This window comes from Panicum hallii, chromosome 9 (genome assembly GCF_002211085.1).
Source record: "Panicum hallii strain FIL2 chromosome 9, PHallii_v3.1, whole genome shotgun sequence".
Classification (NCBI taxonomy): domain Eukaryota; kingdom Viridiplantae; phylum Streptophyta; class Magnoliopsida; order Poales; family Poaceae; genus Panicum; species Panicum hallii.
Window position 1 is genome coordinate 30,888,120 of NC_038050.1, and position 69,546 is coordinate 30,957,665.

The 69,546-nt window shown below is 45.9% G+C and overlaps 5 protein-coding genes, 1 long non-coding RNA gene and 1 pseudogene across 11 annotated transcripts in view; 6 read left to right on the top strand and 1 right to left on the bottom strand.

Moving 5' to 3' along the window:
* Positions 1-7,068: 7,068 nt before the first annotated feature.
* Positions 7,069-10,894, top strand: LOC112878126 (organic cation/carnitine transporter 7-like). 5 transcript variants are annotated; one of them, XM_025942535.1, is made up of 6 exons: positions 7,069-7,265; positions 7,375-7,653; positions 7,825-8,062; positions 8,348-8,879; positions 8,987-9,189; positions 10,412-10,894. In XM_025942535.1, the coding sequence occupies exons 2-6, from the start codon at positions 7,397-7,399 to the stop codon at positions 10,619-10,621; spliced, it is 1,440 nt and encodes a 479-aa protein (XP_025798320.1). In that variant the 5' UTR covers positions 7,069-7,265; positions 7,375-7,396; the 3' UTR covers positions 10,622-10,894. The 5 variants fall into 5 exon arrangements, with proteins under 5 accessions (XP_025798320.1, XP_025798323.1, XP_025798322.1 ...); XM_025942538.1 differs by having other exon boundaries at positions 7,069-7,246; positions 7,379-7,653; XM_025942537.1 differs by having other exon boundaries at positions 7,069-7,242.
* A 4,403-nt stretch (positions 10,895-15,297) lies between these two features.
* LOC112877251 lies at positions 15,298-16,873 on the bottom strand. Its single transcript, XR_003225458.1, has 2 exons — positions 16,298-16,873; positions 15,298-15,600 (listed from the first exon to the last, which is right to left on the bottom strand). It is a non-coding gene; the product is annotated as an uncharacterized LOC112877251 (long non-coding RNA).
* An 884-nt stretch (positions 16,874-17,757) lies between these two features.
* Positions 17,758-23,076, top strand: LOC112877053 (alanine aminotransferase 2). Its single transcript, XM_025941258.1, has 15 exons — positions 17,758-17,914; positions 18,864-18,914; positions 19,468-19,518; positions 19,616-19,681; positions 19,746-19,807; positions 20,407-20,485; positions 20,567-20,671; positions 20,767-20,877; positions 20,968-21,105; positions 21,359-21,433; positions 21,533-21,653; positions 21,733-21,887; positions 21,971-22,045; positions 22,131-22,334; positions 22,787-23,076. Exons 1-15 carry the CDS (start codon positions 17,876-17,878, stop codon positions 22,901-22,903), a joined length of 1,449 nt encoding a protein of 482 aa, XP_025797043.1. The 5' UTR covers positions 17,758-17,875; the 3' UTR covers positions 22,904-23,076.
* A 271-nt stretch (positions 23,077-23,347) lies between these two features.
* Positions 23,348-28,062, top strand: LOC112877052 (alanine aminotransferase 2-like). Of its 2 annotated transcripts, XM_025941255.1 has the most exons (15): positions 23,348-23,866; positions 23,985-24,035; positions 24,538-24,588; positions 24,713-24,778; positions 24,855-24,916; positions 25,023-25,101; positions 25,214-25,318; positions 25,991-26,101; positions 26,203-26,340; positions 26,443-26,517; positions 26,616-26,736; positions 27,026-27,180; positions 27,281-27,355; positions 27,462-27,665; positions 27,836-28,062. In XM_025941255.1, exons 1-15 carry the CDS (start codon positions 23,825-23,827, stop codon positions 27,950-27,952), a joined length of 1,452 nt encoding a protein of 483 aa, XP_025797040.1. In that variant the 5' UTR covers positions 23,348-23,824; the 3' UTR covers positions 27,953-28,062. The 2 variants fall into 2 exon arrangements, with proteins under 2 accessions (XP_025797040.1, XP_025797041.1); XM_025941256.1 differs by lacking the exons at positions 23,348-23,866; positions 23,985-24,035 and having other exon boundaries at positions 24,552-24,588; positions 24,733-24,778.
* A 2,898-nt stretch (positions 28,063-30,960) lies between these two features.
* LOC112877054 lies at positions 30,961-32,908 on the top strand (annotated as a pseudogene).
* Positions 32,909-56,734: 23,826 nt separating this feature from the next.
* LOC112872978 (ethylene-responsive transcription factor 1-like) lies at positions 56,735-57,765 on the top strand. The gene is made up of 2 exons (XM_025936010.1): positions 56,735-57,034; positions 57,146-57,765. The coding sequence occupies exons 1-2, from the start codon at positions 56,773-56,775 to the stop codon at positions 57,763-57,765; spliced, it is 882 nt and encodes a 293-aa protein (XP_025791795.1). The 5' UTR covers positions 56,735-56,772.
* An 11,258-nt stretch (positions 57,766-69,023) lies between these two features.
* Positions 69,024-69,546, top strand: part of LOC112872990 — a 1,983-nt gene continuing 1,460 nt past the window's right edge. Inside the window, exon 1 of the mRNA XM_025936024.1 lies at positions 69,024-69,083. The gene's annotated coding sequence lies outside the window, so the exon portion shown is untranslated. The remainder of the gene's footprint in view (positions 69,084-69,546) is intronic.

Below are 69,546 nucleotides of genomic sequence, written 5' to 3' on the forward strand. Positions count from 1 at the left end.
GCAATTTCCCTGAAGGTACTCGAAAAACGCACTTGGTAGGATTGAGTTTCCACCGAAATCTGCGCAGACTGCTAAATGTTTCCTCCAAATCTGCAATCAAGTCGTCGGAATTCCTAGTCTTGATGACCACGTCATCCACGTAGGCCTCGACATTCCGGTGCAGCTGATCCACGAAGCACATCTGGATCGCACGCTGATATGTTGCTCCTGCATTCTTCAACCCGAAGGACATGATTTTGTAGGCATATGTCCGTACGGGGTGATGAATGCAGTCTTGATTTGGTCCTCCTCCTAGAGCGCTATCTGATGATACCCTGAATAACAATCAAGAAAATAAAGAAGGACACAACCAGCCGTCGAATCGACAACTTGGTCAATGCGCGGCAGCCCAAAGTGGTCCTTTGGGCAGTGCTTGTTGAGATCCGTGTAGTCGACGCACATTCTCCATTCATTGTTCTTTTTCTTTAGAAGAACGGGATTAGCTACCCACTCTGGATGGATTACTTCTTTAATGAATCCAGCCGCGAGAAGTTTAGCTATCTCCCGTTTGATGGCCTCACGCTTATCGTGAGCAAACCGTCGTATGCGTTGCTTCTTAGGCACAGCCTTTGGGTGTACATTCAAAGCATGCTCGATCAACTCCCTGGGCACCCCTGGCATATCCGCTGGTTTCCACGCGAATATGTCTCGGTTGGCCCGAAGGAAGCTGACGAGCGCGAGTTCCTATTTGTCACCTAATCCCGCGCCGATGACAGCGGTTTTAGATGAATCTCCCTCCTGGAGCTGGATCGTCTCGAGGGCCACGTCGTCAGTCGACTGGATGCTCGACTTGCTGGCCTTCTTGGAGGGAATCTCCAGCTCGGACTGGGATAGCTGCTGCGCGGCCGCGAGTACTTCTTCGGAAGCATCTGGCACACGAATAGTCGAGGCGTACTGAATTGACTCCTGATTGCAGCCATACGACTTCTTCAAGTCACCTCGGAGAGTAAGAACTCCACTTAATCCTGGCATCTTGAGAAGTAGATAAATGTAATGCGGCACTGCCATAAACTTGGCAAGTGCCGGACGGCCCAAAATTGCATGGTAAGAAGATTCAAAGTTAGCTACTTTGAACTTGATAAACTCAGTGCGGTAGTTCTCCCTCATGCCGAAGGTGACTGGGAGGATGACCGTACCAAGTGGGTGTGCCGTGTTACCTGGGACGATGCCGTAAAAAGGGGACTTGCTGGGAACCAACATGTCCTTGAAATCCAGGCCCATCTTCCTCAATGTGCTGACGAAGATAAGGTTGAGCCCGCTTCCACCATCGATGAGGACCTTGGTGAGCTTGACCTCCGCTACCACATGATCGAGGACCAAGGGAACTTTTCGGGTTCCGAAAAGCTCGTCCATTGGTCGTCGCGGGAGAACGAGATGGGGACCTCCGACCAACGGAGTGGTCGTGGTACTGCTGGCTCGACGGACATGATCTCCCGGAGAAGCAGCTTCTGGTCCCGCCTGGAACTAAAATCCTCATCTCCCCCGAAGATGACGTTGACAACCTTCGAAGCATCCTGAAACTTCGGGTTGCGCCCTTGATCATTGTGGTCGTCATCCTCAGGTTCTTTGTCTGCAGGCTTCTTGTTCTTCTTACCACCACCGGAGTGGCTGAACATCCTCCGAAGGTGGTAGCAGTCAATGGCAGCATGGTTGGCACCTGGGTGCCATGGGCACTTTTTCTGCAGGAGCTTCTCGAACTCCTCCTGCGTTGTCGACTTCTTGCCCCGCGAAGGACGATCCATAGCCGCGATGATATCATCTGGCTTTCGTTTCCAGGGTGGACCCGAAAAGTCCCGCTGGCCTTTGTCGTTGCGGTTGTCGCTTGGGCGCCTCAGGTTGCTATCTTGACGCCGCGGGAACCGCTCCCGCATCTTCTTCTCCTGTTCGGACTAATCGTGCATCATATCACGAAGGCCCGCAACGGTCTTCGGCCTGTTCCGCCCAAAATCTCTGTAGATGCCTGGGTCGGTGATGCCGTTGTAGAAGCAGTCGATGATGTCGTCCTCCAAAATGTTCACGATGGTGGCGCGGACGTCGAAGAAGCGACGTGTGTAGGACCGCAGGAGCTCATTACGTTCCTGCTTACACTGGGCAAGATCGTGATGGGTACCTGCACGAGCGATCGCTCCCTGGAAGTTGTCGATGAAGACCTTCTTGAGGTGCTCCCAGGAGTCGATGGAGTTGCTGCTGAGGCTCTCTAGCCAGGTGAGCAGCGCAGGGTCCAAAGCCATCGGAAAGTAGTTGACTTTGTTGATGTTCGAGCCTCCTACGACCTCAATGGCCGTGGAATAACAATGGAGCCACTGCTGAGGGGCCTGCTTGCCGTCATACTTGGTGATGCCGATCGGCTTGAAGCCCTCAGGATACTTATAGCTGCTGAATCACGCAGAGAAAGCTGGAAAACGATCACTGCAATCAGTCCCTTCAGTCTCGACTTCTTCACGTACCATACGCCTGGAGGAGATCACAGTCCGCGCATCGCGGCCTTCATTAATGTAATGGCGCAAGTCTTCTGTAGGAGGCCGATGATTGGCCTGTCGCGGGTTACCCCCTGAAGGTGGCTGCTGCCTCCCGCCAGGGGCCTGGCTCCCGCGAGCGTTGTTGTTGTTGTGGCTGGGCTAGAGTCGAGGGCGACCACCGGCCGTTCGGCTGTGAGCCTGGCTCCGACTTTCACCCACGCGCTCCTCAGTGATGGTGGAAGCTGGGTTTTGTTGATCCAACTGGATCCAGGCCCTTTGCGCGTAAAGGAGTGCTTGGCGCACGTCCGGATCATGGCTGCGCTCAAGGATGGCCGTAACCCTGGCAATGTTAGCCACCGGGGTCCTGAAACCTCGTTCGCTTACGGCGACAAACTTAGGGTCAAGCTCGCGATACATGGATCGCCTACGCTCGTTGGCCCTCCTTCGCCGGATTGCGCGGGCTCTGTTCCTGGCCCTCCGCACCTCACGATCGGCGTCGGTTTCTTCGCCACCGTTGGTAGTAGCCTCATCTTCAGAGACCGCGTCAAAGTCGACGATGGGAAAACCACCATCATCCTCGCCTTCTTCCGCCATTAGCACCTAGCGGGAGGTAAGCTCATGAGAGCTTACGTCGACTAGTTCAGTCGACCCCTCCGCCGCGGTAGCCAATGGCCTGCCCTCTTGAAAGGGCAGGGGCTCGAGCTGAGCCACAAGTCGACCCTCTGCCTCGAGTAGATCGGAGAGCGCCATGCCCCTCCAATGCATAATGCGCCCCTCCGGCATGGAGGTGATCACTAGATCACCGGCATCAAAACAACCTGAGGCCCCCCGACACGCGCTGGCTTCAGGCCTTCCGTCCTGGAGCAGAAAGTCCAGGCCCTTCTCTAGCATGGAGAGAGACCCAGAGACGTTGGCTTCCTGGAGATCAGTGGTCAGTTTGCATGAACCGAGTTGGGATCGGTTACGCGGATCCCTAGATTAGAACGAGTCCAACCCAGGGGAAGTTGCTGCAATGCTGGAAGAAGTCGAGCCTGGAGCGGACTCCATCTCGATCTTTGATGTAGAAGCACAGGTTGACAAGTTGTCGAGATCATCGACGAACTTGTCAAGGTCGCTGCGGAGATCCGCAGTGGAAGTCTTTGGCTTCATGTCAACGAGGAATCGCCGAAAATCACCCACACCATCTGCGATGCAAACCCACGAGCCAAAAATGAAGGTCGTGCCCTGAGAGGGAACTGACCTGGAGAATTTGAAAATCGCCATCGAGCTCGCTGATGGATCTTCGACGCGTCCCCCTACCTGGAGCGCCAGCTGTCAGTGTTTAACCAGCTGCCCACCGAGGGATATGCCCAAGGTGGTAAGTTTTGGGTGAGGGGACGCCGAGATCAGGAACTCGAAGGTGCAACAAACACAAAGCTTAGACAGGTTCGGGCTGCAAAGCGCGTAATACCCTACGGCCTGTATGGTGGTTTGTATTGCCTTAAGTGTAGAATGACCTAGAGATCATGTTTTGAGAGGGGTCCCTGTCCTTCCTTATATATCCGAGAGGCCAGGGTTACAAATATACTAACCAACACCAGCTAAGGAATCGTACAAGAACATATCTCGAGTAGATTCCTCCTATATCGGTTAGCTCTATCTCCTATTTAAATGGGATAAATAAGAGATAAACAAGATGAATAAGAGATAAGACGGACTTAATCTCTTAAACCTCTTTAAACTATGTTAAGTACACAATCTCGTTGCCCCGAGTCTGACAGTTCGGGCCGCCGGAGCGTAATACCCTACGTCCACTTCTATGTTGTATTGCTTGAGAAAGCTTGAGGAATTATTGGGCCTTGTGAACCTTATGGACCTGTCAACTTCCACCCCTTCTAACGAGTGCACTCTCCCTTTTATAGACTCAAGGGGAGTGCGTACACTATGCAGGGCCCCGACAGATGGGCCCGGCGACTGGAGCCTATAATACGAGAGATATGGAGATCTTCCTCTCCAGCTCTTCCCTGTAGTCCTCTCGATTGAGAAGTTGATGTGCGTATTCACAGCCAGGATGTGGTCATGTGCCGCCTTACTGGCACAGTACCTGCTGTCAGTGCTATGCACAGTGGAAGACGTGCTGTCACTGTTGGACTAGTACCCTCTGACAGGTGAAGGGCCTGCGCTGACCCGCCGCTCCGTCGCCTCCGCGCACACTGTGGCTGCGCACGCCTCAGCTCTCCTGCAGCAGACCATCATCACCCCTTGCTCACGCGCGTGGCGCTGTGAGTTGACTGCACGCCTCCTGCCCGTGCATAGTGCACAATGATGCGACGCGCCGCCTTGGAAACAGGCGGGCTTACCATGGTGTCAGCATACCTGCCCGGTGTGTCAGTGGGCAGGCCATGCCCTGTCTTGGGCGCGCGCAGCCCACCTACCCGTATTTAATGCGGTAGTTGGGCTGGCGTCCCGCGGAGGGCCTTTTGCCATGGGCACGTGGCAGGGCCGGCCCTGCAGTCACCTCCTTGACGGCACGCGGCGGTACCGGACCCCCGTGGCCAGTCCGGATGGACAGGCCCAGAGGGGTCTGGCTCCCACATGTGGCGGCACCGGACCCCCTGGGGGGTCCGGGCCTGTGGAGGCCATTCCCGAGCATCCTATCCTTGTGGGCACGTGGAGGCGCCGGACCTATATGAGCATGGGGGGAGGTCCGGAGACCATGATCCCAGCTGTCAGGCCCTGGCCGTACGCCCCGTCACCCATAGGACAAGGGCGAGGTCACGGATAACCTTGCGCCCATCTGGTTGGACACCATGTCGGATGACTTACTGACGGACGAGGCCGCCGAAAACGCAGATCTGCTCGGAGCGGACCACTACAACCTTTTGGTCGTTGAACAGCTCCTTGACGATGATCGAGGAAAGGCGGCCGAGCATGTGGTGGCGCGTGTCCACCACTATGCGCTTGGTGCACACGCCGGAGCCGGACACCATCGCAGGAGGTACCCCTATCCGTATGTACCGACAGTTGGTTTCGTTACGAATAAACTAATATTATTTTTCATGTTATCAATATTTATGATTCTTTTATCATCTATAGTCAAAATTTAAAAGATTTGATTTATAAAAAAAATCTGAAAATAACTACATTCTGGGATAGAGGAAGTATGTAATTTGGCTTTATTTTCTCATAGTGTCATTTATGAGTATTGATATATTGATCTGTCACCATGTTATTTGTATGTATCTTGAGTAATTGCAGTCATATTGGGCTTGTAATTGCTAAAGCATCACATGTAACTTGCTTGAATTTATAAGAAGGCTGCAAAGTAATGCTAGACATAGGTGGATCCGAACCTTTGGTGGGAGAGAGAGAATGTATTACCGGAGAGGCTAAGATCCCGTTTGGTTTTGGAGGGCTAAATTTTAGCCCTGTAAAATGAGAATCTTACCATTTAGAAGTATTAAATAAAATAGGTATACAAAATTGTTTGCACATATAGGTGCTAATTCGCGAGATGAATTTAATAAGTCTAATTAATTAATAATTTGCAACAGTGATGCTACATTAATCATCCGCTAATCATGGATTAATATACCGCATTAGATTCGTATCGCGAATTAGTCCAGAGATTCTACAATTATTTTTGTAATTAGACTTTCTTTAATATTCTTAAATGATAAGATTCTTTTTGATGTGATAAGGTTAAAGTTTAGCCTTCCATGATCAAATACCCAAAAAACGTAAAAAAAAAATCTACTTGAGGTTGGACCTCCAACTAGGACCTTTTCTTAATAATGGAGGAATCTAACCAGAAATGAAATTAGAATCCTACAAGTGCCCTTTTGACTGCAGGATTGATGCAAAGGAGTTTCGCACGGTCGGTAGTTTTCCTCCATAATTTAGAGCAACTTTAATATGAGGCCTAATGTGATGTTTACGCGTGTTTAGTGTTTCAACGCATCTTCACTCTTTCCCTCCCCTTTTTCTCTCTTGCTGGAAAATATCTACATGAAAATATTTTTTCCTACGAAGTGCTCAAACACCTCCTACGAGCAATCGACATGTTGAATTATTTCCCTTTGAAAAGCTTTCAATATATTCTAAAAAGGCAGGGCTCTCTAATCGATCCTACGGCTATTCTATTTCTACATTTTGATATGTTCCACCCTAAAAAAAAGTATTCTCTCCTAAACTTCTACTCCATCAGTCCTAAAAAGAATATCATTCTAGTTTACAAACCATTTAAGTTTGATCAAACTTATAAAAATACTAATATTTATGATACCAAAAATACTTTATCGTTACATTTATTGTAAATAAAATATGTTTATCTATTTGGTGTCCTAAATGTTGATAGTTTGACAAAGACAAAACAGATTGCCATTCTTTTTTTTTTTGGAACTTACACAGGCATATAGTAGGAATCCCATAGGATTTAATAGCGATCATTAACTAGCATTGATCGCAAGGAAATGGAGACCGGGACCAGGTCACCGGGATCAGCCCGAGATCACTGCTCACGTCACTCTTTCTCCTGGTCCATCCATCGAAATTCCATCCAGTCCACCTACTTTTCTTGGTTTAGTCCACCTCGTCGCCATCCATCCATCCCCACACAAGAGCAGCAGAATACAACTGCAGTCGCACACTCTACTCCCCCACCGCGCCGTTCTGTGTACTCCTGTACCCTGCAGTACTCGATCGGCGGCGGTTCTCCACTGGGTGCGCGGGCGGCTCGGTTGGCTTCCGCCCTCTCTTACTCTCAGTCCGTCAGTTCCTCCTGCTCTGGTTCTGCTCTTCATGATTATTATCTGTTCATCTGTTCGTAAGTTTTGGAGCCAGCAAGTGATCTGATGGCGTATGCATGCCTTGTTCCATCACTTTGCTGAATCGGCAGGTAGTGCTGCTAGCTAATTGCCATGGAAACGTACACCACGGATGACGCGCTTACAGCCATGGGGTTTGGGAAGTTCCAGGCGCTTGTTCTTGTATACGCTGGCACGGGCTGGCTCGCGGACTCCATGGAGCTCATGTTGCTGTCCTTCGTTGGACCACTGGTTCGGCAGCAGTGGAATGTCTCGGCCCAGCACGAGAGCCTGCTCTCCAGTGCTGTCTTCACTGGCATGTTGATAGGAGCCTGTTCTTGGGGCTATATTTCCGACAAGTATGGAAGAAGGTAAGAATGATCCTGAAAGTGTAATAAATATTAGACTATTCACATATTCAATTTCGTTATCTCCTATTTTTCACTTTCTGCATGTCAAGCATAAGTCAGTTAAATCTTGTATTCTCTTATTATTGCAGTCCTTTATTGTTCTCAATTATTCTTTGTATTTTCTTATTGCAGGACAGCTTTATTGTTCTCAATTATTCTCACTACTGGGGCAGGGTTTCTAAGTGCTTTATCTCCTAACTATATATCCTTGATAGTTTTTCGGTTTCTGGTCGGTATAGGGGTTGGTGGCACGCATGTATTTTCATCTTGGTTTCTGGAATTTGTTCCTGCAAAAAACCGCGGCACCTGGATGATTGTTTTTTCTGTTTTCTGGACTATTGGAACAATCCTGGAAGCTTCACTTGCATGGGTATGGTAACAGGTCTTCCTTTACTGCAACTCATATTTTTCAAGAAAAAAAAATCTATAAAACCATTAAATGGCCCCGATTGTAAGGCTTTCAGCAGCCACGGAATTTTCAACTAAATAGTGCCTACAAAGCAACCATAACATCTGCATGTTTGAACTCTGAATTTCTACATAAACTCAATATAACCAAAAAAGTTAGTATGTATGTCATTTACATTTGTAATGCAAAATTAGTTTGTACGCCCAATTTCTGTTAAGCATTTGTTCATTTACATTTGTAATGCAGGTCGTCTTGTCAAGATTGAGTTGGCGGTGGTTGCTGGCCTTCACTGCTCTTCCATGCTTCCTGCTGCTTCTCCTTTTTGTCATTGCACCCGAGTCACCACGCTATCTTTGCGTACAAAACAGAATATCTGATGCAACGCTTGTTCTAGAGAGAATGGCCAAGACAAACAAAGTAGCTCTTCCTCCTGGAGTTCTCACATACCATAAAGAGACACAATTAGTTGACCACAATCCTCTTACCTCTCAGAATGGGCATCTTCCAGTCAGAGATAATGACTGTGCACCTGACAATGCTATGAGCTCCAAATCTGGTGGTATTGCTGCATTGCGCAAACTATTTTCACGTAAATTGCTCAGATCAACTCTTCTTATCTGGTTTGTATGGTTCGCAAATTCCTTCGCGTATTATGGCCTAGTATTGCTGTCATCGCAGCTGAGTGATGCTAACAGAAGATGCACATCTGGCCAGAAATCTGAAGGGCAACAAAAAAATGCCAACCTTTACAAAGATGTCTTTATAACTAGTTTAGCAGGTATATATCATATGTACAGTAGACCCCATTTGCTTTTATTTTGTCCCATTTGGGCTGGCTACGTGATGTTCCGATTAATAACTCATGGTGCACTCTCTTTTTACCAGAGTTTCCAGGCTTAGTGATTTCTGCCATTATTGTTGATTGGTTTGGCCGGAAAGCTACAATGTGGATCCTGTTGTTTGGATGCTGTGCTTTCCTTGGACCGCTCGCTGTTCATCAGAAAGAGTCATTGACAACCGCCCTTCTATTCGGTGCTCGCGCATGTGGCATGGGTAGCTCTACAGTTTTATGTTTATACGCACCAGAGGTTCGTACGATTTCTTATGGCATAGAGGCTTTGCTACCATGGTGATTAAGTTTTTGTAGTATGCTTAATTAATCTGACAGAAGTACCACCTATTAAGTATTTTACTTGTAAATTTGAGCATTATATATACGTCCACGAAACCAAATAGCCAACACGCTTAACTTGTAGTTTACTTAAACGTCCATATGTCGAAGTTTTCTACAACAAATTTGTAAGGTTTAAAATGAACATGGTTCTAGATAGGAGGAGTAAGTGAGTAACCAAATATTAGTTGTGATAAAAGAAAAAGGAAGAAACAACTAATCATAAAACATATGCTATATTGTACATGTTGGGTTTGTTTTCTGATGTTGATGGCGTTTTAGTTTCTTGCGTTGCACGCACTATCAGCATATACATCTATGCACAACTACACTTCTCTTTTATTATGCATGCTAAAGATAATGGTTTGGATTGTCGCACAAATACCAGAAAGGCTTGCATATATACCAGCATAAGCAGAAAGAACATTCTCGTGCATAGCTGGAGCACCCACTCTTCAAAATTGTTTAACCATATGTTGTTTCAACTTTATCATATCTAATTCAAGCTTAGCACAGAGTTAAGTATGAGCTTGCGAATTTCCTCAGAGAACAAGCTTAGGCCAAAGATATAGATCTTGGTGTATTAGCATGGTTCAGTATCCTTTCTCTAATTACTATAACAATATAATCCAAATCTAAGAATAAAGTATTCCAAGTGCATTCCCATCTCCTAGTATATAAGGTCCTCATCATCATCAACAACATAGGTTGTCGCGTACGCCCAAAAATCACCTAGCTGGAAAATGTTACTAACCTTGGGGATTTTGGAATAATAATGATGTCCATTAGGGACAGGTCATATATAGAGTCCTCATGGGCCATATGGGCCTACAATATAGATGGGCCTTGATATTGATGTATTTAACAGAAAATAGATCAAATGTGCAACTGATATGTGATATGAGACCACAACCCCACATGTCATGCTCACATCAGATGGTATTCTCGAAAATATAAATAAATGTTTGCAGTGGTGCTGAGATAATTTTCTTTTGACATAACCGGTTTGCATTAACCTCTTCATCAGAAATATTGCCTAACCGTTTCGGTGATCTTTGCCTATTAAAGTATTAAGGTCTTTCGATGCTGAGCACTCTGAGCTAAGAGTCCTATAAAATTTCCTCTCCTTTTTTTTTCAGGTGTACCCAACATCAGCACGCTCAACGGGTGTTGGAATTGCCACCGCCATCGGTAAAATTGGTGGCATTGTGTGCCCCATCATCGCTGTCGGCCTGCTGCGGAGTTGCCACCAAATGGAAGCCGTTGTGGTCTTTGAGCTGGTGCTAGGTCTCGCTGGAGTTGCCTGCATCCTCTTCCCTGTGGAGACCAAGGGCCGTGAGATGAAATGACGGTGTCAAATCAAAGCATGTCGAGGCCCAAATGCACCCAAAGCGACCAGCGTGCATCACTTCCATTATGATTCTGTTCCTATATAGAGAAACGTAATATGATTAGTATATAGGTGGACATATGGGTCAAATCCAGGCCGTTTGTGTATTCTGCGTGGTGATGTTTGTTTTCGTGTGGGCATTGTGATGCTTATTATCAATACTTGTGTGCACGTGTAACACAAGTCTAGCAGTGTTACATTCTTAAGAAATAAAACCGTGACATTTTCTTCAGTCGCGAATCATTTATAGCACCAGCATTTTGTAATTAAGATCAACAATACAGATGCTTTCAGATAACCAAAAAAAGAAAAAGGAAAGAAAAAACCAGTTCAAGACTTTGAAAAGAACTCAAAATCCTAATTAGTGATAGGGGCGAAGCTGGAAACTTTCGGCACTGGGGTTGACGTGTAGTAATCTTGATTTTCTATGGGGTTATTTGGTATAAACAACAGTGATTTAAAGAGATTTGCCGGTGGTCGTCGGGGTCGACGGACCTCGATGGCTGGCTGCAGCTCCGCCCCTGATTAGTGATTACACATCAAACAAAAAAGAAGAGGAGGAGGAGGAGGAGGAGGGAGATGAACCATCAATGCCCAGTATTTTTATGACCACAAGACAACAAAAGAAGCTGATGAATAGAAGCTAGGCACTACGGAAAAAAAGAACAGCAGAGATGATTTGATAACAAACTCACCCTTATCAACTAGAAGAACACCCAAGAACACTTCAACGCACGAGCTTGATGCACGCAAAATCAGAAGACACAATCACAAGGATTCAGTTTCTGACCGAAGAATGGTAATTTTTTATATCAATAATTAAAGAATAAACAAACCCAGATTAGCTAGGTACATGCAAGGTTTTAAACAAAAGGTGGGTTTAAGTTTGATAGGAACAAAGATGATAGTATACTCGGTCTAGAAGTCATAATTGAGCAGGATTTTCCATAAGGATCCTAACAAACTATGTTATGCTCAATTCTTAATCTCACATAGTATTTGCTCAATGTTTAAGGTGGCACCCAAGGATCAGTTGCTACTGTGTTTAGTCCTTGCTCATGTTCATCATGGCTGGGTGGAATATCCTGTTGCCTAAGTAGAAACGAAAAAGCTCGTGCCTAGAATTTGCATGCATTAGACAAACTTTGTCCAAGAATGTGAGTTACGTTTGCGTTAAGTTATCTTGATTCGTTAAGTGGACATAGAAATTTTCGATTGAATGAGAAAGAGACTTTGTTGGCTCAGTTACTACCATTCTAGAATCTAGATTGAGTGGTGATAGTTGCATTTTAGTAAAGGTATGGATCCATCTTCGCAGTTCATCATTACTTAAGTTGATGTATTGTATCAAACAATTTCCCTATAATACCCCATGCCCAACCACCATTAACAAGGTAAGGGACAGGGCCAAAAGATCAAACAGCAATGTTAATTTCCCCATAAACTCAAACCTCTGCTGTAAATCTTCTACTGCTTCCATTATCGAGTATAGAATTTTGCGTAACTTATTAAAAGTATTCGACACAAGATTTTTCATCTCACAAAACATTAGAACGTAGTCTTGAGGGATTTACAGGTAACAAGGCTGAAGGAGCAATGTACCGTTTCTCTCAGATTCATTTGCCGCAGAAGGCAACTGTGCTGCTAAAGCTGCTAAGAAAGCACTGAATGCATTCTGATCTGGATTTGGCCAAGTGAGTCAACTTAATTTAGATATATTATAATTGTAATATACTTGTGCCTGTAGCTGCTGATATTATTGGTTTAAACATATGGAGATTAGCTATAGTCATTTTTCTATCCTTTTTTTAACTCGAGCAATAATGTTTTTTCCTGTCATAGTAATCATAGCCTTCTAGTAATCTGAAACATACTTTTCATTTTAACATTGTGCAACTGCAACAAATATTAGAAAGTAAGCATGTAAGCACTAACAGCTTTGATGCCCATTTATGTACTATTGATTTCGTTGCAATCAATATAGATTTTTTTTATGTAATTTTGAATTTCGGGGTGTGGTAAACTTTATGAACAATGCACACACACTAACAGCTTATATTAATATGTTACAACATTTATTTTTTACCATCCAAAAAGAACTGACCTTTCTTCTTTTTATTGTAAGGAAAAAGTGTATTTTTCATCCTTCAAGTATTACAAGAGTGTGATATTCATTCCTCATATTTTATTGGTGCAAATTAACCCCTTAATTAACTAAATCGGTGCACCTATCATCCCACCTTAGTTTAGTAATGGTTTAGTGCTATCTAATGGTGATTTATGCCATGCAGATCACCTGACTAAACCCTGCTTGACAATGTAATGTGCTAAGTTGAAGATGTAAAGCCCATAAAAAGTTCAGTAAATCCTCTAAATTAGGTACCCATAAAAATTTATCCAGAAAAATTAACAGATCCCATTCATATTGAACGATTGACTTAACATTAGATGTGGCTAAGCAATGATTAGTTAGATAAGTATATAATCCAAACCAATATTATATGACACCAAACTATTGTTAAGCTAAGGTTGGATGATAAATGTACCGATTTAGTTAGTTAAAGAGTTGATTTGCATCAAATGAAATATGAGGATGAGTGTCACACTTTTGCAATATTTGAGAGATGAAAAAAATATTTTTCCTTATTGTAATGGGCTTATTCTTTTACTAAAGGTTCCTGGAACATGTCACATCAGATGCTCAATCCTGCCACATGAGGCCAAGATCCCTGCTTTAATATGCCACCTCAAGGTATTTCTTGAGGCATTCGTGCTAGAGTACCATGACCAAATTGTTGATACGGCGTGAAGGTGGGGGCACCCATCCAAAAGTTATGCATCTCAAGTGAGAATCGGCTATAAGCGTTGGAAATTTGAATTTTAAGTCCCGTTTGGCATAGCTTCAGCTTCTCCTAAAGCAGCTACTGAAGCAACTTTTCTGGTGAAGATGAAGCTATTTTTAAAATCGTTTAGCGAAACTTGCAAGTTTCTCCTCCCCAGTGTAAGCTGGAAACAATTTCAACAGGTGCTTCATGGATAAAGCTGCTGGGAAAATATCCCTTCGGCACAGCTTCACGTGAATCTCAGCTCTGTTTGAAGCTCTTCAAGAAGCTGTGCCAAAAGGACTCTTAACATTATTTCTATTATTCTATATACATGTTTTTTATTATTATTTTAAAATGTTGTGAAGTCTACTGCAATATTTGGATGAATGCGCACGTACATCGAGAGTTGCACCATTCTGCAACACTCAGGTTTCACAACATTTTGAAACATATATATTGCAACCTTTTTTTCGAAAGGATTACAACCAAATTTTCAACACCTGGTTTTGCACCTGAAAAGCGTACATGTAGAAGCGCCGCCCGATACCCCCCAACAGCATGAAGCTCCATCTATACAACCTTTCCGTGAGCTAACTTCTGAATAGAGGGACAGGTATTATTCCGATACCTTTAATGCATGTTTTCTGAATATTCAGAGGACACAATGCATTAGATCTCTTTTTCAAGCCTGAAACGATTGTAGCACAAATTTAAGTTCGGAATATTGGCATCTCCAGCTCGGATCGAGGATAACACACATATCCTGACGATGGTGACATTTGTGATTGGAGCTAACTGGCTGCGGTAATCCACAGCTTGAGGATTGGCTGGGGTTTCGCCATTCAACTTGTTTCCGAAGAATGCATGCATGACAAAGATGACTGTCGTTTTCAAGCATCGGAAGAATTGGCCAAGCGTGTGACGTGTAGCGCTCTTGGTTTTCTTTTTCTAGTCGCACAGGCGTACAGCAATGCTAAAGTCACAAGGTAGCAGACTGGAAAATGCTAGCCTCACATGTTGAGTGTCCAACTTGACGCTCCAAGCCATGAAAAAGGCCAGCAGCAAAGGGAGAGGAGTCGGGTCACACTTGACCCCGTTTGGATTTGATTTCGTCCCACACCATGTCATGTGACCAAAGCAATTTATATTACAACCTTTTCCAACCTCACTAAAAGCAAACGGAGAAGAATAAATGAAAGAAAACAAAACTCCTCTTCTCTATGAAAATGTCCAAGATCTCAAAGTCACGCGCTTTCACGTCACACACCAAGAGATAGACTTGAATACAATTCGTCGCGTCTAGTGAATAATATTGTTGGCTGCACCGCAGATCTCGATCGTATAGCTCGTCTGATCAGCGCCGTTCAAACATTGAGTGACAGACAATAGAAAAGAAAAATTAAACCGCCGAGCGTCAGCTTGAGGAGTTGAATCTATCGGTAATAAAAAGAGGACACGCACATAAAGTGCCAAAATGGAAATCCTCCTCCTCCATGTAACAGCTAGCTAGCAGTCAATTTTTCTCACACACGGTTTTAAGAAGGCTAACCTTTTGTTTTTGTACATACGAACGAGAGGGGCACCCGTGCTTCGGATTAAGAGAAGCTCCACCACTAATTAAGGTGGTTTGGATCCAAATGCTAATGTACAAAGTGCTAAACTTTAGTTAGCGCACTAGCTTATCCACACAAGAGTTCTATGGGATGGGCTTCAAAAAATTAGCATTGGGTATAAGTAGTGCTAATATATATAGGTGCTAAAGTTTAGCACTTAATTTTAGCCCATCCAAACAGATCCTGATATAATGACATGTTCGCAACAATCACATGTGTGGTAATATAAAGTGCCAAACAACAATAATATTGGTTTCTTGTATCAAGTGGCTAAATAAAAGTTTTCATATGAAGATAAAAAGGGGGCAAAAACTTTCATCGGAAAAGGAATTGAAGTACAGAATTCTATCCTCTTCTTTATTGGCTGATGAACTGCTTGGACCAAATTTGGTTCCCGTTCCTGGCATATATATCCTAACGACGTTGACCTTCGCGGTGCCCATGGCCCCTTGGTCCATCTTGAGCAATCTACATCTTGAGGCTTGGATTTGCCCTTCAACCTGTTTCGCAAGAATCTTATCAAAAAGACTTGTTTCGCAAGAATGCATGCATCGTCGAATAGAAATTAAATGATATCGTTAGTTGTCCTTTTCAGCATCTATCTATGTGGCCAAAGCCATGCGTGTGTGCACAGTCACATGATGACATGATATAGCTAGCAGACTAGAAAAATGCTACCTTCACAAGTCGAGCGTCCATGACGCTGTGCGACATAGTAGACAAAAAAGAAAAAGCTAATGCAAGCAACATTAGAAGGTCTGTCCTTGACCAGCAAAACAACCATGACCGATCGATATATATGAAAATGGAGCTTGTCAACCTGCCAAACAACATTAATTAGAAGGTCTCCCACCCTGTGCACGCCGTACCAAGAGTTTATTAATTAGGCAAGCTAGGGTTGGGTGAAGAGGAATCGTGACATACATATGGTGCCACAACCATGATGTGGTAGTAGCTGTTGGGAGAGCGTGGCCTGAACGAACGATGGCCTGTAACAAGAGGGAAGCTTGGTAGCGCTAGAGGATGTTTGTATGTGCAGTGCTAATATCTCAAAGTGCTAAACTTTAGCACTAGTATATACAAACAGGAGTGCCAATGCGGTGGACTAGCTAAATTAATTTTAGCCAAGATTTAAAAACTCCAGTAAAAATATGAGTGCTAAAGTTTAGCGCTCAACTTTATCCCATCCAAACATACCCTTACTTTTGTAGTGGGCAGCTGCCCACTATACACCATCCTCTTTCCATCGTTGCCATGACCGCCCGCAGAAGAGGTATCTTGTCCTTCAAATCCGATGATGTGCAGGTAGATCGAGGAGACCATCCAATGAAGATAGGATGACATGAAGAAGCTCCAACAAATTGATCTTGGGCCAGGAGCCCCTCTTTGGAGTGTGGTGATGCTAGAGACGAAGACGACATCGAACGGACACTAATGCATGGTGGGGATCAATTGTAGAGGTAGGGTGGGGGGAATGAACGACCACAAAATGATAGGGATCGAGTCTTGGTGACTCCTAGTGGGGGAGGCTGGTAGGGGGGGGGGTTGGATAGGGCTATGGCATTGCAATTGCCATCGGGCACGAAGAAAAAACAGTGGTGGAGGTGCCACCTATTAGTCCCGGCTCTCTGTGGAGATGCAAATCTAGGGATGTCCACTCCTCAACAATAAAGATCTAGCCCCGCTCCTCTCTACCAAGGCATCAATGAGGCTCGTTATTAGCGGCAAGGGCTGCTGAGAGGACAATGCAATAGGGTAATGGTGACATGAGGATATGGGTTGGGACGATCAAATGTAACATGGGATGGGAGGAGCTTTGGCATTCGAGAGGCCGTAGGAGTGGCGGCGGTAGTAGCAGATCCCTAGTGTAGTGTGTCGTCCTATTGATCACACTCCCATCCACCATCAAATTTGGCTTCTTACCGAAGAAAATGAAACTTGAATGTAGCAAGATAGAGAATGAAAGAAAACAAATATTATGAACATGTCCAAGTTCTTACCCACCACATCTTTTGGACCTTCTAAAAAAACTACATCTTTTGGACTGAAACTAAATGGCATCATGCATTACGCAAAAATTAATACATTGCCATATCTCCCCAACTATGGATGGATGTACCATGAATCCCAATATGACTATTGTGGGGTTTAAAATTCAAGACAAACCTTTTAAAAAGAATCCTGAGAGACAATTTTTTTATTAAAAAAGAGATGGTAAGAAAATCATCTTGTGTCACAATTAAGATATGGAGGGGCATTTCCGTATGAGTTGAATCCTGCACGAAGGAAAACCAGCTTATTTATTTTTAGAGTTTTATTGTAGTATTTGAAGATCCATTTGACCAACAAGAACACAGAAAGTGCCCAAATCGCAATCCTCCTGCTATAGTAATAAAGCACATAGCATAATGTAATCCAGGTAAGCAAGATCTAGCGGGCCCACCAACAGCTTTGATCTCAGACTTTTTTTATGGGGAAAGACTCAAAGAGTGACTTTGTTAACGCAAAACCGCAGCTGTGGGCGGCGGCCGTCCGTTCTCCTTCCACAGTTCCACTCGCTTTCCGGCGGGCGACTGGCCTGCGCCTCTAGTTTGCTTTTGCTTGCGTCCTCTTCCGCGGTTCCGCCTGACCGCTCTTCTTTATAAGCACCAACCATGTGGCCTTGCCGCCCCGAGTCGCCACGAAACCGCAGGGTCCTGTTGTCCCGGCGATCCAGCCCACTGCCCCACTCCTTGCGTCGCGGCGAAGCTCTGATCCTTCCTGTCCCTGTTCGCCATGGCCGCCACCGTCGCCGTGGAGAACCTCAACCCCAAGGTGAGAAACGCCGCGCGTTCCCTCCCCATGTCTGCCGGTTCTGTCCCTTGAAGGTCCCATTTTGAGGGATTCTTCGGAGGGAAGGTTGGATTTTGATGATTTGGAGGAGGTTCTGTGGATGTGCTGTACGGATTGGGCTCTTGCGAGTTCCTGATGATTTGGAGGTGGTGGTGTGGATGTGCTGTACGGATTGGGTTCTTGCGAGTTCTTGATTCGGCGCCCCCGCGGGTTGAATTCTCGTTCAGTTATGAATTTTGGGTGAAAAATTTATCCTTGATTTGGTGTAGTAGTACATGCGTGCTTAGTTCTTCGTGTTCAAATGATTTGATTTTGATTCAAACTTTTAAAATGATTTTTTTTGGATTAATCGTAGCAAGTGTACGGGCGCAAAGTTCAACCGTTTAGGTGCTGGCAATATGTGTTGTTCGTTTTTACCAGATCTCTAGTCGCTAGTATCTCTCAACCCAGAGGTAGATCTTAGCGCGATTTGACCTGCTGGCGTGCCTTTTTTTCTTGGGTCCACTGAATATTTTAGTGTCATCTAAGCCAGGATATCCTCGCCCGCCCCCAGCCCACACCCCCCACACCCCCCCCCCCCCGCGGCGGCCCAAAAAGGGAAATATGCTCATTTGTTTGGACTGCTGCCCCACTGCTCGTGCAAAATGATGACATGTTGATGCTGTAGGATCGTATCATTGTTTTGTGAGATCAGAGGTGCTCCTTATCTAACAACTTATGCATTGTTACTCAACTTATTGAAGTTTGTCAACCTGCTGAATGTTCTGTTTTAGGTGATAGATAGTGGGGTATGAATAGCTTCTAGTCTTCTCTTGATGTCCTGTGATCATGATTTCCACCTTTTTGTGGCCATCAGTTTTGGTGCTTTGCTCGTATGGGTACGGAGAATGTGTCTTTAAATGCCTAGCTAATACACTGATAACTACTGCAGGTCTTAAAATGTGAATATGCAGTACGTGGGGAGATTGTCATTCATGCTCAGGTAACTTGGGTGATTACTAATGTTCAGCAATGCTTGAATTCTACTTTAGTATTGTATCCCTCTGTTCATGTTCCCATGTAATCAGTTTTATCACCTCACAAAGCTATGCAGTTAGATTGGATAATGTTCATATGTAGAGTTTGGTCAGGCAATTGGAGTAACAGTATTACTTTGACGCTGCTCACTGTTTCAAATGAATTGACAAAGAACAAGACATTGCAATACCTGGATTCAGAAGTGTGTGTTTGTGTTTTAGATCTTACTTGATACATTTGAATTCTACATTGGGTTCAGGAAAGGAATTAAGCATATAGTCTATTTGATGGGTAACAACCTTTTATTTTAATAACCATATTACTCTAGTAATTTAATTTGCAGTAGCTCTTTGATTAACTTTATCCTAATTATTGAAGGTAAATCTATTTCACCATATTTTATATGAATCCCTGTGAATGTTTTTAAGAGTCTTGTCCACTCCGTGTAGACTGGCAGTTCTAACAATAAACCTGCTTGGAAATTGACTTAGTATACTCCCCTTTTTTTCTGTTGACAGCACTTGCAGCAACAGCTACAAACTCAACCAGGGTCTCTTCCTTTTGATGAGGTACCTAACTGTTGATTTAAAGTTCACTAATAAGTAGCTTTATCCTTTTTCCCCCCAACAATTATGTAGGTCACCGTTTCTATTTTTACCCTTGCAGATCCTCTACTGCAACATTGGGAATCCTCAATCTCTTGGTCAGCAACCAGTGACATTCTTCAGGGAGGTATGTGTTTATTTACCTGCAGATTTCACCGTTGTTTTGTCAGTACTTACATGGTACCTTGCAGGTTCTTGCTCTTTGTGATCATCCATGCTTGTTGGAAAAAGAGGAAACTAAATCATTGTTCAGGTGAATATTTTCATCTTTATGTTCACCTCCATTAGTAAAATAACAGAAAACTTAAATGTAGAGATATCTAGTGCAAGCAAGTGCTATCCTGCTAATTTCTTCCCAATTTGGGTCTCAAATCAACATACGAAATTCCAGAAATATTTTCGAAGTAGGGGCAATCTATCTTTTTCCAAAAGCAAAGCTCTGCCAACAGAAGTAACATGGATTTCTTAAAAGTAAACTATATTTAATATAACAGAAAAACTTCCTGGGAAATCTGTCACCTTTTTTTTTCCGTTTCTCTTCAACATTGCTAGTATTTAAAGATATCTAGGGATACACAAGTTGTTTTAAAACTTCTTTGTTTAATTGATCCTATAATTGTAAGAATCATTACATTATTTTGCCTTGTTATGCACAAATTGTGCATACCTTCTCAATTTAAATTGTTTCTGAGATACTTCTTGAAAGGATGTGCTTTTGTATTTATTTTTTTGTCTTGTTTATCATGATTCCACTGCTTAATATTTTTCTTAGTCAGAAGCTTCCAAAAGTAGTTCAGTGTCTCATTAAAACTTGAAATTCTTATGTCTACTTGATGGCTCATGTCACCGCAGTGCTGATGCTATTTCTCGAGCAAAGCAGATTCTTTCTACTATTCCAGGAAGAGCAACCGGTGCATACAGTCACAGCCAGGTAAGCATCTCACCATGACACATTTACTGAACACAATGAGAAAGGAATCTTGGCTTCATTTGATTTGTTTATTTTTCCTAGGGTATCAAAGGACTCCGTGATGCAATTGCTGCTGGGATTGCGTCACGTGATGGATTCCCTGCAAATGCAGATGACATTTTTGTAACTGACGGCGCAAGTCCTGGGGTGCACACTTTTAACTTCTATTTCGATTGTCCTGGACATTTTTTGAATAAACATGAGATAACTGAAGTCTGATCATGATGATCTTCCCTCTTAAGGTGCACATGATGATGCAATTACTGATAAGGAATGAGAAAGATGGCATTCTGTGCCCAATTCCTCAGTACCCTTTGTACTCAGCCTCCATAGCTCTTCATGGTGGAACTCTTGTATGTACTTTGATTTGCTGGGCTGAAGAATTTCAATATAGCACCATATTTTGTATCAGCAACACCTAAATCGAGGGCGTTTTCTTTCAGGTTCCCTATTACCTTGATGAAAAAACCGGGTGGGGTTTGGAGATCTCTGATCTTAAGAAGCAACTTGAAGATGCTCGGTCTAAAGGCATTGATGTTAGGGCCTTGGTGGTTATCAATCCTGGAAATCCAACTGGGCAGGTTTGTACAGCTGCTATCATTTAAAGAACGTCGCTGCTTGCTTGAATTTCTATTTTCTGTCAACACCATATTCTTGATAATATATAATAATATGATAGTGTATTTCTTTTATATTTATGTGTTGTATTGTCTATGGAAAACTTTGCTTAGCGAAAAAATGAGTTTAGTTGCTCTGCAGTTTGTACAAATGTTTCTGTTGTTGATGCTGGGGACAAAAACACAACTTGTATTCAAGTGGTTCATTTATTTCTAGGTTCTTGCTGAGGACAACCAATGTGACATAGTGAGATTCTGCAAAAATGAGGGCCTTGTTCTTCTAGCTGATGAGGTGAGTTGTGGCCACTGTCAGAACACTACAGAAAATTTTGAGCTGCTTAATTATATTTCTTTACCTCTTGTGTAACACCACTACCATTTACATTGATAGGTATATCAAGAGAACATCTATGTTGATGACAAGAAATTTAACTCTTTCAAGAAGATAGCAAGATCCGTTGGATATGGCGAGGATGATCTCCCTCTAGTATCATTTCAGTCTGTTTCTAAAGGTAGATAAATAATCAGCTGCTTTATCTTTCATTTGGTCAAGTAACTGGCTTATCCAAAATATTTTTCTGCTACAACCAGGATATTATGGTGAGTGTGGTAAAAGAGGAGGCTACATGGAGATTACTGGCTTCAGTGCTCCCGTAAGGGAGCAGATCTACAAGATAGCTTCGGTGAACTTATGCTCCAATATCACTGGTCAAATCCTTGCCAGCCTTGTCATGAATCCACCAAAGGTCAACTACATAGCATTCTTTAAATTATGCCCTGATAGGCAATGCCAAACTGTCCAGTTAAAAATCAGTGCTTTATTCTGCAGGTCGGGGACGAATCATATGCTGCCTACAAGGCAGAGAAAGATGGAATCCTTCAATCTTTAGCTCGTCGTGCAAAGGTTCGCCTGGTTGCATTTCTATTTCTACTATACTTTTGAGTAACCTCTTAAAAATATTCAAGGAAATCATTCATTTGTCTTCCAGGCATTGGAGGATGCATTCAACAATCTTGAGGGAATTTCGTGTAACAAGGCTGAAGGAGCAATGTACCTTTTCCCTCAGATTCATCTGCCAAAGAAGGCAATTGAGGCTGCTAAAGCAGCTAATAAAGCACCTGATGCATTCTATGCTCTCCGTCTCCTTGAATCAACTGGAATTGTTGTGGTCCCTGGATCCGGGTTTGGCCAAGTGAGTCAACTCAATTTTTACATACTGTAATATACTTTTGTGCCTGTAGTTGCTAATCTGGTTGTTGAAACATATGGAAATTAGCAGTAATAGCACTAGTATTTTCGTCCAATGTTATTTTACTGGATTATCTGTTGATAGGTTTTCCTGGGACATCTGATCAGATTGTTGACTATTTGGTCCAGTACTGGTTCCCTTTATATTATTGATTTCGCAATGCAACTAATTGAAATTGTGTTTTATATTTTTTAATTTTAGAGTAGGGTGAACTTCAGAACAAGGTGTACTAAAGCGATTTTGATCACATGGTGTATAATAATATATTCTGTTGTAATGTATTTGAACAAACCAGTAATGTACCTCCTACATTTTTTCATATAAATAATAGCTATCAACTTTTATTTCATGTTAACCGTCCTACTGATGATCTTTTCCTACGTTGTACTGTGCAGGTTCCCGGAACATGGCATATCAGGTGCACGATCCTGCCGCAGGAAGACAAGATCCCCGCCGTGATCACCCGCTTCAAGGCGTTCCATGAGGCGTTCATGGCCGAGTACCGCGACTAAGCTGTTACACCCTGTGAATGAAGATGGAGTCATGTAATTTGTTTCTTGTAATATCGGTCTGTAATCTGAACTCAAACTCTCTTGCTTCCTCCCTTAAATGAGAGTGCAGTGCTCCTGCAAACTTTTCAAAAAAAAAAAGAAGGTGGGGTCGTGTGGACGCGCCTTCCTTTTCAGCCCCTAGTAGCACCATCAAGTAGACCGAACAAAATAAAAGCAGACCGCACATACTTTCTATGTAAGCTGATCTCTGACTCTCAATGGAGGAACAGATCAGTCTGTTGGCGCCTTCGATGGCAATCGAGGAAAATTTTGATTAAATTTCTGGTGTGGACTGAAATGCGAAGCTTTTTATTGCCCCTGCCTGAGTATGACCCAGGACCGCGTGTTGCTAAAGCAGACAAGAGAACCGTTGCCCCTTCTGATGCTGAAGTCTCTACTGAAGTTTTCAGTGTATTGTCTATTTTGCAGTCTTGCGAGAGTTATGGAGATGTGGCTTGGAAACTGTTTGTGACGCGAGAGGAATTGTGGCAGTCTTGCGAGTAATTCCTACGCTCCAAACGAGCACCGTTGCCTTGGATGCTGGAGATAAAGATCCTTCCGGGAGAATCAATGAATCATGTCCCCCCCTTTGTCGACGAGGAAAGGATTGTGCCGCACTGCACCTGGTCTAGCGTCTAGGCCACCGTGAGAGACGCAAAAGCCGTCCTTTGGCTGGCTGCAGCGGCAATTATTATTTGTACGTTTCTCACCTACCGCACTGAGCTCACTCGAACTGAACTGAACTGAACTGGCCGCGCCGTGCCGTGCCGTGCCGAGTGAACACTGCCCCGGCTTTTCCTTGTCTTCTTGTTTCCAATCCACCACCACTTCCGGTTCCATTCGTCCCCGGCGGCGGCGGGGCCGGCCGTGGGAGCCGGCAAGATGGCTCCTTGCGCCCTCACCGTCGACTCCCTCAACCCAAAGGTTGGTTGTTGGTGCCATCTCTTGTTGTTGGCCGCAAATGCCGCTCCCGTCCATCAGTTTCGGTTCTTCGGGAGCGCCACGAGCGCTTTGCTGATCGGCACGCCCTCCTTCCGCGCAGGTGCTGGCGCTCGTGAATCACCTCGGCAACGCCATTGCCCGCCGTGCCCAGGTACGCCGGACACCCATGGTTCCACGGCTCGTGCTTTAGGGTTCAGATCATTTCATCTAGCTGAGATGTGGCCTTCGCATGCCACTGTATATTCTTTCTTTTCAGCATGTCAGGTTTCATTAATTGGTTCCAGAGAAAGTCCTTCCTGGCTCCTGCAACCATGCATATATGATAAAACATGACGCCATGAAAAAGGCTTAAAACCTGGGTCTTGTGATTGTTTGACCATATAAAAGCTGGGGGTTTACAGTATCGACTTAACATGAAAAACCTCTTTCAGACCAAGATCATACATCCATTCTTTTTTCTTAACACGATCATGCATTTGTTCTACGGGTTCGAATAGTTCTTTGTTCACCTATGATTGTTCACACATATCTTTGTTTTATAGAGACGGCGAGGGGCAGAAACAAAAATATAGTGCAACACCAGAGAGATAATTAACTAAGACTTTCTTCACAATGGAAATTAACAGATATTGTCTTCCTTCTTGATTTTCCAGTGCATCCAGAATGAGATAGAAACAAAACCCGGGTCGCACCCTTTCGACGAGGTATGCTGATCAGAATCTTATTCATCTGCCAGGCGTTCTCTGGCTTTCAAAACTTTTCCTATCTACTACATTCTGTTTAATGCTTCTTCATTTTACCACGGTTAAACTTTCTGTCTTCTGGTAGCTAATCTATTGCAACCTCAGCAATCCACAGTCCATGGGGCAGCAGCCAAACAAGTTTTTCCGAGAGGTGGCCGATTGTTCCCAAGAATTGTACTAGTTATTCCTCATTTCCTCTCCCTGTAACGGATCTTCTCCTTTTCCAGGTTCTTGCCTTGTGTGATTATCCCCATCTTCTAGAACGGAGTGAAACTAATTCTTTATTCAGGTAAAATATGAACACAGCTAAGTATATATGCTAATCATGATAATACTTATGAGTTATGATGCACCAGGAGTTGTATGGGATTCCTATCTTATTCCTGATTTTGCAGCTCTGATGCAATAGCAAGGGCACAGAAGATTCTAGACCTCTTTCCTTGGAGAGCAACAGGAGGGTATAGTCACTGTCAGGCAAGATCATGATTATTAAACGTCTTCAGACAAATCCAGAAATAACCTCCTGTTTTTCCTTTCCAGAATACAGAATGGCATTTTGTTAAACTAAACTATTTTAACTCAACAGGGTACTGAAGGACTGCGTGATGTAATAGCTGCTGGAATAACATCTCGAGATGGTTTCCCTTGCAATGCAGAAGACATTTTCCTGACAGATGGATCAGCTCCACCGGTACCTTTTCATTTCATCATGCGGAGTGTAGAGCGCATTGAGTGATAATTGGATAACATTGTTTCTCTACTAGCCTTTGGACATCCAAATATAATTTTTGCACGTAATGATTCACAATGCATGTGATGAAGAAAATCCCCTCGACCAAAAGGAGAGACGTCCCTCTGATTTTGTCTTAAAGAAGTTGTTGCCAAGATTCAAACCTGGGCTGACAATAGGTGTTTCTCGACCTCCGAGAGCTCAACGCTAACCACAAGAATCTTTAGTACTTTGATGAAGAACATAAGTAGTGTCAAAAGCTCGAAGCCTAGATACTCTATTGAGAAAACAAAATATGGTTGTCATACAAGGAAAAGAATGATTTGGCTCGATAACATAAAAGCGAATGTAAACTTATCCTTTTTCTATGGTTAATCTTTTTTCATTTTACAGCTTAGTATTTGGCCCTAATACAAGACTGATAAAAAATAATTTCGTTTTTAAAATTAAACACCAAGTAAATCATGAGTGAGATCATTTACAACAGAGACCATTGTTCAGGATATAAGGACTTTATGTAGGCCTAACCGCCTAAAAAGTTCAAGATACATATGCTTGATATCTTTCTTGTCTCGAGGTCAACTTCTTGTCTTCTTCAAAATGAAGATCATTTCGTGTTACATTTTCCAACAGATTCACATGATGATGCACCTACTGATACGGGATGAAAAAGATGGTATCCTTTGCCCAATTCCATCACATTCTTTGTACACAAGTTCTATGGTTCTCCAGGGCGCGACTCTTGTATGTACTGCACTTACCAGAAAGAGAAAAAAAACCACTGCAGTTACTAATTTACTATGATTTACCAATTTGTTGCGACCAAAACATATCTGCTTTGTCAGGTACCATATTACCTTGACGAATCTAGAGGTTGGGGAGTGAGGATTTCAGATCTGAAGAAGCAGCTGGATGGTGCCCGATCAAAGGGTGTTAATTTGAGGGGACTTGTGGTGATAAATCCAGGCAACCCTACTGGACATGTACGTTTACTGTTCATTGACTGTTGATTTTTAAATATATTTTTCGCGGTCATCTTGATTTGAAATGTCTTAAGAGTCCTAATGTGATTATGTTTATCATAGGTTCTTGTGGAGGATAATCAGCGTGAAATTATAGAATTCTGTAGGAAGGAAGGCCTTGTTCTTCTAGCAGATGAGGTAAGGTTGTTGTACTTATCTTCCTAATTGTAGTTTAAACAAATTTTCTTATTATTTGCAAGTAAATCCCGATGTCTTTATGAACCTTTTTTTGTTAGGTTTACCAAGAAAACATTTACATAGCTGATAGGAAATTTAAATCTTTCAAGAAGATAGCACGGTCCATGGAGTTTGGCGAAGGAGACATATCTTTAGTATCCTTTCATTCGGTTTCTAATGGTATATGCCTTGGTTACTCAATTAATTCCTTTCTTACATATTCCTGTTCTACTTGTATGCTACTTTCTTCTATCATTTGCGAAAATGGAAACAAAATAAAATATAAAATAGGCTTAAATAAAATGAAAAGTCTCTTATAGTTACTTGACCTCATTAGCAACTTTTTGTTTAACATTTAAATGTTAGCAAAATTTGGACTTAGAAAGTTTGAGCAAACAAAAAGTTTGCACTGTTAAATGAACCTAATGACAATTAGTGGTGTCATTTAAATCTTAGTCTTTTTTGTCAGGGTATTATGGTGAATGTGGGAGAAGGGGAGGTTATATGGAAGTCACCGGCTTTAATTCTGAAGTAAAGAAACAAATATACAAAGTTGCATCCCTTAGTTCATGCTCTAATATCTCCGGTCAGATCCTCATGAGCCTAGTAATGAACCCACCAACGGTCAGTAAAATGCATCTCCTTGCTTTGGTCTGAATAAAATTTTCTCGTGTATCATATTTGGTTTGTACATTTATATACAATAATAAACCATCCTTTTCAGGTTGAGGATGAGTCATACACCTCTTATCAGGCAGAAAGAAATGGAATACTATCAACTTTTTCTCGGTGTGCTGAGGTTGTTTTAGTATATTTTCAGTTCAGTAGCCTCACCTCTGACTTTACCATAGAACATCAATTAAAGAGCAAAAATATCTGCTTATTGTGTTTCCCACGGATTTTAGGCCATGGTGTGCGCACTGAACCGCCTGGAAGGAGTGACTTGCTGCAAAGCTGAAGGAGCAATGTTTGTGTTCCCTTCTGTGCGCCTGCCAAAAAGGGCAATTGCAGCTGCTGAGGAACAGAACACAGGACCAGATGTATTCTATGCCCTACGTCTTCTTGAAAATACCGGGATTGTTGTTGTGCCAGGTTCAGTTTTTGGACAAGTGAGTAAAATGCATACATGTCTATGTACTTATTTTATAAAAAATATCATAACAGTTGTGATATATCAAGAAATAAAGGCACAAAATTATTTTGTTTCACAATAAAATAGAATTTTCATCTGTTTTGTTTTCATATACTTATATCTCTGTTGCTCTGTTATATTCTCAAGGTACCTGGTACATGGCATTTCAGATGCACAATCCTGCCAAAAGAAGAGAAAATACCACTGTTCATCTCCCGCTTTATGGCTTTTCATGAAAGGTTCATGGAAGAATATCACGACTAACAGTTGCCAGCACTTATTCCTATGTACAACTTAATATTTTGGATTAAACCTGGATCTTTGTAACAAGTACATGATTCCTGTCTGAAACTACTACAGTTTTTCATGCTCAATGTGTCTATTGTCTTTTTTAGTAAAAGGCCCCATGCCTTTTTGTCAAACATGTTTACAGTTCCAAATTGCGAATCTTTCAAACCAATACATATGATTTCAATAATAAAAATCAATAGAAATTTTTCACATATACATCCCATTTTTCAATAATACTATGATTACCAAATTTTGACATAAAACTCGTCAACTTTCCTTTAAGTATACATTCTACATAGCTTTAAGTAGATTGCCAAATATTGAGGTCGGCAGAATTGCAAGACTGGAATGGGCAGCAGCTGCTAGTCAAGTCTGAGTTTTTTGTGTGCCTGTTGGAAAATACATTTCTCTGTAAGCGTGTTGCCAAAGCAAATAAGAATAATAACTAATAATGCGTACAAATCCATGATTCTTTGGGTAGTCAAGATTGTTTTACTGTCAATATAATATATTTTGGAATATATATATACATACATGCATCGAAACCATGAAACATGTGAGTAGACTAACCTTGAGATGCAGTCTCATAATATCACAGCTCTATTGAGTTTATAAATGTGTTTTTGCATTTCGAAAACCAAGTCATTGTGCAAAACTTCTAAGTAGTAGTATATGCCATTGAAGATAGTACGCCAGAGTGATCAATGATTCCTGAGAGCTCAGTGCTATACTGCTACCATCTGCTGAAAATTGCCGGGAAAAGAAAGACCGCCACGGAATTGTAGGACCGCAAGAAACGCCTTGATTCTGTCTCGTTGAAGTTCCACAGGACAGGGATCGAGGCACAGTGTCCTGTTGGATGCTGGTGGCGAAGCGAATCTGCAGATGGCACAGCACCACGCGTCCTGGGATGGCTGTGACAGGAAGACTCGGTTGCCACCTACCCCACTCACAGCCGGTTGGCTAACTGTGAATGGGTACTCGACAACCCGCAAGAGTGATTCGTTATTTTTCTAACTTTGATCAACTTTATATCTAGACTTGAGGTAAAAGTTGCAAGTTGCAACCCATCGTATTTGCACTTCATGTAAAACTAAAACCATAAATCGACGGACACTTCAGGTTTACCTCAACTTTTATGTCTTCTGGACTGCAGTCCAACTTTTGAGCCAAACCCAATAATGCTAACAAATTCCCCTAAACTTGACATAGTGGTCCCACCTACACTGCTAAATTGTCTCATCCCTGACTGCAGAACGACAGGAGGATATGGTCGCCGTGGCAAGACTATGATCCAGAACATCTTCGCACAAATGCTGAAAAGAGCTTCTTCTTTTTCGTTGGATAATACGATACGAGATTTTCCTCGAATTGAAGGATTGCCTCACCTCTGACTTTACCATTGCAGCAAGTCACTCCTTCCAGGCGGTTCAATGCACACACCATGGCCTAAAATCCTTTCTGAATTCATTCTTCCTAGCCGTTGTGATAAAGTTAAATTATCTCTCGCGGGCTGCTGGCTAGTGGAGCTAGCTCTCTGCTAGGAGATCCGGGTTCGAGCCGTACATCCTTCTTAATTCAAAGCAGGAAGGCTGACAGGCTCTTCCCGTCAAGTTTTTATTCGTTTTAAAATATTGTCTTGCTATTTACAAACACATCCCATTGTGCTCTTTCTCAATCTTGTTTTGCAGATTTACCAAGAAAGCATTTACACAGGCGAAAAAAAATTAATTCTTTCAAGAAGATAGCTCAGTCTATAGCAAGGGGATATATCTAGTATCCTTCCATTCGGTTTATAATGGTATATGTCAATGGACATTTCCTTTATTTATCATGCTGTTAGAATTATATGCTACTCCTTCAATCATATGCAAAAAGATAACAAATAAATTAAAGAAATAAAAAGATGGTAAATAGCATGAGAACTATTTTATTATTACTTGCACATATTAGCAAGTTTTCCTTTGAAACTGTAGGAAAATGCAAGCATAAGAAAGTAGTAACAAAAACAAATTTGCATACTTCAGCGAATAGATCGGTTCAATGTAATAAAAAATGAGTTGGGTGGTCGAACAGGTTACTTCAATCTCCTATCAATCCAAAGTGCCACGCATTTTTGCCTTTTAATCTATTAAAGAGTATTATCCTTGACTAACAATAAATCCATGGCATAACACGGTATGGATGCAGATGCTCACATGCATGCACGTACACTAACATCTATAAATACGCTTATGATCCCCTCCGAGTTATTAAGCCAATAGATCTCAAGATTCACGAAGTCATCACAGGCACCCACATACTAATAAAAGAATAGTGTTAGTTAAATCATTTTATAAATCTAAAAGAAATACAAGCACCAAGATAAGAACTTGAACCTAGTTAAAAAACCTAGGTGAACAGGTTCCACCACAAGAAATCTTACCAGCTCAGTTTGGGCATCTTATATCCAGTTATGCCTTTTGTGTAAATGATTATGATTTGTTCCAAGTAGTATAAACTCCTGGATGATGGCACATCATACACTACAAATTCGTGATACATCTGGAATTTGGATATAAACATCTTCATCCTTGCCTTGGGGATATTACGGTGAACGTGGGAGAAGGGGTGGCTACATGGAAATCACCGACTTTAATTCTAAAACAAAGAAACAAGTGTACAAAGTTGCATACCTAAGATCATGCATTCATACTCCAGCATATCTGGCCAGATCCTCGTGGGTCTAGTCTGAAGCCACCAAAGGTCAGTATCTGTATTCTTTATACACCATAACAAACCTCCTTTTTCAGGTTGGAGATGAGTCATACACCTCTTTTCAGGTAGAAAAGGATGGGATACTCTATCATCATTTTCTCGGTGTGCAGAGGTTGTTTTAAGTATATCTTCGATTCCTTCACTCAATCTCTTACTATACAGCAGCAACGAAAAGTGCAGTACTGATATATGCATAATGTGTTTTCTTTTTCCAATGGCTTCAGGCCATGGTGCTCACATTCAACCGCCTTTAAGAGCGATTTGTAGCAAGGCCGAAGGAGCATATTTGTATTCCCTTGTGCCTGGTTCTGTTTCTTGAGAAGTGAGTATGCTTTGTTGATGTTTATCTACTTATATGTTGTATCAGTTAAAAACAGATGTTACAACACAAAAAATTAAACAAAGGAACAAGCTTATCTTATTTAGAATAAAATAGAAATTCCATCTTCTTTCTTTTGGTATTATAATATTTTGTTCATGTGTTATATTCTCAAGGCACCTACCACATGGCATTTCAGATGCACAATCCTTTTTCGCAACCGTGCTTGAGCACGTATTTCATTAAGAGGAGGAGAAAAAGTCACTAGTACAAAGGCGGGCAATGAAACAGAGGTCCACAGCCCGTAAAACATCGATGCACAATCCTGCCACAAGAAGAGAAAATGCCACTCATAATCCCCCGCTTTATGGCATTTCATGAAGCATTCATGGAAGAATTCCGAGAATAAGTGTCTCCAGCACCTTTTGCTTTCTGTAGCACAAGTGCACAACATAATACTTTGCGGAAAACCTGAACCTTAATTGCCTGTTGCTGTCTGAAACTATTTAAGTGTTTCATTATCCTCTAGTCTATTGCAGAAATTTAGTCCAATGCGATTTGTTTTTAAAGATTAGAACCTTAAATTCATCTATTTTTGTTTATATCTACTGTGATACCAAGGTAGTAGTCAAGGTTGAATTCGTGACAAGCAAGTTGAAGTTGTTGCCAACAGCAAGAATATTTTCACCCAATATTGATACAAGAGTTAGAGATGGAATTCGCCGGTTGTCATCAATAAACCAATAATGTCACAGCTCATCAACTGTGCTAATCTATACCACCTAATCAAGTAACCAATCATCGTCTTCACCAGGCCTTTCATTGACCTAACATGCTTGTATAAAACTATATCCACCGCCACCATCACCACTAATGGCCACTTCGATGACATCAACCCCATGATTACTTCTATGGTTGCTGCAACGCCAACTCTCCTCCAACCCCATCAAACATGGCTGCATTGAGGTGCTACGGCCTTTCATCTACTGCAACCGTTGTTCAGAGGAGGAAGACTTTAAGGACGACGATGATCAGAGTCTCCATTGATGCCTGCTCAAGTTCTGAATCGAAGAAAAGCATCAACTCTGTCAGCTTCACTGGCAAGATCAACAAGGTATATACCTATTGTTTTCAAGATGTGACCTGTAGTGAGCATGAACATCCAAAATATTGTTGTTCTTTTCTGATCTGAAACTTATTTATCAGGTTTATGAGGACAAGAACATGGGAATCGTCTGCTACACTGATGAGAATGGCGAATTGGTATGCGAAGGCCTAGATGAAGGCCCCAGGCTTACCTGGCAGGTCATGGAGAAACTGAATATGGAGAAGTAAGTCATGTTCAATACTGAATTGTCTTACAGCTTTTGAATAGTAGAGAATGCAAGAATTGACCACATAATGGTTTTGCTGTGACGTGCTTGATCAGAAAAACAAAGAACCAAGAAGATCAGAGACAGAGGACACTGCCGATAGAGGTTGGGATTGACTGGAGCAGCCTCCACACTGCTGTTAGCATGGGGAAGAACTGAAGAAGGAAACTGACAAGCGACAAGCTTAGCGTGTTCTGTAGAAACTAGAAACATGGTGTGTTTTGTTTGGTTGCTTACTTTGTAATGGTTATAATAAGGATCTTTGTGTTTCTAGGATAGGATTGCAGGAGAGAAGAGGAGCTGATCTAGCTTGGTCAGCTTCCCGTCCCTGATGTATAAGAGGAAGCATGCCCAGAATAGTTTGCACTTTTACTTTAACTTCAGTTTCGATACCATTTGGCAGACAAGGTGTTGAAGATGTACAACTCAAAACCCAAGACATGAAAAAAAAGAGTAAAATGCATAGCCGGTCCTTAAACTTGTTCGGTTGTATCTTTTAAATTGCAGATCGCTCCCTAAACTTAGCCTCGGGTGTCATTTAGGTCCATTTACTCTCAAAATGCATATCTAAACCTCTAAACTTAGCTTCGGATGTCATCTAGGTCCGTATAATCTTAAAATGCAGTTACATCCCACTAATAAAGCATAATAGGATCAAATAATGTGCTTTCAAGCACACGATCACTTTCATTATCTTCATTTCTAACTGGTTTTTGTTGCCCCTTCATTTGGTAATTCATGATGTTCATAAGACCCTAATTCTACTTTCTAAATTGGCATGTGCAGCTACAATGCACCTTTTGCTCTGCTGACTACCGCTCTGCTGACTACTTGTAGATGACACACAGTTACTGTGGAGTATCACTATGACTTTGTGCTAAATTTCATTACGGTTTTCTCTACAGCCCGTACTCATCTGAAAATCAGCCCGTTTTGGTGAAGCACTTGTTTGCCAGTGGGCCAGAAACTTCACATGTTCGTTATTGATGTGGTGTGCCGAACTCGTCCCTTCTGGAGGTCAAATATGACGACACTTCGGATGTTTGTAGTTCTGGTTGTTCCGAAGTAGGTATGTGCCTACAGGCTTGCTCATGCTGTCCTACAGGCTGGAGGAGCCTGTTGTCGATTGAGGTTGGTGATAGACTAGTGAGGATCTACTAATCGTACATTAGCTCGGTAATTATCCAATAAGATAGCATCTGCGGGTAATCTAGAGAGAACAGAGAGAAAAGAGAGGTGGATTGGAGAGGCCATACCACCGGTTGAAGATCCAGCTTCTCCATTGCTTGCCATGGCGTTGGGGAATGCGAGCCGGAGTCGTGGACGAGGGTGAGTTGGTGGCGGTGAAGACGAGCTGAGGCAGCGGTGTGTGACGCAGAGGCGGCGGCGCTCGGTGGAGAGGCAGCCGGACTTCCCGTCGCTTCAGCGTCCTTAGATCGGATCGATTAGGGTTTTTAGGTGCGCTACAAGCACACGGTGAACTTCGTCGTCCGTGCCCCGGCCCCCACCTAGCCTTTTATTGTGGCGCTGCGCGACGGGGGCCCACATGCCATTGGGTTGGCTGTGCGCCCCCGATCAGGGCGCGTAACCGTCTCCGGATCGGTCGTTGGACCGATCCGGGTTGAAATCAAAACTAACAGTTGCAATACAGCGCTTTTGAACTGTGCTGTTAAACCTTTGTAAATGAGAACATTGATGGTAGTGGAGAGGAATGTGGTCTTGCCTGTGGCGATCTTATTTATCATTGTTGCTGTATTTTGTGTTATGATCAGTACTGACGGTATTAGTAATTCTATGGTCCGAAGCAACGAAATACGGATACGCCATGGAGAAAAGAATATTTTTTTTGTTTGAAAGAAACCAACACTGGCGTTCGTCTGCTGAGGCGCGCTTCATACGATACGACGACGGACTTGCGGACCGGAGCAGAGTAAGCGAGTAGCCGTCTCAACTGAACAAAGCCGCTTTGGGCCTTTGGATGGCTGCCGCCACGCCGTAACCAATCTTGTTTCCCGGCCCCACTCGTCAGCCTTTGCTTGTACAGCGGGAAAACTGGTCTCGTAGCATAAGAAGATCCATACATTCCGAAAATACCACTAAAATCTCACTATCCTGTAAAATACCATTGAAAGATTTGAACCATCAACTGGTAACAGCATTCCATGACGTCCCTATGAAAATGCGTCAACGCCGTCAGTCTCCTCCCCTCCCGTTTTCCTTTCCCAAGCTGAAGGCCGCTGCTTCCTTCCGCCCCTTAGCTTGTGGACGGAGGTCGGTGGAGCAGTGGAACTCATCGACAGCCTCTGCTGCACAGCTCTATGCTAGTGGTGTAAACTACAAGGATCTGCTACTGCGCGATTAGATTAGGATATGCTCTGTTTGAATTGGCTTATTCTAGTAACAGAGAGAGTTAGAGGGAGACAGAGGAGTGCACGGGTATACCTTCGTGCCCTTGGCCGGCGGCTGACGCAGACGTGCCTGCCATTGGTGATGCAGTGCGGGAGCTCAGAGTAGTCCGGCCGTAGGCGTTCGCGCTCGCGGTGGCCGAAGGTGAGGTTGCGTCCGCTGGCTGGGGTCGAGGCAGGGGCGTCGAAGGTGGCCGGAGGAGCTTCCCGCCGCTGACCGCGCGTAGACTAGATCGGCTAGGGTTGACTGTGGGTGGGGTGGTGGCGGCCGGTGAACTTCGTGATCCGAGCCGCTGGCCCCCACCTCTCTTTATAGCGCGGCGCGATGGGGGCCCACCAGCTAGGGATCAGCTGGGACGCCCCCGATCAGGGTGCGGGGTGAGGTGGCCCTGTCGGTGTTTAACCGGCTGCCCACCGAGGGATATACCCAAAGTGGTAAGTTTTGGGTGAGGGGACGCCGAGATCAGGAACTCGAAGGTGCAAGGAACACAAGACTTTAGACAGGTTCGGGCCGCACGGAGCGTAACACCCTACGTCCTGTATGGTGGCTTGTATTCTCTTTGGTGTAGACTGACCTAATGATCTTCTGTTTTGAGGGGGGTCCCTGACCTCCCTTATATATCCGAGAGGTCAGAGTTACAAAGATACTAACCAACACCCGTCGAGGGATCACACCAGAACACATCTCGAGTAGATCCTCTCCGTGTTGGTTAGCTCTATCTCCTATTTAAACGGGATAAACAAGAGATAAACAAAATGAATAAGAGATAAGACGGGCTTAATCTCTTAAACTTCGTAACGTGCCCAGCCCGGTGGCCCCGGGTCTGACAAGCCCCCGAGCTCTTCGTAGCTGAGTACTGCAGGCTTATCGAGTACTTTCGAAGCAGTCTTCGACTTCTTCTGAAGCTTCGTCTTGAAGTCCTTCTTCGAGTACTTGTTTGGCTGCATCGAAGCTATGAGGTGCTCATACCCCGAATTTTTGTTATGGCGTGCGATTTAAAAATCGCACTCCATATGGAGTAGCCCCCGAGCCTTAGGTTGAATCGGAGAATCAGGCTGAGAGTCCCACTCGTCTGTAATCCTCTTCATCCTTCAAAGAAATTTGAAAAATAAGTAGTCGATGCCACATACCCCGCAGCCCCCGAGCCTTGAGTCCAAATCCACAAAATTTGGAAATAAGGATCTAACAACCATGACATGCAGGCTAAAAATAGCAACTTGCCAAATTACCAAAATGATGGCACGGATGGTGGGTATTAGATTGTTAATTCGAAAAAACACTTTTTTCGGGCGAACAAACCCTGAAAAAATGATTAATCGAATATCCATTCCAAATAACCCATCAAACGACCCCTCAGATTCGGAATATTCTCGGAAGCGACTCTTGAACTTCAGAACAGTAACTTTTCCCCACCCCGCTGGTTATTAAACCCCGCAATAACTGTAGGAAAAAACCACACTTTCAATCTGCATTCCATCAAAAGCCACCGAATTCCCCAATCCGAGCCAAACACCGCCGCCATCCCCCAAGAAGACCTCCCACTCCGACCTCCCCGCCCCTCTCCCCGCAGCCCCCGAGCATCTCGTGGCCGGCGCATCGGAGATGGCGTCCAAGAAATCGGAGATCGAGGAAATGAAGAGGGATGCGGAGCCATCGACCGCGGAGTGGACATACAGTAAGTGCTCCCTCAACAATCTGAAAAAACTGGCGCCCCTCGTTCCGTGAGCCCTTCCCCATGGAGAATGTCGACGAAATCGTCACATTCTTCCATTTTGCCGAACGGGGATTGGCTCTCCCCACTTGTTCCTTCTTTCGTGACCTTGTTTACTACTACGGGCTTGAGCTCCATCACCTCAACCCGAATTCCATTTGCCATATTTCCATTTTCATCCACTTCTGCGAAGCATTTCTCGGAATCGAACCCCACTGGGATCTGTTCCGCTTCCTCTTCCGCGTCAAACCCCAGCCGACCACAAAGAAACTTGCCGTGGTGGGGGGCGCCGGCATCCAACTGCGACAGCAAGCCGGCGAAAAATACCTTTCATATAAATTCCCCTCAAACCTTTCTGGATGGAAAAACCTGTGGTTTTACATCGAAAACCATGCTCCCCACCTGCCGACGAAGTCGAGCAGACCGCCAGTGGTGAGGGGGGAATGGAACCTTGAACCCTCCGGCATGGAGATGATACAGGTCAGAGAACTGCTGGAGGCCATCGAGGCACAGAAGAAGGAGGGAGTTACCGGCGCCTCCGTCATGTTCTCATTTTACAAGCGCCGCGTCCAGCCCATCCAACAGCGCTGTTGCCTGGGCTTCGAGTACACCGGCCCTGCTGACCCTTCTCGCATGTGCACAGAGGAGGTGCCAGACGAAGTCGCGCTCCAGCGAGTTCAGCGGGTGCTGCTGGACGTGAACGCCGTGCCGTACGTGCCCACCTTGTTCTCCGTGCGAAATCCGCCCCCGCCGGTAAGTATTCGACTTCTTTCACTGAAGAAATCTGCTACTGCACCAGTACTGAACTGAAGAACTTTCTGCAGGGACACTCGGAGCTGTACTGCAGCTACCCGCCGCAGCCGGACCTCCCCCGAGCGTATCACCTCCTCCCTTCTGCAGCCACGGCAGCCAAGAAGGCTCACCTTGCTGCGGCTCAAAGCCGCAATGAGTCCGCCGAATGCGTGGACTCGCAGGCGGGGGAAGAAACCGAAGGAGGACCACGCCCTGCTGCCGTCGTTGCCACCAAGACGGCTCGCCTTGCTGCGGTTCAAGGCAGCAGCGAGTCCACCGAGTGCGTGGACTCGCAGGCGAGTGAAGGAACCGAAGGGGAACCGCGCCGGGAGAACTCCTCCGACCAGAGCTTGGAGTTGGCCGGCGCTCTACCACCGGTGCCGAAGGGCCAGCGACAGATGCGCAAACGCAAGGCCCAAGAAATCGAGTCCTCCAGGTACGGAGTTGCTGTTTTGGCCAGTTGCAAAGTATCAATGATGCTGAATACTGACAGCGTCCCCTTGCAGTCTCCCTGCTCTGCCACCCGGGACTGAACCCGAAGGAGTGGAGACAGGCCCCTCCGCCGCCGCGGCGGTGACAATTGCCATGGCGGGGACCCCTCCATCGGCCGACCAGGCCTCGCCATCAGCAACGAGCATTCCTCGATGGGCCTGGCGGGTGAAGAAGGCCGCCAAGAAGAAGTCGACACTGTAAGTTTTCCTTCAATCGCTTGAAGATCTTGCTCGTGCCCACTTGGATAACAATGTTGTTGATATCACCAGGGCTGCAAGCGCAGTGCGACTCCAGCTGGAACCAAGCACGGCTGCGGCGCCTGCCTCGGCTGCTGCAGCCCCCGAGCCCTCGGCGCCTGGGGGGCCAGTACCCGCAGAGGTGGCCCCTGAAGCAGATGCGGCGCTCCCCGACTTGTCGCCTCCTGAGCCCCGACAAGAGGGAGCCGGACCCGGTGGCGAGGAACAAGTCGTGGCCCCTGGTGCAGCTCCTACCGATGGCACAGGTACGCGCTTACCCGCCCGCGACTGGCTGCCGGGGTCTGGGCATAATGTGTTGACCACTTCGTATGCTTGCAGGTGTCCAGCCGCCGCTGTCCGGGGATGCCGCCGGGCCCTCGGGGAGTCCCCGTGAGGTGTTGAGGGCCGGGCCAGGGCACCAGAACGTCATCACCACCGACCTGGTGGATGACCTCCTGCTGTCGGCAGAGAACCTGAAGACTTTCAAGAGCACCTTCAAGGAGCTATACGACTTCTCCATGATAATACTCGGGTAATGTTCCAGATGTGCGCATTGGGAGTTGTTTAGGACTCATTCTCCCCCTTTTGCGCAGCATGTAATCACCAAATCCCAGAAGAAGTCGGAGAAACTCCGCGCGGTCGTGAGTGACGCGCGGGAATTAGCTGCCCTGGACAAGCGCATCTCCGAGGAAATCACAAAGAACTGCTATCTGCAGCGAGAGCTGGATATACTGAAGCAAGAAAGAACTCGAGAGACCTGGCTGCTCAAGAATGACCTGAAGAACCTCGAAGAGGCCAACTCCGAGCTTCAACAACGGCTCAAGGAGCAACAAGCAGAGCACCAGGAGCAGCTCAAGGCAGAGAAGAAGGCGCACCAAGGTAGGCCCGCGCTTCCCTCGAGTACTTTTCCTCAGTAACTCCCTTTAGATGCTGAAGTGCCCTTACCACAGAGCTTAGGAAAATAACGAAATACAAAGAGGAGCTGCTTACTGACGTGAAGAATATGCTGTATCGATGTACAGATGATGTCGAAAGGCTGCAGAAGGTGATCGGCGACACTGAACGTCAGTTCGTCGACTGCCTTCAGCAAGTCAAAGCGCTGGGCGAGAAGGACGAGCAGCAGTGCAAGGAGCTGGAGGACCTCCGGGGAGCCGCCCAGGAGCTGGTGGACATGGTGGATCCGCTAGGAGAAGGCGACGCAGGCCCGCGGCCCCTGCTGGAGCGACTCCGCGAAGCCCCGAAGAAGATGCTCAAGTTCCCATCCGAAGCTCCAGTTGCGTGCGTGAGTAATGCCCTCGCCTATGTAAAGTCCTTCGTGCCGAACGCGCAGCTGAGCATCTTTGCGCAAGGGATGGCGGCGGACTGCACAAACGAGCGGTTCGAAGAGTACTTGCAAGAGGCCCAACCTGTAGCAGAACAAATTGTACACAATGTACTGCAGGATTAGGGTATATGAAACAATTAATCATTCTCTTATGTAAATGCTTCCCTCGACATCTCTACTTGTTTGCGTGTCTTAGCTGAATTGGGATCCAGGCTTACGAGACTCAAGTAGTAGACGCGTCCCTGGGTGCAACGACCTGAAGGGCAGCTAGAACTCGTCTGACAGAGTAGCCACAACTCGATCGAGCGGGTCTAGACTTGTTAGGGAAGAACGCGAGTATCGTCGCGGGGTTGCCGTGCATAGGGCAAAAAAGGGACTACCCCGAGTACAATGCCTCGGAGTGTAGTCGAAGAGCGCTCCTTCCGTGAGCGTGCTCCGTAAGCTAGGTAAGACCCGGATGGACGGATCAAGCTTGCAGAGAGTAGGTGCGGGCAGCGCCGCGAGCTTGCCGTTCTTTTTTGGCAAAAACAAGACTGTTCTGAGTGCAGCCACTCAGGATGTAGTCGATGTATCTCTTTATGCGAGCCGTTCCAACGTACTAGGTGTAAGCCAGTCGAGCGGATCGACTGTGTTGGAAAAAGTGCGACTACTGTCGCGTGCGACCATCGAAGGTCGCGGCGGAACTCGATATGCCGAGGAGTTAGCCGGAGCTGAGGGCTCCATCAGAAACGGAAGTCGAAGGGAGATGACCGTGGCCGTAGCCCCCGCGTCATGCGCGACAAGAAGTCGATTCGTATATATATATATGTTTGCACGTGACACTTGCCATCGTGGAAGTAAGAAGGCATGTACAACCCGAGTTATGTGGCTCATGGCCTCAAAATTGATTCGGGGAAAGAAGATCTTCTGAGCCGCCGGGGAATTAGCGATTACCGGGCCTCGACTTAAGGGTAGAACTTGCGCAGGTTCTGAACGTTCCAGGAGTTCGGGACCTCGCGACCCTCGGGGAATTGTAGTCGATAAGACCCTGGCCTTGTGACCTGCTTGACGACGAACGGGCCTTCCCACCTTGAATTGAGCTTGTGTAGGCCAGACTCGTCCTGAATACGACGCAAGACCAAATCGCCGACGCTGAATGACCGCTCCCTGACGTTGCGATCATGGTATCGCCGGATCCCCTGCAGGTACCGGGCTGACTGAACAAGGGCGGTACAGCGAGCTTCCTCCGCGGAATCGAGCTCTAACTGCCGCGCCTCGTCCGCATCGCCTTCATTGTACATTTCGACCCTTGGAGACTTCCACATGATATCGGCTGGTAGGATAGCTTCGGATCCATACACGAGGAAGAACGGTGTTTGTCCTGTGGCTTTGGACGGCTGAGTCCGCAGCCCCCAGACGACATGCGGTAGCTCATGCACCCATTTGCCTCCCTTCTTGCTGTTCTCATCATAAAGTCTCTTCTTGAGGCCGTCAATGATCAAGCCGTTCGCCCGTTCGACTTGTCCGTTAGCCCTGGGGTGTGCAACCGAGACATATTTAACTTCAATGCAAGCATTCTCGCAGAACTCCCAGAACTGGTTCGCCGTGAAGTTGGACCCCAAGTCCATGATGATGGAGTTGGGGAAGCCGAAGCGATGCATAATATCTGATATGAAATTGACGACCCGATCTGGCGTGAGCTTGGCTATCGGCTTGTACTCGATCCACTTAGTAAACTTGTCGATAGCCACCAGAACATGGGTGAAACCGCCTGGTGCCGTCGTGAAGGGCCCGATCATGTCAAGACTCCAACAGGCAAAAGGCCAGGACGGCGGTATGGTGATGAGGCTGTGAGCTGGGACATGCGTCTGTTTGCTGAAGAATTGACAATTCTGGCACCTGCGCACGAGATCCTCCGCGTCGGTCACTGCGGTGGGCCACCAGAAACCGGCTCTATAGGCTTTTCCCACCAGTGTTCTTGAAGCCGCATGGTTGCCGCAGACGCCATCGTGGATCTCCTGCAGTATGTCGTAGCCAGCTTCCTTCGTGACGCACTTCATGAGAACCCCTGACCGAGCGCCTCGCCGATAGAGCTTGCCGTCGACCAGGACGAAACCCTTGCTTCTTCGCAAGATGCGAGCCGCGTCAGCACTCCTGGCGTCAATTCCCACTGGTAACCGTTGATCGCGTATGAAGTCGATAAAAGCCCCTCGCCAGTCCTCTTCCAGCACCATAACCTCTCGATCGGGTTGTTGGGGACCCGTGTCGATGGCTACCTGCGGAGAAGACTTGATGGATGGCTGTTTGAGCTCCTGGACGAAGACTCCCGGCGGGACCTGGGCACGCGTGGACCCCAGTTTGGATAGGGTGTCCGCGCCAACATTGTGCTCCGGAATACATGATGAACCTCCAGGCCAAAGAATTTGCTTTCCAGCTTGCGCACTTCCTGCACATAAACATCCATTGTCTCCTTGTTGCAATCCCATTCCTTGTTGACCTGCTAAACAACAAGAAGAGAGTCGCCATATACAAGTAGTCGCTTGATCCCTAGTGATATCGCCAAACGAAGCCCGTGAAGCAAAGCTTCATACTCGGCTTTATTGTTGGATACCGCCCACAGGATCTGAAGGACGTATTTCAACTGCTCACCTCGTGGAGAAATAAGCAGAACCCCAGCACCGCCGCCGTCGAGCTTGAGGGACCCATCAAAATACATGGTCCAGTGCTCTGGCATGTCCACTGGAGTTGGGACTTGGTTCTCCCTCCATTCAGCCATGAAGTCGACTAGAGCCTGTGACTTGATTGCAGTGCGTGGCTTGAAGTCTATTGACAAAGCCCCCAGTTCAACTGCCCACTTGGATATGCGCCCCGTGGCATCTTGATTATGAAGAATATCCGCCAGCGGGAAGTCCGTGATCACAGTGATCATGTACTCATCGAAGTAATGGCGCAGCTTTCTTGATGTGATTAAGATTGCATACAAAAGCTTTTGAACAGCAGGATACCGTACCTTGGATTCGGAGAGATCTCGCTGATGAAGTAGACAAGCCTCTGAACTCCAAACGCATGGCCTTCTTCGCCTCGCTCGACTACAATAGCACTGCTGATAGCATGAGTTGTTGCCGCGATGTAAAGTAGTAGATCCTCCCCTAGCAACGGTGCTGTGAGGATTGGAGGTGACTGTAGATGATGTTTCAGGTCCTGCAAGGCCCGCTCAGCCTCCTCCGTCCATTGGAACTTATCCTGGCGTTTCAGGAGCTTGAAGAAGGGTAATCCCCTCTCCCCGAGCCGGGAGATGAACCTGTTCAGAGCCGCCATACAACCTGTTAACTTTTGCACATCCTTGATTGTGGCCGGAGCCTCCATATCAGTGATGGCCGTGATCTTCACAGGGTTGGCTTCAATGCCCCGATTGCTGACGATGAACCCGAGCAGTTTCCCTGAAGGTACTCCAAAGACACACTTGGTGGGATTGAGTTTCCAACGAAATCTGCGCAGACTGCTGAATGTTTCCTCCAAATCTATGATCAAGTTATCGGAATCCCTGGTCTTGATGACCACGTCATCCACATAGGCCTCGACATTCCGATGCAGCTGATCCGCGAAACACATCTGGATCGCACGCTGATATGTTGCTCCTGCGTGCTTCAACCCGAAGGACATTGTTTTGTAGGCGTAAGTCCCGTACGGGGTGATGAATGCAGTCTTTATTTGGTCCTCCTCCTTGAGCGAAATCTGATGATACCCTGAGTAACAATCAAGAAAACAAAAAAGGACACATCCAGCCATCGAATCGATGACTTGGTCAATACGCGGCAGCCCAAAATGATCTTTTGGGCAATGCTTGTTGAGATCGGCGTAGTCGACACACATTCTCCATTCATTGTTCTTTTTCTTTACAAGGACGGGATTCGCTACCCACTCTGGATGGATTACTTCTTTAATGAATCCAGCCGCGAGAAGTTTAGCGATCTCCCGTTTAATGGCCTCACGCTTGTCGTGGGCAAACCTCCGCAGGCGTTGCTTCTTAGGCGTAGCCTTCGGGTGTACATTCAAAGCATGCTCGATCAACTCCCTGGGCACCCCTGGCATATCCGCTGGTTTCCATGCGAATATGTCTCGGTTAGCCCGAAGAAAGCTAACGAGCGCGAGTTCCTATTTGTCACCCAAGCCCGCACCGATGATGGCAGTCTTGGATGAATCTCCCTCCTGGAGCTGGATCGTCTTGAGGGCCACATCATCAGTCGACTGGATGCTCGACTTGTTGGCCTTCTTGGAAGGAATCTCCAGCCCGGTCTGGGAGAGCTGCTGCGCGGCCGCGAGTACTTCTCCCGAAGCATCTGGCACGCGAGTAGTCGAAGCGTACTGGATCGCCTCCTGATTGCAGTCGTACGACTTCTTCAAGTCGCCGCGGAGGGTGAGCACTCCACCGAGTCCTGCCATCTTAAGAAGCAGATAGACATAATACGGCACTGCCATGAACTTGGCAAGTGCCGGTCGACCCAGTATTGCATGGTAAGAAGAGTCAAAAGTAGCCACTTCGAACTTGATGAATTCAGTACGATAATTCTCCCGCGAGCCGAAGGTGACTGGGAGGACCACCGTACCAAGCGGGTGCGCCGCATTACCTGGGACGATGCCGTAGAAGGGGGACTTGCTGGGAACCAGCATATCCTTGAAATCCAGACCCATCTTCTTCAAAGTGCTGACGAAGATGAGATTGAGCCCGCTCCCGCCATCGATCAGGACCTTGGTAAGCTTGACCTCCGCCACCACAGGATTCAGGACCAAGGGAAACTTACCGGGCTCGGAAAAGCTCGTCCACTGGTCATCACGAGAGAACGAGATGGGGACTTCCGACCAACGGAGTGGCCGTGGTACCGCCGGCTCGATGGACAAAATCTCTCGGAGGAGCAGCTTCTGATCCCGCCTGGAACAGAAATCCTCGCCCCCCCCCCCCGCCCCCCGAAGATGACGTTGACCACCTTCGACGCATCCTGAAACTTCGGGTTGCGCCCGTGATCCTTCTGATCATCGTCATCGGGTTCTTTGTCAGCAGGCTTCTTGTTCTTCTTGCCGCCACCAGAGTTGCTGAACGTCCTCCGAAGGTGGTAGCAGTCGATGGCGGCGTGGTTGGCGCCCGGGTGCCACGGGCACTTCTTCTACAGGAGCTTCTCGAACTCCTCCTGAGTTGTCGACTTCTTGCCCCGCGAAGGACGATCAATAGCCGCGATGACATCATCTGGCTTTCGTTTCCGGGGTGGCCCGGAAAAGTCCCGCTGGCCTTTGTCGCTGCGGTTGTCGTTTGGGCGCCGCAGATTGTTATCGTGGCACCGCGGGAACCGCTCCCGCATCTTCTCCTCCTGCTCGGACCAATCGTGTATCATATCACGAAGGCCCGCAACAGTTTTCGGCCTGTTCTGCCCGAAGTCTCTGTATATGCTCGGGTCGGTGATGCCGTTATAGAAACAGTCGATGATGTCCTCCTCCGAGATGTTCGCGATGGTGGCGCGGACGTCGAAGAAGCGCCGCGTGTAGGACCGCAGAAGCTCGTTACGTTCTTGCTTGCACTGGGCAAGATCGTGTCGAGTACCTGCACGGGTAATCGCTCCCTGAAAATTGTCGATGAAGACCTTCTTAAGTCGTTCCCAGGAATTGATGGAGTTGCTGCCGAGGCTCTCCAGCCAAGTGAGCAGCGCAAGGTCCAAAGCCATCGGGAAGTAGACGACTTTGGTGATATTTGAGCCCCCCGCGACCTCAATGGCCGTGGAGTAGCAGCGAAGCCACTGCTGGGGAGCCTGCTTGCCGTCGTACTTGGTGATGCCGATCGGCTTGAAGCCCTCCGGGTACTTGTAGCTGCTGAAACGAGCAGAGAAAGCAGGAAATCGATCGCTACAGTCAGTACCTTCAGCTTCGACTTCTTCGCGGGTCTTGCGCCTGGAGGAGATCACGGTGCGCGCGTTGCGACCTTCATTGATGTGCTGGCGCAGGTCCTCCGAAGGAGGTCGTCGACTGGCCTGTCGCAGATGACCCCCTTGCGGTGGCTGTTGCCTCCCGCCAGGGGCCTGGCTCCCTCGAGCGTTGTCGTTGCTGATCTGGTGTTGAGGACGGCCGCCATCCGTTCGACTGCGAGCCTGGCTTCGACTCTCGTCCACACGCTCTTCCCGGATGATGGACGCCGGACTGTGTTGATCCAGCTGGATCCAGACCCTCTGCGCGTAGAGGAGTGCTTGACGTACCTCCGGGTCGTGGCTGCGCTCGAGGATGGCCGTGACCCTGGCGATGTTGGCCACCGGAGTCCTGAAACCCCGCTCGCTTGCGGCAGCAAACTCAGGGTCGAGCTCGCGATGCATAGATCGCCTTCGCTCGTTGGCTCTCCTCCGCCGGATTGCGCGGGCCCTGTTCCTGGCCCTCCGTGCCTCACGATCAGCATCGTTCTCGTTACCGGCGTTGGCTGTGATCTCATCTTCAGAGATCGCTTCAAAGTTGTCGATGGGAAAGTCCCCACCGTCCTCGCCTCCTTCGGCCATTAGCACCTGGCGGGAGGAAAGCTCATGAGAACTTTCGTCGACTAGCTCTGTCGACCCCTCCGCCGCGGTGGCCAATGGCCTGCCCTCTTGAAAAGGCAATGGCTCGAGGTGAGCCACAAGCCGTCTCTCTGCCTCGAGTAGATTGGAGAGCATCATGCCCCTCCAATGCACAACGCGCCCCTTCGGCAAGGAGGTGATCACCAAATCACCGGGACCAGAACAACCCGAAGCCTCCCGACACGCGGTGGCTTCGGGACTTCCGTCCCGGAGTAGCAGGTCCAGACCCTTCTCTAACATGGAGAGGGATCCAGATGCGTTGGCCTCCTGAAGATCAGTGGCCGGTTCGCACAAACCGGGTTGAGTCCGACCATGCGAATCCCTAGATTGAAACAAGTCCAAACCAGGGGAAGTTGTCGCGACACCGGAAGAAGTCGAGCTTGGGACAGATTCCATCTCGATCTGTGCCGCGGAAGCATGGAGCGGCAAGTTGTCGAGCTCGTCGACGAACTTGTCGAGGCCGCTGCGAGGATCCGCAGCGACGGTTTTCGGCGTCATGTCGACGAGGAATCGCCGAAAGTTGCCCGCACCATCTGCGATGCAAACCCACGAGCCAAAAACGAACGTCGTACCCTGAGAGGGAACTGATCTGGCGAAATTGAAAGATGCCATCGAGCTCGCCGGTGGATCTTCGACGCGCTCCCCTACCTGGCGCGCCAGCTGTCGGTGTTTAACCGGCTGCCCACCGAGGGATATACCCAAGGTGGTAAGTTTTGGGTGAGGGGACGCCGAGATCAGGAACTCGAAGGTGCAAGGAACACAAGACTTTAGACAGGTTCGGGCCGCACGGAGCGTAACACCCTACGCCCTGTATGGTGGCTTGTATTCTCTTTGGTGTAGACTGACCTAATGATCTTCTGTTTTGAGGGGGGTCCCTGACCTCCCTTATATATCCGAGAGGTCAGAGTTACAAAGATGCTAACCAACTCCCGTCGAGGGATCACACCAGAACACATCTCGAGTAGATCCTCTCCGTGTTGGTTAGCTCTATCTCCTATTTAAACGGGATAAACAAGAGATAAACAAAATGAATAAGAGATAAGACGGGCTTAATCTCTTAAACTTCGTAACATGCCCAGCCCGGTGGCCCCGGGTCTGACAGGCCCATCGGCCCATTAGGGTCCGATAAGCTAGGATATCAATCTAACAGTCTCCCCCTTGATCTCACCCTGTACTTTTCTTTTTCTTTTACTTTTTCGCGTTTCGTCATAGATTTGTGTATAGAGCATGCCTCATCGTCATGATCGTCTGTCGATAGATTTAGCAGCTACAATTCACGCTTCCATTCAGAGACGGATTCTTTAATCTTTTTTTTGGGGGGCCCTTGTAGTCCGAAGATCATAGGCTATCCCTTAGCCCCATGCCGGCTACGTGTTCCTTAAACACGCTGGGTGGTAAGCCTTTCGTTAGCGGATCCGCAAGCATTTTCACTGTGCTTATATGCTCAAGATTTATAATCTGATCTCGGACTTTATCTTTCACAACATAATACTTTATATCTATGTGTTTGGCAGCACCACTTGTCTTGTTGTTGTGAGCATACATTACTGCGGGCTCGTTATCGCAGTACAACTGTAATGGTTTAGATATATCATCAACCATTCTCAGACCGGGTATGAACTTCTTTAGCCAGTTCACCTACCCTGTAGCCTCATAACACGCAACAAACTCGGCATACATAGTGGACGATGTAGTGACGGTTTGTTTGCAACTTTTCCACGATATTGCTCCCTCGGCCAGGGTGAACACATATCCTGACGTGGATTTTCTGTCATCTCCTGCACAATCGGAGTCTGAGTATCCTACGATACGCAGAGATTCTGTTTTCCTGTACGTTAACATGAGGTCTTTGGTTCCTTGCAAATAGCGCAGAACCTTCTTCACCAATTTCCAGTGTTCTGGTCCTGAATTACTCTGGAATCTGCCAAGCAACCCGGTAACATAAGCTATATCAGGGCGTGTGCACACTTGTGCATACTGTAAGCTTCCCACAGCAGAAGCATATGGTACCGTTTTCATTTGATCGATTTCATACTGAGTCTTGGGACATTGAAATTCCCCATATCTGTCGCCACTAACTATAGGTGCAGGTGAGGCACTGCATTTATGCATGTTGAACTTCTTTAGGACCTTTTCTATATATGTCTTTTGCGACAGTCCTAATACCGCTTTCAATCTATCTCGATGAATCTCGATTCCTAGAACGAATCTTGCTTCACCAAGGTCTTTCATCTCGAAATGCGAGGATAGAAATCTTTTCGTTTCCAGTAGCAGACTGACATCACTACTTGCCAATAGAATATCGTCCACATATAAGATCAGGAAGACGTACTTCCCATCCTTGAACTTTGCGTAAACGCAATTGTCCTCGACATTTTCTCTAAATCCGAATTCTTTTATTATCTTATCGAACTTTAAGTACCACTGTCTTGAAGCTTGCTTTAGCCCATAAATCGATTTCCTCATACGGCATCCCAATTTTTCTTTGCCTTCCACGACAAAACCTTTCGGCTGTGCCATGTAGACGGTTTCTTCTAGATCCCCATTCAGGAATGCTGTCTTCACATCCATCTGATGTAATTCTAGATCATAATGAGCTACAAGAGCCATTATGATTCTGAAGGAATCTTTACATGAGACTGGGGAAAAAGTCTCGTTGTAATCAATTCCTTCTCTTTGTGTGTAACCTTTTGCCATGAGTCGTGCTTTAAATTTATCTATATTCCCTTGGGAGTCATATTTGGTTTTGTAGACCCATTTGCAGCCTACTGTTTTGGCTCCTTTAGGAATTTCCTCTAAGTCCCATACTTTGTTGGTACTCATTGATTTTATTTCATCTTCCATGGCATCAAGCCATTTCGACGAATGTTCACTTCTCATGGCCTCTTCAAATGAAGTGGGATCATCCTCCATTTGAATTTCTTCGCTATTATAGACTTCATAGTCATCAGAAATAGCGCACTTTCTTATTCTTTGAGGTCTCGCATGAGCCTGAGCCTGCGGTGCCTCATCTATTTGGGGCTGCTGGTGCTCCTCTTCTTGTGCGGCAATAGGCTCGTTAGGAGCCTGATGAATGGGTTCCACTTCCTCATTCATCGTCACCACAAAAGGAGCCATTACAGGTGTTGGCATCGCAGTGACTTGCACTGGTGGTGCTGACACAGCGGGCAGCGGGAAAAAAGATTCCTGAATCACGGGATTGGGTGTATACACCCGCTTCTCCTCAAGATCAATTTTCCTTGCTGTGCCGCTCCCCCGGATCATTTGATCTTCAAGGAAGACTGCGTGCCTCATTTCTACAAATTTTGTAGATCTGTCTGGGTAGTAGAAACGAAAACCCTTTGACCTTTCTGGATAGCCAATAAAATGGCAAGATACGGTTTTGGAATCTAGTTTTGCAATGGTCGAGTTAAACACTTTTGCCTCAGCAGGACTCCCCCACACCCGCAGGTGATTCAGTGAGGATACTCTTCCTGTCCACATTTCATACGGCGTTTTCGGCACCGATTTACTTGGAACTCTGTTGAGAATATGAATGGCGGTTTTCAGAGCCTCCATCCATAAACTTACTGGCAATGTAGAGTAACTCATCATGCTTCGCACCATATCCATCAAGGTACGATTGCGTCTTTCAGCTACTCCGTTCTGCTAAGGTTCGCCCAGCATCGAGTACTGGGCTACTATGCCTTGCTCCATCAGGAACTTCGCAAAAGGTCCTGGGACTTGGCCATATTGGGTATGTCGGCCGTAGTATTCCCCTCCTCGATCGGATCTTACGATTTTGATCTTTAAATCGTGTTGATTTTCTACTTCGGCCTTGAATATTTTTAAATTTATCCAAAGCCTCCGATCTTTCTTTAATTGGATAAATGTATCCATAACGGGAATAATCGTCTGTGAATGTTATGAACGAGTCATAACCATCCACACTCTTTACATTAAACGGACCATAGATATATGTGTGAATTATTTCTAATACACCTGTGCTCCTCTTAGCATTTTTCTTTATTTTCTTTACGAATTTGCCTTTTATGCATTCAATGCACTAAGTCAGAGAACTCTAATGGAGGAAGAATTTAATTTTTAATTAATCTCTCAATTCTCCCCCTCGAAATATGGCCTAAACGACAGTGCCATAATTTCGACGACGCATCTTGAGTTCTTTTCCGTTTTATATTCGTGAGTGTAGACGAGAATACATTCGCATTGTTATCGCATACGGAATTCACACTTCCGCGTAACGAAATCAAATAAAGATCATTCTTTCTGAATGCAATGGAAATAACTATATCATTACATTCGATCAAACACCTGCCATCTCCAAATAGACAGGAATAACCATCTTTGTCCAGGTGAGACACACTAATTAAGTTTCTGTGTAAAGAGGTACATATAAAACATCCCTAAGGACTATAATGAAGCCAGTGTCAAGTTCCAAATGAACGTCTCTCACTGCTTCAACGTCTGCCTGAGCTCCATTTGCCACTCTAACTTGCTTTTCGCTTCTCTGAGTGGTTCTCGTCGAATGGAATCCCTGCAACGAATTTGCAATATGAACAGTTGCTCCTGAATCAATCCACCAAGTGGTTTTTGAATATTCTATATACAAGGATTCATTTACAAAAGAAATAATGTTCTCACCTCTCTTTTCCATGATCATCTTTAGATATTTGTGACAGTTCTTCTTGTAGTGTCCCTTTTCCTTGCAGTAGAGGCATTGGTCCTTATCAACTAGAACCTGTCCTTCTTGAGGTCTATGTTGTTGAGAGCTTTTGCTTTTAGAGGACGATGAATAAGAAGATGAAAAATTGCCTTTAAAGTTGGCATGCTTCTTCTTGTTCACATAATTTAAGGATCCGCCAGTGGTGGACCTTATCCTTTCCTCCTCCTGAACACACAACGCAATAGTCTTTTCTATATCCCAAGTTTGTGGTTGGGTGTTGTAATTGACAACAAAAGTGTCAAATTCTTTTGGCAACGAAGCAAAAACCAGATGGACAATGTGATCCTCCTTGAAAGCAAGGTCCAATGACTTAAGCTTGTTGTTCTGGTTGACCATGCGATGAAAGTGTTCTCTAATGCCACCGCCAGTGTATCTTTCTGAAACCAGTTGTTTAATCAACTGGGTTGCATAAGTTTTTGAAGAACCAGTGTACTGGTTCTTTAATTTTTCAAGATATTCTATGACGGTGGCACAATCTGGGATTGAGCCCATAATTGCAGGCTCAATCGTGTTCTTTACCACTGCCAAGCACTTCTTGTTGGCAGGGAACCATTTTGCATAAAGCCTCTCATCGTCTGCTCTTGCTTTCTTATAAGCAAGCTCTGTTTGCTTCCAAGAAGCATCTGTGTCTGTGTCCTGTCTCTCAGGAGGCACGGCTCTGTGGGAGTCGGTGTAGCTAGGACCCAATCCAATTCACCCATGATGAAATAGAGGTCCAGCTTTCTGTACCATTCATTGTAATTGTCTCCCTTTAATATAGGAATATCATTGATGGAAATCATCATTGATAATCCTCCTGAAAAACATTCATGAGTGGTGAAAACATTAAAATAAAGTCAAATAAATTATTGCATATGTATAAATACGACGTTGGTCATGAATTAAAATATGCAATAACCTTGTGTATTGAATCTAAAACACCGTTGGGCAGAATTAGAGATAATACATGAAAAATTATGTATCAAAAATTGAGGCATAATGTCTTTTGTATTAAATCTAGAATACCGTTGGGCATAAATAGAAATAATACATGAAAAATATCTATAAAAGATAATTCAGTAAAAAAAATGCAATATTGTCACTTGTTAACGTTGGTCAAAAAGATAACAATATTACGACTCAGAAAAATATCTATTTGCCTTGAAGAATTTAAATTATCCCGTTGGTTCAAATTTAAATTTCAAGACAAGTAATCAAAAGCATATAAAACTATGTAATCTTTGCAGCGGAAAAACTGTAATTCTATCAAAATATGTCTAAATTTATCTTTTATAAGCAGTGCATCAAAGTTCAATCAAGTTTGAATTTGAAATGCATCAAATTCAATCAAATTCTATTGAAAAGTGCTTCTGGAAATTGAAAGAAGATGCACAGCTCTTTCTGTCGCAAGCAGCCCAGCCAGCCCAAAACTCGTCGCGGCAGCCCAGCAGCAACTGGACCCTTACGCGTGCAACACCTACGCAAAACCCGGGCTCACGCGCGCCCGACTGTACTAGGCCGAGGCCCGTTATCGCCCGGCCTGCACGCCTTTGCGCGCGCCTGCGCGTGCGCTCGCGGTTGCGTGCTACACAACCTGGGCCTGGGCCGCCATTTCCCTCTCCCGCCTGGGCCTAAAGGAGCCCATTGCATCGCGGCTCGATAGCTACCGTCCGATCAAGATCAACGGACGCGCGTGGTTCTCGGACGATCAAAACCCCGACGCGACCCCGTCTCTGGCTAACCCTAGCTCAGTCTCTCCTTCCCCCGATGCCTGCTCCTTCCCCACCCCGAGCGAGAGTGAGAGCTGGCGGCCGGCGGTGACAAGCGAGCGGCGCCACAGCGAGCCCCCTCGCCGGCGCGCGCGTTCACCGCAAGGTGAGCGCGTCGCCGACGAGCGGCATCGCCATGGTGCCCTGATCCGTGGCGCGGCGAGCAGCCCGGAGGCAGCTCACGCAGGCTCTGTCCGCGCGGGGCCCAAGGCCTCGCGGGATCTGGTCGGCACACCGGCGTCCCATGCACGCCGACGGTGGGCGGCGCAAGGAGAGCCAGGTAAGTTCTCTTTTGGCCGCCGCCCCTCTTCTGTGTGTTTGCTAGAATTAGGGTTAGGGTTAGGTTTTCGGGGTTTTGCACTGGGAGTGTTTCTGGGATCTTTTCAAGGGTGCTTTTTCTCTTGATCTTCCAATACTAATCAACGCAAGTAGATTAGGCAACTGATACCAATGTAAACTACAAGGATCTGCTACTGCGCGATTAGATTAGGATATGCTCTGTTTGAATTGGCTTTTTCGAGTAACAGAGAGAGTTAGAGGGAGACAGAGGAGTGCACGGGTATACCTTCGTGCCCTTGGCCGGCGGCTGACGCAGACGTGCCTGCCATTGGTGATGCAGTGCGGGAGCTCAGAGTAGTCCGGCCGTAGGCATTCGCGCTCGCGGTGGCCGAAGGTGAGGTTGCGTCCGCTGGCTGGGGTCGAGGCAGGGGCGTCGAAGGTGGCCGGAGGAGCTTCCCGCCGCTGACCACGCGTAGACTAGATCGGCTAGGGTTGACTGTGGGTGGGGTGGCGGCGGCCGGTGAACTTCGTGATCCGAGCCGCTGGCCCCCACCTCTCTTTATAGCGCGGCGCGACGGGGGCCCACCAGCTAGGGATCAGCTGGGACGCCCCTGATCAGGGCGCGGGGTGAGGTGGCCCATCGGCCCGTTAGGGTCCGATAAGCTAGGAGATCAATCTAACAAGTGGCTCACACATAAAGGTAGGTTTTTGGTGGAGCTCGACCTCTAGCGCCCATCGATTTGGTGGACTTGAAGATTGTGGCGGTGGATTTAATGCTTGTCCGTGCGAGCAGGCAGGAGAGAGGCATGCTGCTTGCTTGCTCTGTTCGGAGATGCCGGATCTGTGGCTTGTTTGCTTGCCCATTTGAGGAGAGCAACAGAGAGGTGACTTGGATTGGAATTGGAGGTGGCTTGCTTTCTTCGGTGGCGAGAGAGAACAAATGAGAGATGCCACGTGGGAGCAAGATCAGGACAGCGCCCTCGCTCGGCCATGCATCCTTTGCGCGGAGCTCGAGCTCTAGCTGGAGATGGCTAGGGGAAGGGAGGAGCTTAAAAGGGTTGACGGCGTTTCCTCTATACGTCATGGAATGTTATTTCTAGTTCACGGATCATTTTTTCAATAGTAGTTTATAATATCTTTCAATGTTGGTTACGAGCGCATCCACCAAGCTTCATTGTCTCCACTCTTCCTCCTCCCTCCTCCGTGAAGAGATCTCCCTCTTCGAGGAAAGAGGCCATGGAGACCTACCCCTCCTCGACCTCGAACTCCAATCCTTCTAGAATCTTCTGGATCCTCTGACCCCAATGGCCCGCTCGCCCCTCCCTTTCATCTCCCTCCCCTTCCTCCTTGTGTTGCTGCTCCTCTCCCGCCGTCCCCATCCCCATCCGCCTCCACCTCCACCTCGCTCTCCTTCCTCACCGATTCCTCCGACACCTCCATCTCCATCTTCGGCGACCTAAAGTTGGAGAACCCGGCCCCGAAGCCCACCTTCCTTGAGGAGGCCATTGACGCTGTCTCCGAGAAGTACGACTGAGACCTAGACGTCAAGATCAGGGTCTGCCCGCTTGATGCCGACGTCGTCCACATCTGCGCAGTGCAAGGTGAGGCTGGAACAATTTCCTTTTCTCTTAAAAAAAGCATATATCCATACACATATGGTTGCATCCACCACATAGAACCTTAACAATTTAACACATACATCCACTGGGAGCAGGAATACATTGAGGATGTGATAAAGCTAGAGTGGTGGATTCGGAAAGTCAGTGCCACAATTCATAGTTGAATAATCCAATATGGATTATCCAATGTGAAGTTGCTTAGCAGCTGGTTAAATCTTGGACGATATGAGGACCCTATTCCTGTGGATGACTTGAATTATTACAACCTTTTTTTAGTTTGGACACAAAGACCTGCCAACCTCAACCAAAGTTTCTACCATGAACAACACAATGGGAAGGGACAGTGGGAAAATGAGCCACCAAATGCAGCAAAAAGAGGCCCAAGTCCCAAATACATATGGTTTTGCAACCACATGGCAGAATTCTTTGGAAGATCAATGTCAATGAAAATCGAAGTGTAGGCCAGGTAGTACAGATGGAAATTTATCTCATGTTTCAAGAGGCTGTTGATCACTTTGATCAAACTCAAACACCGTACCAGTGGAAGTTTGGCCAGTGCCAATCAGTTATTGCTCCTTTCGATATGTTCACGCCCCAGTTGAAAATACTGGTTTGGCTCAACCCGCAGAGACTTTTCTGCAAATGAGGTTGAACAGCATGATCCTGCTCAGCAGCAACTTTGCTTCTCTCTCTTTCTCTCATATTGAATGTGGTTCTCAGTCAATCAACATATCTCTGATTAAAATCTTCAGCCCGAGATCCAGATATACTCCCTCCATTCCAAATTATAGGTTGTTTTCTTATTCTTAGGTGCATAATTTTTATTATGGATGTAGACGTAGTGTATATCTAAGTGCATAGCAAAAACTATGCATCTAGAAATGCTAAAACGGCCTATATAATTTGGAACGGAGGAAGTAGCTTCAAGCAGTTTCATCTGAAAAAAATAATATGAAAATTATTTATTACTATTTTACCTTTGTTCAAGCAACAAAATTTCTCACCCTTTTTTTCTTTCCAGTGAAAGCTTACCTGACGACAGCCGCAAAGAACAGTGCACGAGGAAGCACAACTAACACGAAATCGAATCTCCCGCCCCGAAGAAAAAAAAAAGAAGAGATCGAATCAATATTCTCGGACATCTTGGACTAATAATCACCTAATGAACTTTGCTTTAATCGGTTTGTACGGTAACCCACCCAACCCACCCACCCACCCACCGTGAAATAATCCCTGCGGCTTTCGAGATACCGCGTGCTCAGCTGGCTTCAACCATGGGCAGCAGTCGCGGTTTCAGCTGCAAAATTCGTTGGCGGTTTGGCTCCTCGCGATCTACAGTAGAAAATGTTGGAGACCATCACTCCAGGCTTGTGTATCTCTGGATGTAGCAGTCTAGCAGAGGCCCTGATATTTTATTCTGCTGCCATGCATGTCACCTAGAAACAAAATCGATCGATAAATTCTCGAGTAGTTTCCTTCCTTCACAGGCCATTATATTAGGCCAAAGAATGCAAGCAAGTGGCCGGGGCTCAAAAAGAGTGTTCGTTCTCTCGTCAACGCTGACGCCACCACCGTGCGTGCATGCGCGAGAAATTAAAAGAATAACAATGTCCACTTGGCAAAACCGGCCAGGGCTTTCCTCGTATCCGGATAAGACGGTTTTGCGACCGCAGTGCATTGCGGACGGCGACTCTGAGGCCTCTCGTGTGACTCAACTGATCATTAAACGAAAACAGGAGCACGGTCGGCGTCACACAGATGGATAATGGAGGGGCACGTACAGATCTTGGATGGATGGAGGAGCATCTCAAAACCAGCGACGCGCGCGCCGCTAGCTTAGCTCAGCGTGATGGTACATGATGCAGGGCAGTGCGCTAGCAACTCACATACACCGTACACATAAACCGTACCCACACTCATCAAGCGCGGCATCCACCGGTGCCCGTCGACACACAAGGATTGAATAACCATGCATATTTTTTTTTTACTTTTGACTCTGCCCTAATCTTTTTCAGACCATATGACGTTCTTCTTCATTTCTACGACATTAGGGGCGCCCTAGCTGGTCTGCTAAGTCTTGAACACAGTAACTTGCGTTTGCCCTGACGAGATCCTGACGAGTGTTCGACAAGTCTACTGATTAATATGGAGGGTCCGGTTTTAACACAGACGACGTATGGGGTCGGAGCGTCTTTGCGAACTGCACATTCAATGCTCATGCGGCTGTTTTTTTATCGTCCAAAACGGAACCCTATCGTAAAGGGTTTTCTAAATCTTTTAAATACGGCCCTATGTCGGTGTGGCGCGCCACATGCGGATTTCGTGCACCTAGTGATTAATCTCAACGTTTTTTCTATATATAAAGCCTAGGACACTCCCAAGTTCCAATACGTACTCACACTCTCGAGCCAAACCTCACGGAAAGAATTTCTGCTCGAAGCAAGAGAGATGTGCGGTGGCGCCATCATCGCCGACCTCATCCCGGTAGCGAAGCCAGACCGCCGCTCGCCGGTGAGCCATCCCTGGCCAGCCAAGAACAAGAGGCCATGGAGTGGCCATGGTGACGACGACTTCGAGGCAGCTTTCGAGGAGTTCGATGGCGATTCTGAGGAAGACGCGTTCGAGATGGATGACATAGACAACGACGCCGTCAAGGAAGAGGTGTTGGCGCCGTTCGGCTTCAGGCCGCTCTCTCCCCTGTTTCCTCACGGTGAGGCGACCTTTCCGTGGAGGTTTGCAGTCCGGTTGATGAGCTGCGAAAAGATAGCCCCATTCTACGTCATTTGGGTGAGAATTAGTGACATCTGTTCTTGGGTCGCAGGGCGCCATGGCAAGAACACCTCGAGGCTGGAGGCGAAGCGGCGAGCGGGGAGAGGCGCGAGGAAGTACCGCGGCGTGCGGCAGCGGCCGTGGGGCAAGTGGGCGGCCGAGATCCGCGACCCCGTGCGCGGCGTCCGCGTCTGGCTCGGCACCTTCCCTACCGCTGACTCCGCCGCGCGCGCCTACGACGGGGCCGCGCGCCGCCTCCGCGGCGCCAAGGCCAAGCTCAATTTCCCGTCGTCCCCACCGCCAGACCGCAAGAGACGCCGCCGTGCCAGTGCCAACGCCAACGCCAGCGCAGTCATCACGCACTGCCCGCCAACCGTGAGCTATGCCGCGGCGGCGCCTGGAGTTGTGCGCGAGCCAGGCGGCGCCAAGAAACCGCCGGCAAACGGCGAGGCCACGCAGGCGCTGCCTTTGCCTCCCTCCGCGGTGTGCGCCAGCTATGACGGCCAGGAGGCGTTCGACTCGTACGACTTGTACGGCGAGCTGGCCTCGTACTTCAGCTGCGACGGCGCGTTTGAGCCGCTGGAGAGCATGCTCACTGGCAGCGTCGCTGCGGTGGAGCACGGGACCATGTCACTGTGGAGCTTTGGCGACGACAGCTCGCTCTGCTTTTGATGCCGCCAAGCTGTCACGCCACCGTGGCATGCTTCTTATTCCTGTATAGTTTTCAGTTGCCTGTACATAGGTCATGCTTTAGGATTCGTGCTCAGAGTGCCAGTTGTGATTCCAAGCAATTACTTGTGCTGAAATTACCGGCGTGGCGTGATGTAAAGCAGTGTTGAATTTACGCCATCCACTACATACACCAAACCAGTTCAATTTTGTGGACCACGTCTAATTTTATCGGCCAAATGCAAGCCGATGAAAATTACAAAATTATTTCGTCGGCTCGTGTAAGCTGACGAAATTAGAAGTGTTTTCATCATCCTGGCACGGGCCGACGAAACAAAACCTATATTTTCGTCGGTCTGGCACGTACCGAAGAAACAAAGTCCATATTTTCGTTGGCCTATCCAAAACCGACGAAACTACATCTAATTTCGTCAGCTCAAATCTGGCCGACGAAAATATCCCTAAGTACCTGCCTCCACGCGATTTGGTTATCTTTGCACAGCCGCCCCCGCCCTCGCCCCAACGCCCCGCGCGGCCCACCGGCGCCGGCCCCGCGGGCCCCGCCGCCACCTCGAGATCCCACGCCGCGGCACCGCGGTCCGCCGCCGCGGCCGACGAAATTATGCTATTTTCTTGTAGTGATCACCAGTAATGCTTATGCAGCTAGCTCTTCCAATAGCTAATCGACTGAGTAATTAGCTTCCTCTTTCCTTCTTTTTTTCTTTTGGAATACACGGGAGACCCGAGCATCTTTGTATTATAGAAGAGAGATTATATTGTTACACAACCGCGAGCCATCATGATGGCCGCTAACGAGTCCTTGAAGCTTACAGCAAACAATGGCCCAAAGCCTCGATCTAGGCCTAGTAAAAGACTGAAGTGAACTACTCGCGCGTGGAGACAACCAACAAGGTTCTTGGCACCCGCCGCTACCCACATGTCCGATTCATGCTTGATTTTCTGAAGAATTTGTGGAATGGACTTCCCCTTTCCTTCTAAATATTACCCCCTTGATTTGCCGTATGCATGGCCTGCTTCCTAGTCTTAGTTGGATAAAAGTTTACGCTCTGCTATAGCTGATAAAATTAAAATCAGTTTAGCTCCTCCATTTAATACTGAAAGTCGCCTAATATACTACAGTAATACTCAAAGTCAGAATTAATTAGCACTTTTTGTTTATGTTAATTAAAGTGATGATGTTAAAGAGCTGCGGGTGTCTGATCCTATGTAGCAAGTTGAGTTAGTTTAGCATTATTTTTTCGTATCGAAGCATCGATCAAAAGCGATACTTATAGCTGATAACTCTGGTCCCATGAAAGATACCCGCATCATCTCTTGTTTTCTCCGACCTAGCTTGGGTAGGCAGCCGCAATACCGTGTTCCGTGATACAAGAGGAAGGCGCTGGTTTCGGTGAGACCCAAGAGCCAAGTCTACGAGATTGGACATATATTAGTCAATTTGCATCACAATGCATTCCACCGGTATGAGTATTGTTTCAGTAGTGTCAGCATCCATTTTAACCATAACCCTGTATTTTTCGCCTATACTAGCATAATACCCCTGCAGCCATGCTAATGCTATGGTGACATTTGGGGACTGGAATCAAACAAACACAAAGCACTCATATTTACATAATCAATTATAGGATGAAAAAGGTTTGGAGCGTTACCACATTATTAATTATGTAAAGAAAACGTCGACGTAAACAGAGTGGTTTTTGAACAAATAAAGGCTGAAAACATCATATTTCCATGTTGAAATGAAATCACCAAAGCCAGAGGAACCAGACTCTCTTCGGCTGATGTGACCCGGCGCCACACGGTGCCAGCTAGGTGCTGCACGGCGCCAAACTATACGAAGGCCCTGCAGATTCCGATTGCGCTCGCGACTTGTACACCGCAAGAGGAGGAAACTCTAGGGGCCGGGATCCGAGATATGAATACTCCAGAGATCGATGACAGAAGGGATGGGCGTCCACCACCAGCCGCCTTTCAGTTCTGAGATTATTCATCTTCCCACTCCTGCAGTGGAGCAAAGTGGGAGAAACCTAGAGCATTATTATTAGTAATACTAAGGCGGAGGTCAAATCCTGGAGAGAATGTAGAGCCGCAGCGGAGCCCGGACAGCTCAGTGTCGCACAACGCTAGGCAATCCTTCGCATGTTAGCCCTGAGATTTCACCCCCAAAGTTCATCATTATACACAACATGTCTGTAAAGGGGTAACTTATTTATTCCTACCTTGGATGCAGGGGGATTCAACTTGTAACTCTTAATGTTTCTTCGGTACTTTCATGAAATGATTGGCCTATGTTATTCCTACCTTGGATGCAGGGGGATTCAACCTGTAACTCTTATGTTTCTTCGGTACTTTCATGAAATGATTGGCCTATGTGTTGTTTGCTTGTTCACTGTTATTAACTTCTTTATTTTGCTTGTTCACTACTGTTATTAACTTCTTTAATTTGTCAAGCAAGTACCCTAGCAAGGTTGTTGTGTGTCTATGGTAGTTACAGGTGACAGGGTGAATTAGGCGAACTTAAAATTTTTAGCCTGTAGCTTTTACTTTTTTTTCATAAAATATGAAGTAGATCAAGCTATCTATCTAGATGTGCAAATAAACTATGGTTCAACTAGTGTCTGCACACTTCCACAACAATTTTGCAATTTAAAGCCAATCCTTGCAAGAACTGCTCTAAGAAGGTAACAACATAGAACTTGCAAGTATAAAATATAAAAACGTAAAGGAGACGGTTAATGAGGATGCAAACTCCCCACAATGATTTTATCCGTGGTATTGATTAGTAAATATTACCCTTCTCCTGCCCTTTGGTTTTGGATGGCAAGGATACATTTTTTTTTTTGAAGGAGATCATTCTGCTTATATTGAAAGCCATAAGGTTCGGTACATCCAACTGGGGCACCAGTTTAGCAAACAGGTCCAAAGCGAAGCTACAAGCACGCGAACAAGAACAGAAAAAGGAAAATCAAAGAACAGCAATGTCCGAAGTCGTCGCTTGTAGGGGTATGTAGTTGTGCAGCCAGCTCTGCAGCTTCTCGACACCTTCCGTCAGCTTTTCTTGATCAGTTGGCCTCAGTAGCCGGCACCACTTCTGCACAAAAGATAGACCAGTGTGAATGATGTCAACTGGGTTGCTCGGGAAGGTCTTATCAATCGCCATTTTATTTCAGGCTTTTCATAGAGCCCAAGCAAAGCCTGCAAAAAGGAGAAAACCAAGGCGAGCGTTTGTTTTAAACATCTTGGAGAGTCTGCCCCCTGCAGATCATCCAAAGATTTTGGGATCGTTTCCACCCAAAAGCGTTGCCCAAGCCATTCCAAACAAAGCGCGCTAAAGAGCAAGAAAAAAATATATGTTTAGTGTTTCCTGCTTCCCACACAGACAACAGAATGGATCCCCTTCCATCCTCTTCTCTTCAAAGCAACAACCGACTGCAATTTGTTATGCGAGAGCTGCCAGAGGAAGACCTTAATTTTTAGGGGTAGTTTCGTTTTCCACAAGTTTTCAGAGTTCTTCACACACCCCCCTGTGGGTGATGAATCTGTACAGACTTTTAGTGGTAAAGCTCCTGGACCTGTCTAGGGACCATTCAGCATCATCATGTGTGGGCAGGTCAAGGAGTACATGTTGCAGGAGGGACAGTAAGTGATCTAGCTCCCTTGCCTCACTTTCAGTCAAACTCCTCCTGAACTCAATAGACCAAGCTCCATCAGAGTAGCAGTCTGCCACCAAGACATTCGGATCTCTGCACATGGCGAACAAAGTGGGGTACTGGATTTTAACAGGGGTATCCCCTACCCAGGTATCCAGCCAAAAGTAGATCTGCCTACCATTTCCTACTTGTGAATTGACTGATGTGAACTAGGCTTTCCTATTTGTTAACTCTCAATTTGGTGGAGTCGCGATACAATTCCATCCGGCTTCTGAACAACACGTTTCGAACCCCGCAATCGCAGCACCACGTCTTCTTAGGTTATCGACTGGTGTTGAACGGCCGACCTCACCAAAAAGGCTAATCCTTGCCTGCGAATCGAAGAACACAAGCAAAAGCAAAGAAGAATGCAACTAAAATTGTAGATGTATAATTAACTCAAGAAGTTAGGGTCTCGCAAACCGACGAATGGCGAAACTATTCTTGACGGAATAATCTAAGCAAAATCCAAACCCTAACTTAGGCGACTCTACTAAATATAAAGTGTTTAGGGGCGTGCAAGACCCCTAGACGCACCCCTAATGGGCTCCAATACGATACACGGGCCAACAGCAAAAAAGAAGGCCGCGCAGCACCGAGGCAGATTCTGGATATCCACTTGATTTGACGATTTCCGTTGACTCAGGCACCATCTGGTGCCCGGTGCCATTGGAAGCTCTATAAAAATATCTTTCCAACCATATGTGGAACGTCGAAATCGGACTTCGCATGTGGCCTGGGCGTCCAATCTAAGGCAGACTGCTCCTGAACTCCGAGGTGGACTCGAAACTGAGTTGTATTGGGCCTCCAAGTGTCTTGAACATCCCTAGCTGGTCTTGTCCGATTCCAAGCTCCTCTCCACGCATCCCCTGGTCCTCTCCTTCGTTCCTAATCATAATATAATCATTAGGTAGTAATCTATTCTTAAAATCAAGGAAGTGCTTAGGAATAAGCTTACCTCTAAATTCAATTGTTGCGCGCGAGCTCTAGTAATTGGATCTTGAGTGTCTAGCGGAGGGTTGTGTGCATCTGAAGGAGTGATATCCTCCTCATCCTCTCCCTCTTGAATTGAAGTTGTTCTCGACTCAAGTGCATCTTCTTCCCCCGAGTAAAGCCTCAAATCTGAAATGTTAAATATATAACTAACCCCGAACTTGGAAGGCAACTCAACTTTATATGCATTATCATTAATCTTCTTAATTATTTTGAAAGGACCATCAGCTCTAGGCATTAACTTTGACTTTCTCGAATCTGAAAAATAATCCTTTCTCAAGTGCAACCGTACTAAATCAACCTGTTCAAGTTTAACTTCTCTTTTACCATTACTACCAACTACTTTATATTTTTCAGTCATCTTTTCAATATTGTGCTTAGTTGTTTCATGCATTTTCAAAATAAAATCAGCACGTTCTTTACCATCACTATAAATTCTCTCACTGGCAGCCAAAGGTAGAATATCAATAGGAGCATAGGGATTAAAAACCATACACTATCTGAAAAGAACTTACCTTTATGGTAGAATATGTTGCCCGATTGTATGCAAATTCTACATAAGGTAAACATTCTTCCCACATCTTCAAATTCTTCTTCAAAACAGCCGGCAACATGGCGCCCAAAGTGCGGTTCACCACCTCTGTTTGGCCATAAGTTTGTGGATGACAAGTGGCTGAAAATAACAATTTTGTACCCAACTTGTTCTACAAAGTACGCCAAAAGTGACTCAAAAATTTTACATCACGATCTGAAACAATAGTAGCAGACATACCATGAAAAACTACAATATCTTTGAAAAAGAGGTCAGCAATATGAATAGCACATTACTTTTATGACATTGTATAAAATATGCCATCTTAGAAAAGCAATTCACTAAAAAAATGCTATGCCTCCCCCTCTTAGTCCTAGGCAATCCCAACACAAAGTCCATAGAAATATGTTCCCAAGCAATAGAAGGAACAGGAAAAGGCACGTATAAATCATGTGGATTAAACCGAGACTTAGCTTTTTAACATGTCGTGCAGCGAGCAATGAACCGCTCAACATCTCTCCTCATCTTGGGCCAAAATAAATGTGAGGCCAAAACATCCTCCGTCTTCTTAGCTTCAAAATACCCCATCAATCCTCCTCCATGCACTTCCTGCATCAACAAAAGACGAACGGAACCAACTGGAATGCACAGACGGTTAGCTCTAAACACAAATCCATCATTGATCATAAAATTGTTCCATGTATGTCCCTCTCTACAATTTAGCAACACATTTTTAAAATCAGGATCAATCGCATATTGGTCTTTTATCGATTCAATTCTAAGAATCCTACAATCAAGTTGGGACAGCAATGTATATCGTCTAGACAAAGCATCGGCAATCACATTATCCTTCCCTTTCTTATGTTTGATGATGTAAGAAAAAGATTCAATAAATTCAACCTATTTAGCATGTCTACAGTTCAGATTATTTTGTGAACGAAGATACTTAAGCGATTCATGATCAGAATGTATAATAAATTTTTTAGGCCACAAATAATCATGCCACATCTCTAAAGAACGTATAAGAGTATACAATTCCTTGTCATACGTCGAATAATTCAGAACAGGACCATACAATTTCTCGCTAAAGTATGCAACAGGTTTACCATCTTGCATCAAAACACCACCAATGCCCACTTCTCTAGCATCACGTGCAAGCTCAAAAGTCTTACCAAAATTTGGATATTGCAGCAATGGCGTGTGCGTAAGCTTGTCCTTCAAAGTGGCAAGGGACTTCTCTTGTGCTTTTCCCGAGTGAAACACCATACCTTTCTTCGTCAACTCGTGCAACAGCGCAGCAATGGTGCTGAAATCTTTGACGAAGTGGCGATAGAATTCTGCTAGACCGAGAAAATTTCTCTCCTGGGTAATGGTTTGGGGTAGCGGCCAGCTCTCAATGACTTCAATTTTCTTCTCATCGACCTTAATTCTTTATGGAGTAACAACATAGCCAAGGAAAGAAATTCTATCGGTGCAAAAGATGCACTTCTCAAGGTTAGCATACATGTCTCAAAGTATTAAAAACAGCACGTAAATGATCCATATATTCAACCAAAGACTTGCTGTAAATTAATATATTATCAAAATAAACCACCGCAAATCGACCAATAAAGGCCCTCAAAACCTCATTCATCAAACGCATAAAAGTACTAGGTGCATTAGTTAAAACGAAAGGCATTACTAACCAGTCATACAACCCGAATTTGGTTGTAAAAGCTATTTTCCATTCATCTTCAAGTGTCATCCTTATTTGGTGGCAACCATTACGCAAGTCAATCTTTATGAAAATTATAGAGCCTCACAATTCATCAAGCATGTCATCTAGCCTAGAAATAGGATGGCGTAGTAATATAATTAATGGCTCTGCAATCAACACACATATGCCAAGTACCATCTTTCTTAGGAACTAAAAGCACATGAATAGCACAAGGACTAAGGCTCTCACATACATACCTATGGTCCAAAAGATTTTGGACTTGTCGCTGAATTTCCTTAGTTTTCTCGGGGTTGGTTCTGTAAGTAGCACGGTTTGGCAAAGTGGCTCCCGGACTCAAATCAATTTGATGCTCTATCCTCTCATAGGAGGCAGCCCCGGGGGTATCTCAGCTTGAAAAACATCATCATACTCCTGCAAAATATTAGTAACACTAGGAGGCAAAGAGCTAGCAATATCATCGAGTGAAAACAAGGCTCGTTTGCATATCAAAGCATAGCATACATCTTTATTAGAAATTTCAGCAAGATCACATTTTGTTGCAAGCATAACTTTCCCCTTTAATTTAATTTCCTCGGCCTTTGAATTACGTGGGGGTTTCTCCCTTTTAGGTGGAAAAACAGAATTAGCAACGAAGCGAGCGGTCGGCGTGATCTCCGGCGATGGCAGGATCATTGTGTATGCCTACGGTCCCGTCAATACGCCGTATTTCATGGGCGACTCCTTCCACGTGGCGCTTTTGCATCCCGGCGACGCCGCGTGGACGTTCGCGCAACGGAACGGTGTCTCCATTTATAGAGACGACAGGGATTGCTGCTGCGTCGCGTATCGCGACGGCAGGATCGTGCTATGCGCCGGGAGCTCGTGGAGGCTCTTGCCGGCGCAGGCCAAAGCTGCCGCCGGTGGTAGCCAGACGCGGTGGATGCCACACGAGCCTAGCAAGAGATATGAATCTAGCTACCTCGTGGAGTCTCGAGGCGAGCTGCTTTGGGTGTTTGTTCAAGTTAACACGGCGTATACTACACAGACATCAAGCAATACGGCATCGGTGTCGTCAATAGCCTGATGGCCGCATTGTCGGTGTCTGTATACACGCTCAAGGAGGAGGAGGGCAGTGAGCCGCAGTGGGAGAAGGACGACCAGAGCTTGGAAGACCGTGTCATGTTCTTAGGGCGCCCAAGAAGCTTCGCCATGGATGCCGCACGGGTCGGCATGAGCGGCAGCGGCGGGTGCGCCTACTTTCTCGACAAGAGGCTGGTCTATGGGGGAATATGGAGCAAGGCAGCACTGGAGCGGTGCCGTTTGTTCAGGTACCTGAAGGTTGTGGAGCTCGTGGAGCAAGTCGGAGCTCGTGGAGCAGCTGCCTGAAGGTTGGAGTGATATGGATTGCATGTGGCTCACGCCTTAACCTGCCCTTTCTACCATAGAGGTAATATATTCAGTGCAAATCCAGAAAATGATCTTATCCTTCAAACCAGTATGTAAATTTGAGCTCTGTGACCTCATAAGTTCAATTCATTAATGAATTATATTCGGTTAGGGTTTATACTATACCACAATATCAAAATAGTGTCTACCAGAATTAGCGTCGGACACCTGATTAGGAGCAACTAGCTAGTATACTGCCAGAACATTATTGCACTATATTGCTAGCTATCCATTTCTAAATGATCAATCTTTCCATCCAAAAAACATTAGTAGAAATAGTAGCTTCCATAATATTTTTGCGCATGACGTTTGAAACTTCATCATTGAACAGACTACATCTATAATGAAAATCCGAGGTTCGGCATAGTTTATTGGTGGCAGCCCTCAGCCACTACGGAACTATGACGAAAGTAAAATGAGTATTATAGAATAACATTTCATATCGTCACAAAACATGGGTGCAGTGCTAGGTAGGGAAAAAGGAAAAAAGATATGGCATCCTTGGTGAGAAAAAAAGGCCAAAAGAAGAAAAAAAATATGGCTAGGGTATCTGAAGTTTTGAATGCGTGACCTCACAGGTGGGATGAGTATGCCTTACCACTGAGCTAATTGCTCGAACGTGCTCTTATTGGACATTAAGATTTATTTGTACAATTAAAAATGAAAGAGCGATTAAAAAATAAAAAATGGCGCAGGGCCAAAATGAGGTTTGTACCCGTGACTTTACTTTAATGAGAAAGTCAACTAGCCACTGCACTACAACTGTAATTGTTAATTTAAGGCATTAAATTTTTAATATAGGACATGTAGCCGAGCTAAAATGGTAAAAGGAGGGCAAACAATGAAAGAAGAATCGAACATGCGACCTTCAGGTTTCCTGAGAACTAACTCGAACCACTAAGCTGAAATTTGTGATACTTATGTGCAACTAACCTTATATACTTGGTTCTATTAGCTGGGGTGAGATGAAGAACACATGAATAATTCATCTTGCTCTTTTTAATCCGGAGACAAAAATTATAAGTAGTTTTCTTTCTTGTTTCATACAATTTGAATATCAATGGGAGATTCGAACCTGGGAGCTGTGTCCTTCTTGGAGGGCAGAGTCATACCACTGCACTGGTTCTTTGGTTGTGTCACGTTTGGCCATGAGATATATTATATTCTAATTAAACTAGATTTGGTCCAAAAAATGCGACAAAAAAATTGCAGTGACACGGAATCGAACTATGACATCGCACTATAGATTCAAGTCTCACCACTGCACTACACCTCCGGTTGTGGTTGCATCGAGTTTTTATACATATATAATGACTTTGCTAAAATGGATTGTGTTTTTATACATATAAATGACTTTGCTAAAATGGAACAAAACCATACCTCTGCAGGGATTTGAAGCCGTAACATTTCTTATTAGAAAAACATGACTTACCACTGCACCACTAAAGGGTTATGAGAAATATTCGCCATTAAAACATATTATTCGTTGCACCGCGTGGAGTGAGATGAATACGTATATAGTTCATCTTTATTTTTTCAATTCGAAATGAAAATTTATAATTGGTATTTCACCCTCATAAGAACTCTGAATTTGATGGATTTTTTTTCTAAATTTTCCTAAAATCAATATCTTTCATAAATGTTTGTTTGTATATTAATTGCTCTTTCTTGGATTGGTTTTATATGGCTTATTTTCTTGCAGTTTAGTAGATAATACTACTATAAAAGTTGAAACATTTGAAAATATTTTCTATCAAGATTAGGTCCACAGTATCCCTCACAGAGGTTGCACCTGTAAGGTTGGAAGATTTGACAAGAGGTGTGGAGATTCATGGTTTTGATGTTTCTAAAATATTTCTGCTAAAATCGTAATACTTTTACACCAAGCAATTTCCTATACCCACCCTTTGTACCCGCATATTACTTTCCTTTCGTAACCTCAACATACGCCCGGAATATGTGTGGAGCATTGATCAGCATGCCGATAAGTTTCCTTTCAACGTCGGCAAGTTTCCTTCGATATCCTTCTCCTTCCATGCATGAGATGGCGTAACTTTCCTTCTTTCCATTCCATTTGTGACCCTGCTAATTCCCTCTCGATCTGTCAGAATTTCCTTCAATATGCTTCTCCTTCCATCCATGAGACGTGCATTGTGATTTATCTTTCCATATGCAATATTCCATAAATTGCCAGATTCTCCCAGCGGGTCCTCGGCAGCGCCGCGAGGAGGGCCTCCTACCCCCTAGGCGAGGACCCCCAAAGCAGTATTGCGCGGTGACGACGACCAGCGGATCCTCGGCAGCACAGCAAGGACGGCCTGCTGCCCCTGCTGGCGAGGATCCCCTCAAACAGCACGACGTGGTGACAATGGCCTGCGGGTCGGCGGCGGCACGACAACGGCAAGGATGGCCTGCTGCCCTCAGACGGCGAGGATCCCCCAGAGCAGCACGGCGAGGACCGCCTGCAGCCCCGACCCCTGACGGTGAGGATCCCCTCGAGCAGCATGGCGTGCGTGGTGACGACGGCCTGCGGTTCCCGATCTCCTCCTGCCGGTCATGCCTCGCCTCTGGTCGATCGCCCGCGCCCAATTGCCTCCGGTTGATCTCCTCCGGCCAAGCGCCTCTGGCCACTCTCCTCCTATCGGCCGCGCCCCCGCTGATTGCCTTTGGTCAGTCGCCCTCCGCCGATCGCCTCCGTGAAGCGCTGGACGGGCAGCACTCCGGCTTCGTGAAGGTACGTAGACACTTGGAATTCTGGTCGATCAGACGCTTGGTTTAGTTTTTGGAACTCTGGTCGAGCAGACACATGGTGAAGGATTGAAGGTACGAATTCACCATCTTGCGGGAACAAGAAAATGGATGGTCATGCCCCGCTTGGAGATATCACGGACATATGCAAATGTAGTAAAATGATCAGCATGTTATGATTCTGATATCCAAAATGGTAAGCATGGTAGTCCTCTTCTTATCTCATGTCAAAAGTCCATAGAGGATCATCAACCAGTAGGAAATACATTAGTCATAAATTAGAGGGTCTACACAAATGGTTTATAAATTTATCAGAAGGTTCTTCCTGAATAAATTAGAGGGTCGTCACTCTTTAACATTATTTTTTATAGTGTTGTCAGTCTTTCTCTTTCTGGGCAACAGAAACAAATCAACGAAAATTTAATTATCAAAAAGAAATAGAAATATGATGACTCCAGTTTGGCTTCGACGTGGCACTTGAATCTAACCCACCTCTGATGGCTGAGCTAATATAATCACTTCCTTGGAAAAAACTTATCAATACGAAGATGGAAAAGATAATCAAATAGATGATCAAGGGTAGAACTGTCAGTAAAATAGTCTGCCATGTAATGATACATGCATATGGAAGTTGTGATTGTTGCATTGTAATCCATCCC

Coding starts and splice junctions, on each gene's coding strand:
- LOC112877053 (XM_025941258.1), top strand. CDS start 17,876: ATGGCCGCCACCGTCGCCGTGGAGAACCTCAACCCCAAG. Junction 17,915..18,863: donor TGGAGAACCTCAACCCCAAG/GTGAGAAACGCC, acceptor TAACTACTGCAG/GTCTTAAAATGTGAATATGC. Junction 22,046..22,130: donor CTTTAGCTCGTCGTGCAAAG/GTTCGCCTGGTT, acceptor TTTGTCTTCCAG/GCATTGGAGGATGCATTCAA.
- LOC112877052 (XM_025941255.1), top strand. CDS start 23,825: ATGGCTCCTTGCGCCCTCACCGTCGACTCCCTCAACCCAAAG. Junction 24,589..24,712: donor GGTCGCACCCTTTCGACGAG/GTATGCTGATCA, acceptor GTCTTCTGGTAG/CTAATCTATTGCAACCTCAG. Junction 24,779..24,854: donor CAAACAAGTTTTTCCGAGAG/GTGGCCGATTGT, acceptor CTCCTTTTCCAG/GTTCTTGCCTTGTGTGATTA.
- LOC112872978 (XM_025936010.1), top strand. CDS start 56,773: ATGTGCGGTGGCGCCATCATCGCCGACCTCATCCCGGTAGCGAAGCCA. Junction 57,035..57,145: donor CTCTCCCCTGTTTCCTCACG/GTGAGGCGACCT, acceptor CTTGGGTCGCAG/GGCGCCATGGCAAGAACACC.
- LOC112878126 (XM_025942535.1), top strand. CDS start 7,397: ATGGAAACGTACACCACGGATGACGCGCTTACAGCCATGGGGTTTGGG. Junction 8,880..8,986: donor CTTTATAACTAGTTTAGCAG/GTATATATCATA, acceptor TCTTTTTACCAG/AGTTTCCAGGCTTAGTGATT. Junction 9,190..10,411: donor TATGTTTATACGCACCAGAG/GTTCGTACGATT, acceptor TTTTTTTTTCAG/GTGTACCCAACATCAGCACG.